General features: G+C 43.6%; 4 protein-coding genes and 1 non-coding gene across 5 annotated transcripts; 4 read left to right on the top strand and 1 right to left on the bottom strand.

The window, feature by feature from the left end:
• Positions 1-3,824: 3,824 nt before the first annotated feature.
• LOC130124614 (U8 small nucleolar RNA) lies at positions 3,825-3,942 on the bottom strand. The gene has a single exon (XR_008811381.1). It is a non-coding gene; the product is annotated as a U8 small nucleolar RNA (small nucleolar RNA).
• Positions 3,943-14,185: 10,243 nt separating this feature from the next.
• LOC130123376 (uncharacterized) lies at positions 14,186-26,159 on the top strand. The gene is made up of 4 exons (XM_056292519.1): positions 14,186-14,399; positions 24,718-25,017; positions 25,249-25,377; positions 25,811-26,159. Exons 1-4 carry the CDS (start codon positions 14,228-14,230, stop codon positions 26,122-26,124), a joined length of 915 nt encoding a protein of 304 aa, XP_056148494.1. The 5' UTR covers positions 14,186-14,227; the 3' UTR covers positions 26,125-26,159.
• A 510-nt stretch (positions 26,160-26,669) lies between these two features.
• LOC130123378 (U5 small nuclear ribonucleoprotein 200 kDa helicase-like) lies at positions 26,670-27,706 on the top strand. The gene is made up of 3 exons (XM_056292520.1): positions 26,670-26,781; positions 26,924-27,068; positions 27,180-27,706. Exons 1-3 carry the CDS (start codon positions 26,702-26,704, stop codon positions 27,315-27,317), a joined length of 363 nt encoding a protein of 120 aa, XP_056148495.1. The 5' UTR covers positions 26,670-26,701; the 3' UTR covers positions 27,318-27,706.
• Positions 27,707-30,805: 3,099 nt separating this feature from the next.
• On the top strand, positions 30,806-31,968 carry LOC130123925 (gastrula zinc finger protein XlCGF26.1-like). Its single transcript, XM_056293255.1, has one exon. It carries the CDS (start codon positions 30,868-30,870, stop codon positions 31,966-31,968), a length of 1,101 nt encoding a protein of 366 aa, XP_056149230.1. The 5' UTR covers positions 30,806-30,867.
• A 12,156-nt stretch (positions 31,969-44,124) lies between these two features.
• LOC130123924 (gastrula zinc finger protein XlCGF57.1-like) lies at positions 44,125-60,803 on the top strand. Its single transcript, XM_056293254.1, has 6 exons — positions 44,125-44,282; positions 48,203-48,366; positions 54,986-55,294; positions 55,499-55,617; positions 55,759-56,760; positions 60,704-60,803. Exons 1-5 carry the CDS (start codon positions 44,125-44,127, stop codon positions 56,749-56,751), a joined length of 1,743 nt encoding a protein of 580 aa, XP_056149229.1. The 3' UTR covers positions 56,752-56,760; positions 60,704-60,803.
• The last annotated feature ends 11,286 nt before the right edge of the window (positions 60,804-72,089 follow it).

The raw sequence follows: 72,089 nt of genomic DNA, 5'->3' as shown, positions 1-72,089 counted from the left end.
TCTTATTTCAAATACAAATAATTATTTCTAACCTTGTCAATGTCTTGACTCTATTTTCTATTCATTTCACAACATATGGTGGTGAATAAGTGTGACTTTTCATGGAAAACACGAAATTGTTTGGGTGATCCCAAACTTTTGAACGGTAGTGTACATATACTCATATATACGTATATACTTATATATATATACATATACTCATATATACGTGTGTATATATATATATATATATATATATATATATATATATATATATATATATATATATATATATATATATATATATATGTAAAGGGTACAACACCACAGAATAGAGATCCTGCAATCTCTATTCTGTGGTACAACACCTTCAAACTACTAGTTGATAACTTGAACATGGAAGATCCTGTCAGGCATCATAGCAGCTAAGCTGAATGGGCACATGAGTCATCAATACATGCGTGAAACTCAGAAAGGAATTGGGAATAACACCAGAGGGTTAAAGCATCAGCTACTGGTTGATAGAGCAGTCACCCAAGACCAGACTGACCAACCTGAGCACAGCCTGGATTGACTACAAAAAAGCCTATGATTCAATGCCCACACCTGGTTACTGGAGTGCTTGGCACTATACAAAGCCAACAGGACACTAGAACTCAATGTGGCAGTGGAAAATAACACTAGAGGTCAATTCAAAGACAATCACACAGGTAACCATCAAATCTGGTATATACCAAGATGATGCACTATCCCCCCTGCTGTTCTGCATTGGCCTGAACCCCCTCAGTCAGATCATCACAAAAAGTGGATATGGATACAGGTTCAGAAGTGGAGTTACCATCAGCCACCTCCTACACATGGAGGACATCAAGCTGTATGCCAGGAATGAGCGAGACAATGACTCGCTGATCCACCTCACCAGGATCTACAGTGACGACATCGGGATGTCATTCGGACTGGACAAGTGTGGTCGAATGGTGGCAAAAAGAGGAAAGGTTGTGAGGACTGAAGGGGTTGAATTACCAGATGGCAGGATAACAGACATACAGGAAAGTTACAAGTACCTGGATATTCCACAGGCAAATGGAAACCACGAGGAGGCAGCAAGGAGGGCCGCAACAGCCAAATTACCTCCAGTGAGGCAGGTCTTGAGGAGCCAGCTCAGTGGAACTAAGATCTAAGCCAAGCCATCAACACATATGTCCTACCAGTCATCAGATACCCAGCTGGAATAATAAGCTGGTCAAAGGAGGAGGTGAAGGCCAGAATTTAGTAGCAGGGTGTAAAATGCTAGCTGGGAAAGTGTACACTGAAAGGCATAACCAAGTCAAGTCAAGTCAGTTTTATTTGTATAGCCCAATATCACAAATTACAAATTTGCCTCAAGGGGCTTTACAGCAACACAGCATCCTGTCCTTCGACCCTCACATCAGATAAGGAACAAGCCCCTTAAAAAAAAACTTTAACAGGGAGGAAAAAAGGATTTAACACACACAGATGAAATCAGATTTTTTTTTTGTAAGCCGTAAAGTCACCTCACCTGTTTCTAAGATTACTGTACAACTCATTTTCATTTGTTTGATGTTTATGTATTGCAGAAGGTTTTAAGGTCCCACTGACTGAAATACCACTCTTAACCTATGAAAGATGTTTCTGTGACGTGAACACCTTTTATCTTCTATCAATGAATTTTAAAATTAACGTAGCACCTCTACTCCAGCTGTTTGAACACAAACTTATCACCACTTTATATTTATGCAAGCACATATGAACAAGAATGCATCTATTTCAACAACACACTGCTTCAAACTCAACAGTTACATACACTGAGAAGTTAGAGATCCACTGATGGATGAGGTTCACGTGCATTTCTCAAGTGGCTGGGATAGTGTACAGGAACATCGGTATTGAATACAGGCTGGAAGTCCCCAAGTCCACATGGGAGAGACAGCCAAAAGTAGTTGAGAGTGGCAGAGCTAAGATCCTGTGGGACTTCAAGTTTCAGACTGACAAGAGGGTGCTGGTTAACCAGCCAGAAATCGTGGTGGCCGACAAGGAACAGAAGACAGCAGTAGTGATGGATGTAGCAATCCCGAGTGACGGGAACATCAGGAAGAAAGAGCATGAGAAGCTAAAGAAATACCAAGGGCGGAGGGAAGAGCTAGATAGGATGTGGACGGTCAAATCCACAGTAGTCCCAGTGGTAGGACCACTAGGGACTGTGACCCCCCATACTGGGAGAGTGGCTCCAGCAGATTCCAGGAACAACATCTGAGGTCTCTGTCCAGAAGAGTGGTCCTAGGAACAGCTAAGATACTGTGCAGAACCCTCAAAGTCCCAGGCTTCTGGCAGAGGACCCGAGTTTGAGGAAGACACCCGAAAAAGGGGTGACAGGGAAATCGAGAGGTTTATTTTTATATACACGTGCGGTATAGTCCAGAATACAGAATCCTAAAATCCTCTAGAAATGATGGTGGCCTGTGATTTTATGTCTGAAAAAATATTTGCAAAGTGGAAGACTGCAAAAATAGATTTAATCAAATATAGTCATAAATGTAAATAAGTAATGCAATGATAAAACTGGAGAACCTTGAAGCACAGTTCAGAAAACATTTAATAAAAGTGGGGGGAAAAATCCCAGAAGTAACAAATTAATCACTGTTTTCAGCAGGATTTCTTTTGATTCTTCAGTTAATGTCTGCTTTATTAGCATGTCTCTTGTTGCAATCCTACATCCTACCATGATAATTCACTGCCAGAGTTAGACATCGTTGACACACACTTAAAAATAAGGACAAAGGTGGGTTCATGGGTCATGTCCACACCAAAACATCAAGCTAAAATGCAAACTGGTTTAGAGAAAAGAATTTTCACTGGCCAGACTATTTATCCAGTTGCTGTAGGGATCACCTGATACAATCCTTTTCCGCTTCCTCACACTGGAATTGCAGGAATCTGCATGACTCTGTAACAAATCATAATTATAGCATGTCTGCTGTTCATCTGCTCATTCATATCTATTATAACTAACTTTTTGTGTATATATTAAACTACACATTCTTATTTTTCACAGATATAAACTCGAAAAAAAGCAATTCAACCGCTGTGACAGAGGTTCACTCTGTACCTTCTTTCCCTCTGCGGATTCCTTCCAGTTGGTAAGCTTCAGCTTGTACTGTAATAATAATAATAATAACAATAGCTTTTTTGTATAGGATTTTTTTTCTTTAGTAAAGGGAAAAATTAATCATTACCATCAATCAATTGCAGTAAGAGTAGACTAGCAGGTTATACATGTCGCTTAAAAACTATACTATAAAAATGTGACAAAAACAATTAAAAATACATTGACTTGGAGAACAAATTAACCAGAAATAGAGGGCTAACTCTGTATCATGCGATATCCCTCTCTGTCTGAGACTTTAAATTGACTTAGGTATGAATAGTATTTTGTGTAAGTAGTGTAGCAGCTTCAGCCATTCAACTTTCAAGCGTCCTACTCATTTCCCCTAATTAGAGGTGATGGATTTTTGGCTAGGTGGCAGTTGTTCTTTCCCCCAAATAGGGGGAAACCCAAGTATCAAGATTTTGAGAGGATGAATGTCTCACCATACGCCAGCTCCTCCTGCAATGAGTCACTTTCTGACTGGGCCTTTCTAACGTCCTCTTCCAAGTTGTTTTTGCCTGCACAAACACAGATCACCAATAGCAGCCATCAAATGTCGCTTCACTTACAACACATAAAGTAGAGAAAGCACAGTGCATTTTGCGGTAATACATCAAAACATGACGTCTCAATCGCTGCGAATATCGTGCTATAGGTTTGGCGTTATTGTTAACGTGAAATCAGAACGGAGCAAAAGGGGTGTTGCAGGCGATATAATAATCTCTCATTATATTCCATTCATCATGTTCTGCAACTTCATTTCTGAAGTAACAGGTAAGGACATGCCTCACTGACAATAATCATACCGCCGCCTCTGAACCAGTACCCAAACCGTACCGCCACCTCTGAACCAGTACCCAAACCGTACAGCCGGCTCTGAACCAGCACCCAATTGACCTTTCACAAAGTACCGCCCCAGAACGGTGCTTGTCCAATCCTACCTTAGCAACGGTCCGTCAAGCTTTCAAACACACAACAAAATGCTGAAACGGTGTGCCTATGGGGTCTGCAAATCGGATACTAGATATCTGAAAAGTTTGGAGGGAGGGTCATTTTCTTTCCCTTCCCGAAACCCAGAACGCAAGAAGCGCCAAGTCGGCAATAGATTTGGCAGTATAGCAGACCCCATGGCCAGCTTCATCCATCCAAAATCCACAAAAATACCTGTCTGCTCCAAGCTAAGCTTGCTACTAGCTAGTATTGACAGCTAATACAGCTAACGTATTATTACTGTTACTTTTACCCACACAATGCGCTGATTTCTCCCTTCATGTTTTGGTGTTTTCCGGCTACTTCCTGGATAGTTCTGAAATGCTTGACGGGCATAGCAACAGTAACTAAGGGGGGCGGGACTTTGCGAAAGGTCAATTCACGTAGCCTATGTCCTGATGCACCACTCAAGCACTACTTTGACGAGTGGCACGGTACTATTTCTCAATACATTCACGCTTGCTCACCAGACGGGTCTGAAAATACGGCTATATAAAAAGTTTCACATGTCTCGGACCCCGAGCCTTTACGGGTGTAACGGCGTTTCGTCAGCGGGAACAAGCCTTTCTCTTTATTGGATGTGTAGAGGAGCTCAAGCAGGAGTCGTGACAACTTTCTCTTTCGGCTACACAACGTGCACCATTTATTCCTTCCACCATTACAACATCAAACCCGCGCAGCGGAAGTGTGTCACTGTAAACCCGAACCGAGGAAACAGCAGCTGTAAACTAACGTTCCTACTAGCTCAATAAGGGGAATTATGTAGCCCCATAACCACTACAGATGCATATTTCAAAATACCTCCGCTGAATTCAACACCACACAGTAACTGTTTTGTTTGTGTTTTTTTTTTTTACTTACGTCCCGTTTACGTCGTTACAAGAATCGGATCGTCCGCACAATCATTTAACGCAACAAGGTGGCTATTTAGAAAGCATACTGTAGCGAGCTCGGGGGGGGGGGGGCAGCCCGGAATCGCCGCGGCCGGGACGCGAACCCGGGTCTCCCACACCACAGGCGACTACGTTTAACCAGTCGACTGAAGGGTCCCACCCGTTAGCCAAGAGCTAGCGAGTCTATTTACCCGTGGTCGTTACAATATATACGCGGAAACGGAAAATAGTCCTAAAGTGCCGCTGTAGGAAGTCTAATAGCCACCATTTTCCTTTGACTCACGGGGGGGAAGCTGGAAATCCGGAAAACTTAACTCAAGTGTTGGCTCACACAGTTCCGGGTCGACGAGGGGAACGACGAACCCGCCGTAGACACAAGGTGTCGCTGTTGTGCATGTCAAGCTATTGCAGCTGCGGCAAACGTTTCGAAGAAGGGTCTTTTTCTGCCTTCCATCTCTATTGTAATCCGTCATTAAAAGCGTGTGAATTTTGCAATATTATCCGTGGTGAAGACGTCTGAGCTTACCTTGCTGGAGCTTCCCTAGTTTGGCTGTGCAGATTTCGACACTGGACTGCTCCATTGGCTCCTTGCTGTCTGTGCCATACGGAGCGGGGGGGGGGGGGGTGTAAAAAAAGTAAAATTAAATCAATAATGCCGCTCAAGAAGACACCCTGTCGTCCTTCGAATGAGTACCAAACGTGTTTAATTGATGTCGGGGGATTTCAATGTGGCTTTTCTAGCACCGCTAGTGTAACCGATTATTTTTTAGCCCGGTGCGGGATTCGATACGAGGTGTACTGCACCACAAGGCGACATCACTAACCGCTCGGCTAAAGGGTCATACCCGTTAGCTAGGGGCTAACGTGTCTTATTACTAGTTCACACTAGTTAGCCCGTGGGCTAACGTTAACGGCTAAAGTTAGCGGGCTAGCTTTCTTCAGGCTAATCTAGCAAACGAGTTATTGACCTTTAACGGCAATTTTTGTTTTTTAAATTTATCAGGTCTAACCTTTTGACACGCTCATGCTTATCATATTGGTTTTGTAAAGTCCTTTCTCCGGTGCTGGAGCTTGAGTTTGAAGCAGGTCTGTGGTCTCCGTGGTGGTCGGTCCTCAGTCCTGGAGCTGGCTAGCGAGACGGGTGAGGAGCGCAGGCGCCAAAAAAACGGAAACGGAAACAGCAGCTTTCCAAGTGCAACACGCTGGGGAAACGTCCCACCACTAAGCTGTCCCGGCTGCGGTCATTTGCTTGGCTACTTCCCCAAAGTTATAGACGCCTTTATGACCCACGTCACGCATAGTATGCGCGCGCATTTTGGCAGCAAAATCACGTGATCACTGTTTACCAATCGTAAAAGGGGTCTTGCGTAAAGAACTTCCCCCTTAGATAACTGAGCGCAAATACACGTTCACGGACACTTTCCCCGAGTCCTGGTCGTCGTCCAGTGTCTTCAGTCATTACTTTATATTCTTATGTATTAATTTTCTTGATCACAGGTGCGTGTAACCTTGCAGATGGTCTACCAAAACAGACTGGCCTTAGACATGATATTGGCAGAAAAATGGGGGGTGTTGGTGCAATATTCAGCGACATTTGTTGTGCCTTCATTCCCAACAACACCGCCCCCGTGAGGCTCTTTCACTAAAGCCATGGGCAAACTATACTGCTCCAAAAAATAAAGGGAACACCTAAAAACACAATATAGACCTCGATGAATGAAATATTTCAGCTGAAAATCTTTATTTATTAGACAGAGGAATGTGTTTAGAGCAAAATAACCTAAGAATGATCAATGGAAATCAAAATCATTAGCCCATTAAGGTCTGGATTCAGAATCATACTCAAAATCAAAGTGGAAAATGAGAACATAGGCTGATCCAACTTCTGTGCAAATTCTTCAAGACGATTCAAAATGAGGCTCAGTAGTGTGTGTGGCCTCCTCGTGCCTGTATGCACTCCCTACAACGTCTGGGCATGCTCCTGATGAGACGACGGATGGTCTCCTGAGGGATCTCCTCCCAGACCTGGATCAGGGCATCGGTCAACTCCTGGACAGTCTGTGGTGCGACATCGCGTTGGCGGATGGTACGAGACATGATGTCCCAGAGGTGCTCGATTGGATTCAGGTCTGGGGAACGTGCAGGCCAGTCCATAGCATCAATGCCCTCGACATACAGGAACTGCTGACACACTCTGGCCACATGAGGACGAGCATTGTCATGCATGAGCAGGAACCCAGGGCCCACTGCACCAGCATATGGTCTGACAATGGGTCTGAGGATCTCATCCCGGTACCTAATGGCAGTCATGGTACCTCTGGCTAGCACGTAGAGGTCTGTGCGGCCCTCCAAGGATATGCCTCCCCAGACCATCACTGACCCACCGCCAAACCGGTCATGCTGGAGGATGTTGCAGGCAGCAGAACGTTCTCCACAGCGTCTCCAGACTCTCTCACGTCTGTCACATGTGTTCAGTGTGAACCTGCTCTCATCTGTGAAGAGCACAGGGCGCCAATGGCGAATCTGCCAACCAAGATGTTCTCTGGCAAAGGTCAATCGGGCTGCACGGTGTTGGGCTGTGAGCACAGGCCCCAATTGTGGACGTCGGGCCCTCATACCATCCTCATGCATTCTGTTTCTCACTGTTTGAGCAGAAACCTGCACATTAGTGGCCTGTTGAAGGTCGTTTTGTAGGGCTCCAGCAGTGCTCCTCCTGTTCCTCCTTGCACAAAGGACCAGATAGCGGTCCTGCTGCAGGGTCGTTGTCCTCCTGCGGCCCCCTCCACGTCTCCTGGTGTACTGGCCTGTCTCCTGGTACCTCCTCCATGCTCTGGACACTGTGCTGGGGGACACATCAAATCTTCTTGCCACAGCACGCATTGATGTGCCGTCCTGGATGAGCTGCACTACCTGAGCAACTTCTGTAGGTTGCAGATACCGCCTCATGCCACCTCTAGTGGTGAGGGCACTAGCAAAATGAAAAACTAACCAAAGATCGGCCAGAAAAGATGAGGACAGGCAAATGGTCTGTGGCCACCACCTGCAAATCCATTCCTTTTATAGGGGTTGTCTTGCAAATTGTCTAATTTCCACCTGGTGGAAATTAGACAATTTACCAAAAGGTGAAATTGATTCACAAATCAGTGTTGCTTCCTAACTGGACAGGTTGATATCTCAAAAGTGTGATTGACTTGGAGCTACATTGCATTGCTTATGTGTTCCCTTTATTTTTTTGAGCAGTGTAGATGAACTGGGGAAGGAGATGAAGCAAAATGTGGGCCACAGCATGTGGACCCTCGATTGGTTTGATAACATGTTTGGGGCATGGGGGGCACTTTCTGCAAGGAAAGCTTTAGGCTGCACCATAGGCCTTCTTGCTACTGGGGTAATGTTGTGTTGTGTCACACCTTGTTTAAGATCAGCCATCACCAGCATGATTGATGCCACAGTTAGAAACCAGTATGCTATCCTTTCCTGCTCACGTCTTGTTGGAAATGATAACGATGATTTTGACCCATCTGACCATGACCTGTACGCAGTCCCTGACTGGATACCTCCTTATCCTGATCAGGACGATGAAGATGTTTTACTCACTGTTAAATCTTGATTTGCGATTTGTGAAGTACGCTAAATGACTCGCCATGCTGAAACTTGGGGGTGTTGTGACCATGCTCCGTTCTTCCTGATGCCACATACTCACTTCTGTATTTCTGCATTAGCTTGTTGTATTCTTTTTTTATATTCATTTATATATACATTTTTAAAATATATTTTACTTTTATGTTTTTACTCCATTTATTGTTTCATCGTGTACTCATTGTTTAATGTTACTGGGGACCATGTTGTGTTTTAGATGGATTTTGAGCGTTCACATAAGTTTTTCCAAATATCAACACTGGGGTTTTTCTTGTGATATAACCGCTGAACTTAGTGTAGGTAACTTCTGGAGTCTTGTACTCATTTCTAGTCGGGAGTGGGGTGAGGTGTGTGGTTGGAGAGGGTGTGGTATAATGGGGACTTCTGTCTGACTGCTGAGTTTATATATACAGGTTCTGCTGAAACCGTGGCACCGAGACAAATGCAGTGGGAAAAGTACAGAGCCACTTGTTTCTAGTTCGACGTCCTGTACTGCTCACATGTTTTGCCTACAACTGACCCTTCCGCGGATGTTGGCGCGTCCTTGGTGCTGAGACAGTGGCTGCGTTCTCCATGACAGCCTTGCTATCTGTTTTTTCTTTAGTCTAGAAGTGCTTTTTTCACCACAAGGATGGCTGGTACGTGGCCCTCCCATGGCAGAGGGGGGAGTAGCTTGCACCTGCAGATGGAGGAGGCTGCTCCCTTTGTCTGGTGTCAGTAGAAAACTACATTCCATCTTGATATGCAAGTTGTTTGTCTCACCCTATAAAAAAAATCATGTAACTAATGCTCAGGGCTCACTCTGGCCTTGGCGAGACTGAGTCCACACAAGTGCAATCTTCGGATTAAACTTACTCAGAGAGGCAAGGCTGACTATTTTCTTTTTATCACAAAGTTTGCCACCACAAAGAGTAACAGCAGTATTTCAGGACCAAAAAAAGAACAAGGATGTCCAGTCTGTCCTCTCCCAGAGTGAGGACACAGGTGCCTGCATTGCACCCTACCCCAATGCTCATCCCTGCATGTGGTGGGTCCACGGGGTGGTGGCTCCGTATTGTTTTTTCGGGCTGTGCCCAACCTTGCCCCATGGTTCAAGGCCTGGCCACCAGATGCTCGCCAGCGAGCTCCCCTCCCAGGTCTGGCTCCAGGAGGGGGCTGTTGATGTAAATTAATTCGGTTTTGGGAATCCCCTGGGACCAATTTGCCTTGGGAGGTCCTACCAGGGGCTATTGCCCCTGACAACACAGCTCCCAGGAACACCAGGGCACAAAAACCCCTTCACCACGTCAAAGTGACGATTTTCGGAGGAGTAACATTTTTGATACGCTTAGCAATTATGGGTTCACTGAAAGGTCAAGATGCCTACAAAATGACGTAACTTCAAATTACATCCGTGTATGATTTGCGTGGTAACGCCTCAGAAACTCAAACCAAGCCTATATTAAAATCAAAACACAATTGATTTAATTAGTAAATCGTTTCCTAGAGTATTATGTTGGTTGTATGTGCATATGTGTTTTTGGGCATGTGCCTCAAACACATGTCTGAACAAAAATAAAAATAAAATAACGACACAACAAAGTCTTTCTGTTAATTTGTTTTTGAGTATGTATACTCCATACAAATTTTATACCTTCCAAATGGAAAAAAAATGGCGCTAGGGAAACAGGGAACAAGCAGAAAGAAGAAGAAGAAGTAGTGTGAATAAAGCCTTCAGATTTTTTTGTGTGTCAAATAACGCGTCATAGGACCTCACAACTGCCGAGCGCAACTCAGAAATTCAAAACCAGCCACATCCTGTTTGGCACGCAAATATTTACTTTGAGACTGCGTTAAAGAGACCATTTCCATCCATCCATCCATCCATCCATCCATCCCATTATCCAAACGCTTATCCTTACTCAGGGTCGTGGTGATGCTGGAGCCTATCCCAGCAGTGGGCAGCAGGCGGGGAGACACCCTGGACAAGCCGCCAGGCCATCACAGGGCCGACACTCACAAACACATTCACACCTAGGGACGATTTAGTACGGCCGATTCACCTGACATACATGTCTTCGCACTGGAGGAGGAGGCCGGAGCACCTGGAGGAAACCCACGCAGCCTTGGGGAGAACATGCAAACGCCACACAGAGGACGACCCCCAAGGTTGGACTACCCCAGGCTCGAACCAAGGACCATCTTGCTGTGAGGTGACTGTGATAACCACTGCGCCACCGTGCCACCCCAGATCCCTTTTGTGGTGATATATTCAAAAGGTGTACAGAAAGCTGCATGCCCTGCATTTGTGTTGTCTGTGTAAAGGAGCAGATTAACTGTAACCATCGTGCTTTTGCTTTAGCAGCAGTCTCTGAACAGTCTCTGGTTTTCTTTCTGGAGCTTCACCCTAAACTGTTATCTGCTATTTTCTGTGTGCATGTCTGCTGGATATTCAAAAGGACGGGAACTGCAACAAGAGACCGTTTATATAGGATAAACAGCAAATCCTTGTCCGTGGAGGGCAGCATTGCGTTTTATAGAGTACAGCCTGCCGGAAACTCGTTAGAATAAGAAGGGGAGCTAATGGATCCCTTGTTCGCACTTTAGCTCAATAGGTGGCGGTAGAGCACTTTTTGTGATTAAGCTCAACCGCTTTTCAACTTCAAGAAGAAGACAGAAAACCAGCACTATGCAGACAATGGGGCCATATGGATGAGGGGAAGAAATGTACCATATGTGTTAAAGAATATAGGGAAAGAACCAGAGAAAGTGGAGAAGTGGTCATATGAGTGATGGTTGAAATTGTCAACAAGCAAGTCTTGTTACATGTTGTTTACAAATCAGTGCAAGATTGATGATCAGAATTTAATATTTTATGGTCAGCCGTTGGAGAGGATGGCTGAATATAAGTACCCGGGCCTATGGCTAGATAGAAAATATACATGGAGAGTATATATCAAACACCTGGAAACAAAATGCAAAAAAGTCATACATTTATTACGAGCTGTGGCTGGCTGCGACTGGGGGGGCAGATAAACAGTAATTACTTGACATTTATAGGGCGGTTATGCGGCCAACAATAGCTTATGGTTGTATAGTATATGGAGCAGCAGCAAAGACATTGCAAAAAGTGGATAGACTACACTATAGAGCACTGCGAATATGTATAGGAGCTGTTAAGTCAACCCCCAGTAATGCAGTACTAATAGTAGAGGTAGGAGAGACACCACTGGAGTTACGAAGAGAGAAACCCACACTTGCATATTGGGTCAAATTAAAAGGAAAAGGGGAGGAAAACCCTACAAAGAAGACATTACAGGATTGTTGGGATTATTCCAAGTTCCAGAGGTATGTATGGGTTTGGGTGGGCAAGAGATGAAAGAGTGAGGACATATGGAGTGGAGGCCTTAGAGTTCACCAGGTCCACCCCCTTGAGCAGCGTACCCCCTTGGCTGCAGTGACGTGCGGTGAGGTTCGTGACTGATGAGGCACTGACTTTTTCAGAGTCAGATTTACAAATACATGAACCCAATATATAGTAGCTTCAATTGATCTTTCATGTTTTCTGAAGCTTCTTGGTAGATTTTTCAAGTCACAAAATCCTGTGTTAGGCGGTTTCTTGTAGCACAGCCACACAGCCAGTCTTTTCAGGTGTACCACCACTCCGTTTGAAAAGGGCGAGTTATCTTCTGTCCCGTTGTTTGAAGCAAACCTTTTAGCTCTGGCATTGGTCTTCCATCATTTATCACTTCGCTTTTTGACTCAAAGTCCAGTTTTGAGAAACTTTTGAGCTTAGATATAGAATCTAGCATTTCTGCAGTCAGAATTTTTTTTTCAAAATAAACGAACTGCTGTAGTGAACTTGACTCTGCGTTAAAGAAGAGTAACAGCAGAAGAAGAAAGCATCCTGTAAACCCGTGGGCTCACGCATACGCCCCCTTCAGTGAGGCAGAGGTACTGGCTGCCTCATCTCATGCTTTTTCAGTGCGGGTTTATGTAAGATCAGCAAGACTAAATATCTTATACACATACATGAAATACATTAACTATTTTAAGGAAAGTGAGGACATATAATACAAGTGTCTACAAACGTTACATTGGTGACAAACAGTGAGAAAGCGAAAGGCACGCGCTCAACCCAGTTTGTGAGGGATTGCGCAATCCGAGGTGAGGCTCCACGCCTCGCTGCCTCAACTCGCATATCTCCCCTCTAATTGAACAGGAAACATGCAAATTCAGCGAGTTTGATAATAAAAATGATTTAAATTATTGGAATTGTACATAAATTACATTTATAGCACAGATCAGTAGACAAATATTAATATTTATTTTATTTTATTTTATCATCATTTTCATGATGAAAGGTGAGACTCTGCCTCATCTGCCTCCCCTGACCGCACGTCCCTGCTTGGCTGTTCCCAGAAGTAAAGGTAGACACGAGTATTCTGGAAAAGAAAAGAGAATGGTGAATGAACGAAGTGGGAGTTAAAACAAGTGTGTACCTGAGTAATAGTTATCACACTTATCTCAAAATCTACACAGATGGTTCCAAGAGCAAACAGGGACGTGTGGGAATTGGTGTGTACGTCCCTGAGTTTAAAATATCTATTTCCGAAAGAATACCTGACCAGTTATCAGCATATACAGCAGAAATAGTGGCAGTCATCATTGGGTCACAGTGGGTGGAAGAGGTCAGACCTGATAGGGTGGTGATATGTACAGACTCAGTAGCGGTCTTGGAAAGTATACAGACAACAAAAACTGTCAGAGAAGATTTGATCACTGAAATTTACCATAATTTGTTAAGACGACACAGAGGTGGTATACTAGACGTACAGTTCTGTTGGGTACCAGCACATGAGGGACTGTAAGGGAACGAGTGTGCAGATAAACTAGCAAAAAGGGCATTGCAAAAAGAAACAACAGTATCAGTCCCACTTGGAAAAGGATAAGGAAAAGCAGTGACTAAGAGGAAAGGAATGGAGATATGGCAGAAAAGGTGGGAGGGAGACCAGAAAGGAAGGGGATATTACAAATACAAAAATCTGTCATAACAAAGAATTAATAAAGAAAGCAACAGAAGGGAGGAAATCATCGTAACAAGACTACGATTGCATCACACATGATTAAATGGCGCTTTGTTTATAATGGGGGAAGGGACAGCGGTCAGTGCGAGAATTGCGGCGTTAAAGAAAACGCTGAACGTGTAATATTACATTTAACGCGTATGAAGTGGAAAGAGAAAGATTACAGGATAAAATCCGAGAGGGGGGACGGGAGTGGGATCTGATGGGGATACTGGGAACAGAAGGAGAGGGGGAGGGGATTAAAATCATCAGCAGGGCACTCTTCGCTTTCTTGAGTGACGCGAGGTTGATGGGTAGAATTTGATAGGGTAAAATGACATTACGTTACACACTTCTGTACAGTAGGTGGCGGTACGCACCTGAAGTCGTTTGCGATCCGCCAGTAAACCGAGAGAAGAAGAAGACGGAGACACAGACGAAGGAAGAAGAAGAAAACAAGCTACGTGCGACGTCGTACCGCCGGAGTTTAACTCGTATTATTTCCCCGTTGAGTTACCATGTCCAGAACAGATCTTCTAAGATCGTTCGTCATCGAGCGACTAACAGCAGCAGCTGAGGAGATAGTAGGAGCTTTCGAGAGGACGATAGCGGAGTATGAGGAAGAGAGAGAGCGACAGAGGAGACTGCTGGACATGGTCTTGAAGCCCGGTATTACCATACACAGAATAGGTTCGTAAAATCAAGTTTCAGTGTGTGCCGGCCATTACCATTATCTTGCATTCCCTCTTCTAATTTCTACGGAAATTAACACAGATCCCTGTGACTGTAGTTGTTTCTTTCCTCCTCCTCCTCCTCCTCCTCCTCCTCCTTCTACTTCTACTTCTTCTTCTTCTTCACAAATCTTTATTAATCCAAGGGATTTAGTGTACAGAGGACAGTATACAGAACGAACATGCATTAAAGAGCCAGGAGTACATTCCCATTGCATAAAGATATTAAAAGACATACATATATTAAAAGTTTTGACAGCCTTTCTGCTCATAGTGGAAAAAATAAGTTTTGCATCTTGTTCAATCTCTTTCAAGAAAACAAACAAAAATAGATGTTTTTGTTTGTGAATTTGCTTTTATGAATAACAACTTTTGCCAATATTATAAATAGATTTATTATGGAAAAAAAATTGTCACTTTTTTGGGGTGGTTAAAGAAACAAACACCACATTCTCCCATAATAAAACGTTTTGCCAGAATTTCTTGGCGTGAGAAGTGCCAAAACAGGTGTAACACTGTTTCTGGATGTTCATCACAGAAAGAACAGTTTGTGTGGTAACACTTTGTTTTAGGGGGTCGGAAATTACCTAGTAATTTCCTAGTAATGAGGTGGTATTTTATCACGCAATTTAATAGAAATAAGGTGAGCGTAAGCAGCAGTAATGTTCTAGTAATGAGGTGATACAATACCTAGGAAATTGGTGATAATTGTCATATTATAAGTTTAATTGTAATAAGGTGTTAATTTCTTGTAAATTTCTTGGTAATTTCTCATGAACAACTCCCTAAATAAAGTGTGTTCCTACAGCATAACTTCCGAGTAAATACTTGGTAATTTCCCACGAACAGCCCCCTAACGTGTGTTTTCCCTACATGTCTTATTTTAAGCTACAATAAACTGCCAGTTACCTATAAATGCAACTTAATAATCAACAGTATTCATTATAAAGAATGTACCATTTTCAAAATCTCATTCCTACCTTGCTTATTGAGGCCTGATAATGTATTCACACCACTCGAGAAGTTTATCACTTTTTATATATAGAAAAGATAATATACATAAACAAATGATATAAATACCCAAACACAGCATACAATATTAACATTTGTACAATGCTCTAATACCCCTGAAAAGGTGTCGAACCACTCCTTCCCTGTGTTTCTTTGCCAACCAGTGGTTCCACTCAATGAAATTCAAGTTCATTCTGAGAGCTGTCGGTGTGCGGTTCCCCCTGAACCGGTAGATCGTCTCCTTGTATGTATGTCAGGCTCTCTCAATATGTTGGCTGTGTGCCCCTGTCGATGGATGCACCAAGGTTCACCTGGTAGAGCACATAACCTTCTTGTGTAAGACTGTCGTACGCTCTCCATGAATCCAATATGATGCTGCTACCAGGGTTGACATGTTGGCGGACAAGCGGGACTAACACCTGCCTCGATCGCATCCTCATAAGCTTCAGCATTGGCCTTCTAACTCCTCCTCTCACCTCCAACATGCCAAACACCCATGACCTCCTCTGCCATCTTGCTCCAAACTGGCCTCTTGTGTACTGCAATGACAGAGATAAACAGAATGAGAGGGACGCTTTCAGAAAGATTATTTTTTAATCACTGGAGTGAGCTAAAAATGTGTTTTAACCCGTTTGCACGCTGCTATGATGGTTTGGCAAATGGATATTGCATTAGTCTACCATGGTGATTTATACACACAAACTAAGGAGACAGGTTGAAAGCACTGTTTATTTTTACAATATTATTACCATAGGCTGATATTAGGGATGTGTGTGTATTGTCGGCTACACAACGCTGTTTATGCTAGGCATTGCAGAAATACTAGTTGGTAATCTCTTTCAATTATTAGCTCGGATTCACAGCATGGTGCTTTTTACATACACCCGGTCTGCTAGTGGTTTCCTAATATGAAGCAAGTTTTACAGGTTTCAAGCGTGGGACTGTGCATGCAGATGAATACATTTGGACCTAGTGCCCTGCCAGTTTACCAGAATTACACGGGAGGGTTATCATTTAACTTGCCCCAACCGTCTGGTTGTAACGATACCTAACATGACCCGTTTGGAGTATGACATAGTAATTTGACACTAAACAACAGTTTATGTAACAGCAAAATGGTTTTTGAGTTTGTATTCGACCAACATCAGACACATATGGACCGATATGCGATAATGCTGATACTTGAACAATACACCCCCTCACCAGTAGGTGGCTCTGTAAGATGCATAGGCTAGAGACTGCTCTAAGGATGTAGTGAAGAATACACAAAAGATGACAATCCGGTATGTTACATTAATTGTGTTGCTGAGGGAATTCATGAAAGTTAATCAACAGTTCTTTTTGTCTCCTGTGACTCACTCACTCGACAACATAACAGACGTGTTGCCCCATTTACATGCAGTTGTTTCTGTCGCACTTTGCGGTGCTGGAATGCTTTAGTGTAATACAGCCACACTTGGCAGCTAGCTAAGGTGGGGTAGTGCCTTCAAGTGCAGGGGCTGTTCCAACTTTAAATTCCGACATCAAGGCTCAAACCTAAACATGTTGGGGCAGCTTGGCCTTTAATCAAAAACAATGCAAAGTTAGATGTAGTCATTGACCTGGCACATTACCTTTCTTTTATGCCGGAATGTGCTCTCGTCCAGGACAACAAACGCTCTTCCTGCTCCTCCTCCTCGCATCGGTTCTCTTTGCTCCAGCCGTTTCACTGCTTTTATGCACACACTGCGTAAAGCAGTCGTGAGCATAGTGAGTGTGGCGCTGCTTCCACATCCTCAATCATGTCCAGTTGGCGTTTCCTCAAGCCTTGGATTAAACTGTATTGGCAAAGAACATATAAATAACAGGAAATTAATACGCTTGAATTCTGACGAGACAGTCAGCGACATGGTTAAGCAGTTCTTAGCTATATCAGTGTAAACCCCCAGCATGATTGTTTGATGGGGCCGATTATCGCCAATGATTTCCTGAATCAGTTGGATTCAAGATCCCAATTTGATTCTAAAAGGCATTATATATATATATATATATATGTACAGACACACATATATATACACATATATATATATATACACACACACACACACACACACACACACACACACATATATATAGACACTGCTCAAAAGAATGAAGGGAACACTTAATCAATCACAGTACAACACCAGGTCAGTTAAACTCAGGGATATCGATCTGTCCATTTAGGAAGCACAAGTTATAGTGAATCACTTTCACCTGCTTTGGTGCAAATTAAAGTGACAACAGGTGCAACGGAGAGGCAGGCAACAGCAAGAAGACCCCCAAAAAGGGAATGGTTTTGCATGTGGTGGCCACAGACAATTGCGCTCTCCTTATCCTTCCTGACTGATTCTTCTCTAGTTTTGTGTTCTGCTAGTGTCCTTGTCACTACTTGTAGCATGAGGCAGTACCTGCAGCCCAATCAGGTTGCAGAGGTAGCCCAGCTCCTCTAGGATGGCACATCCATACGTGCAGTCGCAAGGTTTGCTGTGTCTCACAGCACAGTCTCAAGAGCATAGAGGAGATACCAGGAGACCGGCCATTACACGAGGAGGGCTGGACAGGGCCATAAAAGGGCATCAACCCAGCAGCAGGACCGGTATCTGCTCCTTTGTGCGAGGAGCAACAGGAGGAACACTGCCAGAGCCCTACAAAATGACCTCCAGCAGTCTAATGGTGTGCATGTTTCTGACCAAACTGTCAGAAACAGACTCCATTAGGGTGGCATGAGGGCCTGACGTCCTCTAGTGGGACCTATGCTCACAGCCCAGCACCGCGCAGCTTGATTGGCGTTCGCCAGAGAACACCAGAATTGGCAGGTCCACCATTGGCACCCCATTCTCTTCACAGATGAGAGCAGGTTCACACTGAGCACATGTAACAGGCGTGAAAGAGACTGGAGATGCGGTGGTGAACATTATGCAGCCTGTAACATCATCCAGCATGACCCGTTTGGCAGTGGGTCAGTGATGGTCTGGGGATGCATATCCTTGGGAGGGTCACACAGACCTCCATGTCATAGCCAACAGTACCCTGACTGCTGTTAGGTACCGGGATGAAATCCTCAGCGCAATTGTCAGACCTTATGCTGGTGCAGTGGGCCCCAGGTTCCTCCTGGTGCAGGACAATGCCCGGCCTCATGTGGCCAGAGTGTGTATGCAGTTCCTGGATGACGAAGGCATTGATGCCACTGACTGGCCCTCACGTTCCCCTGATTTAAAGCCACTTGTGCACCTATGGGACATTATGTATCGGTGCATCCGGCGCCTCCAAGTACCGCCATAGACTGTCCAGGAGCTCAATGATTCCCTGATCCAGGTCTGGGAGGAGATCCCCCAGGATACCATCCACCGACTCATCAGGAGCATGCCCAGACATTGTCGGGGGTGCTTACAGGCAGGCAGGGGCCGTACACACTACTGACTCACATTATGAGTTGCCGTGATGAAATTCACACGAGTTGGATCAGCCTGTGATTTCAATGTTTTACTTTGATTTTCGGTGTGATTTTGAATCCAGCCCTCTTTGGGTTGATGATTTGGCTTTCCACTGACCGTTGTTACATCATTTTGCTCTCAACAAATTATACAATGTACATCAGTAAAGTTTTTCAACTTGGATAATTCATTCATCAAGATCGGATGTGTGATTTAAGTGTTCCCGTAATTCTTTTGAGCAGTATATATATATATATATATATATATATATACACATATGTGTGTGTGTGTGTGTGTGTGTATATATATATATATATACACATATGTGTGTGTGTGTGTATGTATATATATATATATATATATATATATATATATATATCCCTTGCAACACTGGCACACGATTCTACAACAGAATTTATCCCAGGCTTAAAGATAGTAGCTGTGCCAGAGTGTTTTCTGTATTCATGACTTTTGAAGTTCTCACAGACGTTGGTTTTATAGTCACAGTTTTGCAAAACACATGTTACAGTCTCCTTATTTTTAAGATGCTGAAAGATGTGATGGAAAAAAAAATCCCTTTCAGTGGATAGTCGACTGACCACAAATTTGACATTTGAACGTGGATGAAGTTGCGGTGGTGGCTGTTGGTTCCGCACGGGGATTTCTTGACAAATGGCTCAGCAAGGCATTCCAAGTCTTGAATCTACACGTACAATTTGAATAAGTGCGTGGATACGTAGGCCCCCGTCCATCATGCCTATGATTGAAGTTGTAGTGCTTGAGCAGTTCGGATCTTCGAAACGGCCTCCCGCAGTCTCTGCATCGCCACACGCAGCACAGCACTAGAAACACAAAGAGACGGGCCTTACCAGGCGCATGTTGGTAGTCAGTCAAAAACCTCATCATAATGGGTTCTAAGACAGACAAGAGATACAACACACACGCAAACACTCACGCACACAGACACACACAGGGAAACAAGAGCTAGCTAAGTAGCCTTACAGCAGGTAGTTACACCGGGCAAGCCTAGCCAGCACATTTACTGTTGCGGTCTCCATCGCCACATCGTCTGACTGTGTAGTCCATTAACCAACAAGTCAGTGAACTCTGTTTGGAGTTTACTTAACTCTCCAGTTAACAAGTTATCCCCGAGGGGCTGCCCGCCATTTCACTACCACGACCTGGCTAACCTGACATCTAGACCCCAGCCCTCTCCCAGGTGTCAAAAAGAAAAGTCCCAGCAGGCAAAACAAAGCCAGAAAACCTTGATAAAACCAACCAAACAAAACACGTTTAAGGTGCATTATCTCACTTGCCCTTTGTGATTTATTGGTATTGTTATATTATGTTGTTATTGTGATTTATAGGCCTATTATTGTTGTATTGATGGGTTGAGCTGCATTTGTTTGATTTCAGATGGTTGTATATATATGAAACAAAGTAAATTTGAGGCTAAATCGACGTAGACTGAAATTCGCGTCCCGCATACATGCTTGTTGTTCTTCCTACTTCCGGACCCGCCCCATGACCCCTTGCTTCTCTTAAAGAGGTGTTCTCTGTTAAAGTCTGAACGTCACACCCTCCATCTGGAAAGCGCGTCAGTTCAAGAGGGTCTGGCGGGGAGACACGTGACATCCACCTCCACTACGCACTTGACCTCCTCGCTAGCCCATCACTGCGAACAGTGGTGGGCTAGCGGAACATTTGCTGTGTTTAACAGTCTAACCGTCACATTTGCTGTGCTGAACAGTCTACCCATCACATTTGCTGTGTTGAACAGTCTACCCGTCAAATTTGCTGTGTTGAACAGACTACCCATCACATTTGCTGTGCTGAACAGTCCACCCGTCACATTTGCTGTGTTGAACAGTCCACCCGTTACATTTGCTGTGCTGAACAGTCTAACCGTCACATTTGCTGTGCTGAACAGTCTACCAATCACATTTGCTGTGTTGAACAGTCCACCCGTTACATTTGCTGTGCTGAACAGTCTACCCGTCACATTTGCTGTGCTGAACAGTCCACCCGTCACATTTCCTGTGTTGAACAGTCCACCCGTCACATTTGCTGTGCTGAACAGTCCACCCGTCACATTTGATGTGTTGAACAGTCTACCCGTCACATTTGCTGTGTTGAACAGTCTACCCGTCACATTTGCTGTGCTAAACAGTCCACTCGTCACATTTGATGTGCTGAACAGTCCACCCGTCACATTTGATGTGTTGAACAGTCTACCCGTCACATTTGCTGTGTTGAACAGTCTACCCGTCACATTTGCTGTGTTGAACAGTCCGCCCGTCACATTTGCTGTGCTGAACAGTCTACCCATCACATTTGCTGTGTTGAACAGTCTACCCGTCACATTTGCTGTGCTAAACAGTCCACTCGTCACATTTGATGTGCTGAACAGTCCACCCGTCACATTTGATGTGTTGAACAGTCTACCCGTCACATTTGCTGTGTTGAACAGTCTACCCGTCACATTTGCTGTGTTGAACAGTCTACCCGTCGCATTTGCTGTGTTGAACAGTCTACCCACCACATTTGCTGTGTTGAACAGTCCACCCGTCACATTTGCTGTGCTGAACAATCCAACCGTCACATTTGCTGTGTTGAACAGTCCGCCCGTCACATTTGCTGTGCTGAACAGTCTACCCGTCACATTTGATGTGTTGAACAGTCTACCCGTCACATTTGCTGTGTTGAACAGTCTACCCGTCACATTTGCTGTGTTGAACAGTCTACCCGTCACATTTGCTGTGTTGAACAGTCTACCCGTCACATTTGATGTGTTGTTACATGTTAGAAAATCCCCTTCACTAGGAAGGGGATTTTTAATTTTTTTCATCATCATCTCTAGACAGAGGAAAATAAGGGTGATGGGGATGATGTAAGGATGATGAAATATGATGATATGACTTTTTCCTGGCTGAAAGGGCCCAGCTGACAATTTCAAACAAAATTTGCATTTTAGGCGGATGTTACACATGAAACAGATATATATATTATGCAGGAGGCATGATATAGCCTCCTGCATAATATATATCTGACTGCTGTTTTGATATAACTGACTGCTGTTTTGCTATAACCGACTGCTGTTTTGCTATAACCAACTTCTGTTTTGAAATAACCGACTGCTGTTTTGATGTAACTGACTGCTGTTTGATATAACTGACTGCTGTTTTGCTGTAACTGCCTGCTGTTTTGCTATAACTGACTGCTGTTTTGCTATAACTGACTGCTGTTTTGATATAACTGACTGCTGTTTTGCTATAACTGCCTGCTGTTTTGCTATAACTGACTGCTGTTTTGCTATAACTGACTGCTGTTTTGATATAACTGACTGCTGTTTTGCTATAACTGCCTGCTGTATTCCTATAACTGACTTCTGTTTTGCTATAACTGCCTGCTGTTTTGCTATAACTGACTTCTGTTTTGATATAACTGACTGCTGTTTTGCTATAACTGACTGCTGTTTTGCTATAACTGACTGCTGTTTTGCTATAACTGACTGCTAATTTGCTATAACCGACTGCTGTTTTGCTATAACTGACTACTGTTTTGCTATAACTGACTACTGTTTTGCTATAACTGACTGCTGTTTTGCTGTACCTTACTGCTGTTTTGCTATAACTGACTGCTGTTTTGCTATAACTGACTGCTGTTTTGCAATAACTGACTGCTGTTTTGATATAACTGACTGCTGTTTTGCTATAACTGCCTGCTGTTTTGCTATAACTGACTGCTGTTTTGCTATAACTGCCTGCTGTTTTGCTATAACTGACTTCTGTTTTGATATAACTGACTGCTGTTTTGCTATAACTGACTGCTGTTTTGCTATAACTGGCTGCTGTTTTGCTATAACTGACTGCTATTTTGCTAAAACCGACTGCTGTTTTGCTATAACTGACTACTGTTTTGCTATAACTGACTGCTGTTTTGCTACAACTGACTGCTGTTTTGCTACAACTGACTGCTGTTTTGCTGTAACTGACTGCTGTTTTGCTATAACTGACTGCTGTTTTGCTATAACTGACTGCTGTTTTGATATAACTGACTGCTGTTTTGCTATAACTGCCTGCTGTATTCCTATAACTGACTTCTGTTTTGCTATAACTGCCTGCTGTTTTGCTATAACTGACTTCTGTTTTGATATAACTGACTGCTGTTTTGCTATAACTGACTGCTGTTTTGCTATAACTGACTGCTGTTTTGCTATAACTGACTGCTAATTTGCTATAACCGACTGCTGTTTTGCTATAACTGACTACTGTTTTGCTATAACTGACTACTGTTTTGCTATAACTGACTGCTGTTTTGCTGTACCTTACTGCTGTTTTGCTATAACTGACTGCTGTTTTGCTATAACTGACTGCTGTTTTGCAATAACTGACTGCTGTTTTGCTATAACTGACTGCTGTTTTGCTATAACTGACTGCTGTTTTGCTATAACTGACTGCTGTTTTGCTATAACTGACTGCTGTTTTGCTATAACTGACTGCTGTTTTGCAATAACTGACTGCTGTTTTGATATAAATGACTGCTGTTTTGCTATAACTGCCTGCTGTTTTGCTATAACTGACTGCTGTTTTGCTATAACTGCCTGCTGTTTTGCTATAACTGACTTCTGTTTTGATATAACTGACTGCTGTTTTGCTATAACTGACTGCTGTTTTGCTATAACTGGCTGCTGTTTTGCTATAACTGACTGCTATTTTGCTAAAACCGACTACTGTTTTGCTATAACTGACTACTGTTTTGCTATAACTGACTGCTGTTTTGCTACAACTGACTGCTGTTTTGCTACAACTGACTGCTGTTTTGCTGTAACTGACTGCTGTTTTGCTATAACTGACTGCTATTTTGCTATAACTGACTACTGTTTTGCTCTAACTGACTGCTGTTTTGCTACAACTGACTGCTGTTTTGCTCTAACTGACTGCTGTTTTGCTACAACTGACTGCTGTTTTGCTCTAACTGACTGCTGTTTTGCTATAACTGACTGCTATTTTGCTATAACTGACTACTGTTTTGCTCTAACTGACTGCTATTTTGCTATAACTGACTACTGTTTTGCTCTAACTGACTGCTGTTTTGCTACAACTGACTGCTGTTTTGCTACAACTGACTGCTGTTTTGCTGTAACTGACTGCTGTTTTGCTATAACTGACTGCTGTTTTGATATAACCGATCGCTGTTTTGCTATAACCAAGAATCAGTGTTTTCCGTTTTTATTTTTCAAAGCGATCCCGCATGACGAATTTCGCCACAAGAGGACACTGTTACATTACCTCACATGAACAGGAACAATGTTTGGTTCCGTGGAAACATAAAATCCGAGTGAAAATCAGTTTAAACCGATCTGCTCCATTTTAAAAAATCTGTGTATTTTTCGTTGAAAATCGGTAAAAACCGAAAATGCTGAGCCTTAGATATAACTGACTGCTATTTTACTATAGCTGACTGCTGTTTTGATATAACTGATTGCTGTTTTGCTGTATCTGACTGCTGTTTTCTCCTACTAATTTCCTATGTTACATGCACTTATTGTAAGTCGCTCTGGATAAAAGCGTCGGCTAAATGACTGTAATGTAATGTAATGAATCCAAGTGTGGCTCCACAAGACGATGTCATCGAGGGTGAGTGGTTGTTACATTTTATTTTTAGGGGGCCAAGCACTGAAGTGCAATGGCACCCTACTGTAATTGGTAGTTTTATTATTATTGTACACATTTTGTACAACTATATCAAAAATCTCCTAACAACAATTCAGTTTTATTACACCTGTTCCTTCTCCTGTCATACTACAAGATGCAACAACATCTGCCACCTTGGAGGAGCCAGCCAGCTTGGAAGGAAGTTCGGCACTGACTGCCGCACCAGAATCACCAGTTCGGGCACCAACTGCCTGGGTACTAATCCAAAAACTGAAAAACAAAATCCTCGTTCTAGAAAAGGAAAACAAGATGCTTAAGGACGAGCGGGACTTCCTGCGCCAGGCCCTCATTTCAGCCCAGCCTGCGCCAGCCCCTGGATCCACAGTGCTGCATCACACAGCCAAAGTCCAGCCTTTGAAGGCCAAGGAAAAGCGAAGAAGAAGAGAGGAATCAGGTAGATTTATGAGGGGATGAACGATGGAAAATAAAAGGAGGAAACATGTAATTGCTCTGTCACCAATCATCGTAAGGGATTGTAAAATCAAGTCCTATGAGGCCAACTGATCTACAGTATTCCATTAATAGGTGATTTTAGGGAGGGGTATGCTTTTCACTTCATTAAATATGATGAGCACAAGCAATTGTCTGTGTTATATATTTAGTTTAATTATCTGCTTTTTTTCAGAATCTACTGAAGGGTCTGAATCAGACCTGGGGTGCTCTTCTGACTCCTCGGACTCCAAAGAGGGCAAGAAGAAGAAAAAGAAGAGTAGGAAGAGTAGCAGCCCTGACAAAGGGCAGTTTGGAAGGCGAGGTATTTGACCACTATCAAGTAAATCGATGCACGTATGAAACCAAAAGTTGAAGGCATTGAAATGTAGTTGGAGCTACATTTCATAGTAATAACATCATCCATACTGAAGACATTAACTTGATTGGAAATTAATCATTATTATTCATTTTTAGAGTAAGGTTTCGTCGTGTTTTATCTCCCACTTATTTTTTCATTATTTACTATCATGTGCCAATATTAAGGTGCTCCACAGTGAATGGGCAGACTAACTGTCTGTGGCTTCACTGTAGGTTGTTTGCTCTAGCTTTCTAGTTCAAATGGGCTTAATTGTATGATAGGTGTCTCTATTGCCATCCTTGAATCGGATGATATTCTGCAGTGATGATGATCATTAATACAAGTGCTGTCCATAATACTTAAACTGGGCTGATTTTTTTCTCTCTTCCTCTCCAAGTGACGACACCAAATGAGGTGACCAATCGTTATAAGGCTGTGTTCAGCCATTACCAGCGGCATCTTTCGTTCACCATGGCATGTAACAAGTTGTCCGTGAGCAAGGAAACCATCAAAATGACCGCCATTATTGCAGAGGTGGATATGTTTGTTCCCTTGGACAAAAAGCCTCCATACAAAAATGGTGAGCCATTGGCAGGTTACGCCAAAACCTGCAAAGCCTTCCTGGAGCAGAACCAGGACATTGCACAGGACCTGGAGGCCCGCCGGAAGAGAAAGGAGCTCCTGCCTTTAAAATACAAATTCAACAAGTAATTGGCGTAAGGTTGGTGTATTCCCTTTTACAAGTGCTTTTTCATGGTCATGTTTGTGAAACTACTTTTTTGTAGGTTGTTTTTAAAATAAATCTTGAAATAGTCATTCACTTGGTGGCTTGCGGTGCATTTGTTCATTGCGTGCAACTTCCTTTATACAGGACAGTGATTTGTTTATGGACAGTACAACATGCCCTGATGGTTATTGTCAATGTTGTCTTTACTAGGCAGTGGACCCCACCCTGGGGGACGAGTGCAGGTTTTGTAGAGGTTTGCCATGGTGGAGTTTTTTTTACTCCAGCTACTCTGGCTTTTCTTTGTATTGTGATGGTTTGTTTACTTAATTATTCTTTATGGGTCTTAATTATTTTCTACTTTTTTTCGAAATGGTTTTAAGCCATTGTTCTTACAAAATAAATAATTAAACTTTCAATGAGTGTCTTTCTTCTAATCATTGTAAGTCATCAATAATGTTCAGTATTCCTTTAGCTTATTCCTTTTGCATATACTTCTGTGATTTGAAGTACAGTGATTGTTGTGTCTTTATAAGGTTAGTGTATTAGTAGTTGACACCCTGGATGTATAGATGGAGCTTGTCACCCACACACATGCATGTGTCCAAACGAAGAAATATGGCGTCTCAACTTCCGGGTATTCGGTGAGTGCATTTGACTCAGAGGTTTTCCCATCTTAAAAATATGCCCATTGTTGAAGGCCATGTACCTTGTACATGATGGTTGACTTTTGAAGACTTTATTATGAGATGCACTAATGATTTGGACCGTCCTGTTTTCCCCCAGTGTTCAACTCACTGAACATCAGCCGCGACACCATGTTGGAGGGTGCAGTATGAAGACCATCCGTGCGAAGTTTGCCATCCTGAGGATGATTACGCACAACGCAGAGGGACGCTGTCTCACAACCATGGAGGCTCTGGCTGAGCAGGTACTGAATGCATAGAGTAAGCATTTGCCAGCAAGTGTATCTTGTTCTTACAAAGGGTTTATTATTCCTTGCCCACTTAACAGAAGTCCTGTTGTCGACTTGTACTTGAAGTTTCAGGGTGCTCTGAACATAGTGGTGCTGCTGACTGGAGAGACCATCACAGATCTGAAGCTGCTGGGGAGGGGGGACATCATCGTGAGCACCCCAGACAAATGGGACAGCCTGTCTCAGTGCTGGAAAAAAGAGTAAAACGTCCACAATGCCAGCGTGTTCATTATGGATGAGACCCATCTCATTGTAGGAGAACACCCATCTCTAGACCCAGAAGGTCAAGGTGTCAGATCAGCCCAAGTTTAATTACATGGCAGCAAACTTTCCATTTTAGAGAGCACACATGCGCTGGACCTAGAATGTCCTGTGAGAGCTACAAGATTTTTCTGTATATATGCTACTTAATGTGTATTTTTATGTAATTTTTTCGCCTTTAATCTATAGTAGCAATTAGTAGTTTTCGCCATAGTTTTGTGGCAGTATGAAGGGCACGGAAGGCAGTGGCTCTCAACCACTAGGGGGGAGTATAACAGAACACACATGTGATTTCCCATTCCCAGAGTTGCCTGGGGCTGTCTTTCACACTTTAATTCAATGGTCTATGAACAATAAATCATACTTGATTGAGCCTTGCAGTCATGTGTTTTCATTCAAGGTTTCATCATTCTACCTATAAACAATAGAACAGTCTAAAATGTGTAACGTGTCCATAACACATTTATTAGTTACTAACTACATGCCTGATGTGTTTTTGTGTAATAAAACAAATAAAATGACAACATAAACTTAAATATTCTATTGCATAATTATCAACATTTATAAATGATCTATCATTGTGTTGTTGGAGAGTCCCAAGAAGTGATTGTTAGCCTACTGTAGCCTGCATGTCTATTTACAACGGTCCGCTTTCTCTATCAATTATGAAACACTTTAGCCACCGACAGCTACCAGGGGGTGTCCCCCCCCCCGACAACTATTGGCCCGAATCCCACCAATCAAAGTTCACTAGGTTGCTAAGTAATTTCCCCAGAGGTTAGCCATCGTTCATGCTAGTCAATGCATTGGGAGCAGCGCCATTGACGTACTGCTGAGTTGGACTAGCGAGTGGCTGTGAATGTTCTCATTCATCCGGGTCATGGTTATCCAAAGGAGTTGAATCAAGTGCAACTGGACTTGGTATATATCCGTGAAGGCGTTTCGCCTCTCATCCAAGAGGCTTCCTCAGTTCGTGCCTTTCTGACTAGACCAAGCTAGTCTGACTGGCTGGTGATGAGACTCAGAATTTATCCTCTAGGAGTCGTTGTCAGAGCTATAGATGTCCATGGCTCTTTGTGATCCGATGTTTACCAAGGCCCGTCGCTAACAGAGCCATATATATGCGTGGCTCTTTTGTGTACCGATGTTTGGCCGCGCCCATCGTTATCGGAGCTATTGATTTGCATTTGTTTAGCAGCGACGGTGGTTGGGGGTGTTAGTTTGGACTTCGTTATTCAGTGGTCATGAGAGTCGTTGGAGCCGTTAGTGAGCGACTGTTGTTCTTGGAGGCTAGGCTTCTTGAGTCTCCTGCGTAGAGATGAAAGGACTGCATTGTAAGTGGGAGATCGGTGGTGTCGCAGACCTCCTCCTCTGTTGAGGGATGGTTTTTCCAGTTTCACATATGGCTTCCTTCACCCCTCTTTCAAACCCTCTATCTTCTCTGTCCAAAATGTGTACGTTGCTGTCCTCGAAGGAGTGTGTCTTCTCCTTTAGGTGTAGATAGACTGCTGAGTCTTGTCCTGAGGAGTTTGGCCTTCTGTGTTGGGCCATCCGTTTGTGTAGTGGTTGTTTGGTTTCTCCTGTGTATAGGTGAGGATTGAGGATTGCACTGACCTATACATAGGAGAAACCAAACAACCACAAGGAGACGATCTACCGGTTCAGGGGGAACCGCACACCGACAGCTCTCAGAATGAACTTGAAATTAATTGAGTGGAACCACTGGTTGGCAAAGAAATACAGGGAAGTAGTGGTTCGATGCCTTTTCAGGGGTATTAGAGCATTGTACAAATGTTAATGTTTTATGAGTGGTGTGAATACATTATCAAGCCTCAATAAGCAAGGCAGGAATGAGATTTTGAAAATGGTCTACTCATTTATAATGACTACTGTTGATTCTTAAGTTGCATTTATAGGTAACTGGCAATTTATTGTAGCTTAAAATAAGACATGCAGGGAAAACACACTTTAGGGGGCTGTTCATGAGAAATTCCCAAGAAATTACTTGGAAGTTATGCCATAGGAACACGTTTTAATTTAGGGTGCTGTTCATGAGAAATTACCAATCAAAACTTAAGTACTCATCAGTATATGTTGGTTTACAGTAAACGTCATGGGGGACATTTGATGTCCCCCATCACCAATTGCAATTTCACATTGTAAAAAGGCTAACCTGTTGTTTTCCACATACTACCTGGTGAACTTGATGGGGTTTTCCAGAGTTAATATGGTCCATGAAATGTGGTGCATCCTGAGATTTAACCCAGACGTCATCCATAAAACTGAACCAATTGCTATGTGGTGTCTCTGGATAGGACATCAGAGCCCTCCTTTCCATTTACTCCATGTACAAGTTGGCCACTACAGGTGAGACTGGGGAACACATAGCACACCCATGCCTCTGCCTATAGTACTGCCCCCTGTATGTGAACTACGTGGACTGGAGACACAGCTTCAGGAGCAGACACACTCGGTCAGTATTAAGGATGGTCCTATTGCTAAGGGTGGGGTCGTTTTGTAATATCATATTGACTACCTCCACTGCATAATCAGCAGGAACCACGTGAAGAGAGACTTAACATCATAAGACACCATTGTTTCATCCCCCTCCATAATGATGTCCCTCACTTTATCCACAAACTCTATAGTGTTCTGAATGTGACGTTCATTACTGCCTACCAACAAGTTAAGAAAAGATGCAAGAAACTTAGAGATGTTTTAGGTCACTGAGTTAATCATACAAACAACAGACTGTAATGGTACATCCTGTTTATGTATCTTAGGTAAACCATACAGATTAGGTGTGCCATCCCCTGGGTATAATCTGTGGTAAATATTCTGTCAATAGGGGGAAGCTACACCTAATCTAGGTTTACCTAAGATATGTAAACAGGAATTGCCTCTGAGGCCAAACTTTAATAGGTATCCTGAATCAAATTTAACCTACTTCTGTTGATGCAAATAACAGCATTGATTTTGTTTTTCCCTTTACCCAGACTGTGTACAGTTATCTGATCAGCAGCATGGTGAGCAGGAGAGGAGCCCCAGTCTGGCCAAGGAGGAACAACAGGAACTCTGGATCAGTCCACAGGAAGACCAACTTCCATTGCAGGGGGTAGTTGATACCTCTGAGTCCATATCTACTCCTCTTTGTGATGGAAATGATGATGGTAAAGATCAGCCTCTGCCCTCACAGCTCTACCAAACCCAGACAGAGGGAGACACAGAGCCCCCAGCGGTCACCTCATTTGAACTGATACAACTGGATGTCAAAGAAGAAAACTTTTTAATATCAGAACCAACAAGTGACGACCATACCCTCTCAAACTGCTGTCATGTAACTAAGAGTGAAGCTGATCATACTAGCAGTCGCCAAAACTGTGAGGAAGCGGATACAACTCAGAAAGCAAGGCTGGAACCTCACAAAAAGCCCTACAACAAGTGCAAGATTTGTGGGAAAGTGCTTTATAATTTGGAAATTTTCAAAATCCACATGAGATTTCATACAGGGGAAAAGCCTTTCAAATGCACCACTTGTGGGAGAGAGTTTACCTGGAAGTATAACATGGAGAGGCATACAAGAACTCATGCAGGGGAGAAGCCATTTAGATGCACTACGTGCGGGAAAATGTTTACCCATGAGTCAAGTTTTCAAAAGCACATAAGGCCTCATACAGGTGGGAAGCCATTCCGATGCACCACGTGTGGGAAATGTTTTACCCATGAATCAAGTTTTCAAAGGCACGTAAGGACTCATACATGGCTGAGGCCATTCAGATGCACCACTTGCAGAAAAAGGTTTACCCGGAAGTCACATTTGCAAACACACATGAGGACTCATACAGGGGAAAAGCCATTCAGATGCACCACGTGTGGGAAAATGTTTACCTGGAAGTCAAGTCTTCAAAGGCACGCAAGGATTCATACAGTGGAGAAGCCATTCAGATGCACCACGTGCGGGAAAATGTTTACCCATGAGTCAAGTTTTCAAAGGCACATAAGGACTCATACATGGCTGAAGCCATTCAGATGCACCACGTGCAGAAAAATGTTTACCCGGAAGTCACATTTGCAAACGCACATGAGGACTCATACAGGGGAAAAGCCATTCAGATGTGCCACATGTGGGAAAATTTTTACCTGGAAGTCACAATGGCAAATACACGTAAGGACTCATACAGGGGAGAAGCCATTCAGATGCACCACGTGCGGGAAAATGTTTTCCCGGAAGTCAAATTTGCAAGAGCACATCAGGACTCATACAGGGGAGAAGCCATTCAGATGCACCACGTGTGGGAAAACGTTTAACCAGAATTCAAGTTTACAAACGCACATAAGGACTCATACAGGGGAGAAGCCATTCAGATGCACCATATGCAAGAAAATGTTTGCCCATAAGTCAACTTTTCAAAGGCACATCAGGACTCATACAGGAGAGAAGCCATTCAGATGCACCACGTGCGGGAAAATGTTTACCCAGAAGTCAAATTTACAAAGTCACCTAAGGACTCATGTACAGGGCATAAGCAATTCAGGTGCTGTGATTATGGAGGTGGTTTCACCTCAAATTGTCATCTCAAACAACATGTCATGATCCACACAGGTGAGAGGCCTCACAGGTCACTGCAAAAATAAGTTAACTGACTACTCATCTTAATTATTTATAACATTTTTTTTATCGGCAACATATGTCAGGGGGTTAAATTGAATCAAGACTTTTTGATATTAAGGAGCAGGAACCATAGTAATTAAGCAGAAAGTGCAATCACATTGCATCAGGACCATATATTCACATACGCTATGTTTAGAGGGTCCCAATTAAAAAATGCTACAGCGAAATTTCTTAAAATTCAGGTTTTTGGTAGTAGGTAGAACCATGGTATGTAAGCAGAAAGTTCAATCACATTATTTTATCATTATTTCGAACATGTCTGGTTACAGACCCCGTTACAGACGCACCGTGACTACCACCGAGGCGTTGCAGTATTTACAGCAGTGATTTTAAATTGTTTGAAAAATAGTATTAAAGTTGTTAAAATGTTAATTTTGGTGTCAGTCGTTTCTTAACAGACATACTAACACATGTAATGCATTAATATTTCAACTGGTTTTTTGTCTTGACAGAATCTCATCTCAGCTCATCTCATCATCAGCCGCTTCTCCGGGGTCGGGTCGCGGTGGCAGCAAGCTGAGTCGGACACTCCAGACGTCCCTCTCCCCAGCAACGCCCTCCAGCTCCTCCTGGGGGATCTCAAGGCGTTCCCAGGCCAGGTTGGACATGTAGTCCCTCCAGCGAGTTGTCACCACAACGGTCCGGTACAACATCCGCATTACTGCTGATGCTGCACCAATCCGCCAATCTGCACCAATATGCTCGTAGGTTTAAGACCCGTGGGCGGTCCCATGGTTGTTCCAGTAGTTTTTAAGTTCCGGTCATTGTCTGGGACTGTTTCAATGGTTATTTTCAGTTCTTTTTTTATTTTATTTTTTTACATATCACGTTTTATGGGCCTTGTTACATTTGTTAATTAGCACGTGTTTTCAGTTTTGTTTTTCCGGTTTCCCTTCTTTTTTCATTGTTTATTGTTACCGTCTCACTGTAAATATTCAAGTTCTGTTTGTGTTTTAAATGTTTGAAAGTTAGTATTAAAAGTCGTGATAATGTTAACTTTGGTGTCAGTCGCTTCTTAACAGACATACTAACATATGCAATGCATTAATATCTCAATTGGTTATTTATCTTGACAATAGAGTTTAATCACCGCCCATAGCCATTTTACATAGGAGTGAAATCCCGGTCGTTGTCATGTTAAAAATAGCACACACTCACATGTCTCCACAGCGCATGTTCATGCCAGAATCTGATTTGCATGTCACACCCAATGTAAGTGAAGGAGTTGATGAGTTTGAGAAAGTTTGGTTCAGGTAAGAGAAAGACAGTGATCTTATTACTAGTGATTGGATGTATTGGGATGATTATATGTGTACATTGGTGGTTTTGCAGACCCAAGGCGTAGCCCAGCTCCACTGGAGTTACAAGGGGTGCCACAGAAAATTACGATGGGGGGGTTAGTTAAAGGCGTTTAACTCCTCCACGTGACACCCAAGACCACATACCGTCCATGTCAGGTACAATATCAGCTCAAATCACAGGTAGTAATCCAAAGGAATTGAATCAAGTGCAACTGGACTTGGTATATATCCGTGAAGATGTTTCACCTCTCATCCAAGAGGCTTCCTCAGTTCGTGCCTTTTCTGACTAGACCAAGCTACTAGTGTGACTGGCTGGTGAAGAAACTCAGATATTTATCCTCTTTGGAGTCGTTATCAGAGCTATTGATGTCCATGGCTCTTTGTGTTCCGATTTTTAGCAACAGATAGTAATAGGTGTAGCACCAGTGTTTAACAGTTTGCTGGCAGCAGGAGTCATGATCCCTTGTGCTCATTCACCAGTGAGGATGCCTGTCTTTCCAGTTTAAAAGACAATGCTGGAGAATCAGCCAGCAGAGTGGCGATCCATGCAAGATTTACAAGCAAAATGCAGCAGTGTCCGTGTGCACCCAGACTCTCAGTATTGGTTTGTGTCTATGTACATGCATGGGTGCCAATTGTGCCTAATCCATATACTATACTTTCTCAGGTTCCACCTGGTAGTATGTGATTTTCTGTAATCGATTTGGCTAATGCATTCTTCAGTGTTCCAGTACATCCAAACTCTTAGGGTAAAACATTTAAGTGGGCCAGGATGCCACAAGGTTATATTGAGTTCCCAGCAGTCTACTTGCAGGTTTTGCATGCAAGACTGGAGAATTTAGGTCTTCCAGCAAGGAGCGTGCTGATACGGTATGACAACGATTTGATGATGAACAAAACAAGCTTGTGAGATTGGTTGCATTGCTAAAACATCTGGCAGAGCAGGGCCACAAGGCCAGTCTGAGTAAATTGCAATTTGTCTAGGAAAAAGTCACCTTTCTAGGGCATGAGATCACTTAAAAAAAATGTTTTAAATGGTAAACCACTGAGGTCAAAGCAAGTGGAAGCCATCTTCAAAATTTGAAAACCTTTCACTAAGAAGCAATTAATGTCATTTTTAGGGATAACAGCCACTTTTGACAGTGGATCTGTGACTATGCATCCCTGGAGGCTCCACTATTATCTATTACGCATGTCCATGGACTAAAACCAACTGACAATGTGGCGTAGACAGAAGCTGCTGATGCAGCTCTCACTCAAATAAAACAGACTTTGACTACCACAAATACGTTAGAACTGCCTGATTCAGACAGGGGCGGCATGGTGGTACAGTGGTTAGTGCGGTCACCTCACAGCAAGAAGGTCCTGGGTTCGAGCCCCGGGGTAGTCCAACCTTGGTGGGTCATCCCGGGTCGTCCTCTCTGTGGAGTTCGCAAGTTCTACCCATGTCTATGTGGGTTTCCTCCGGGGGCTCCGGTTTCCTCCCACAGTCCAAAGACATGTAGGTCAGGTGAATTGGCTGTACTAAATTGTCCCCAAGTGTGTGTGTGTGTGTGTGTGTGTGTGTGTGTGCGTGTGGGCCATGTGATGGTCTGGCAGCCTATCCAGGGTGTCTCCTCGCCTGCTGCCCAATGACTGCTGAAATAGGCTCCAGCATCCCCGTGACCCTGAGAGCAGGATAAGCGGTTCAGAGAATGAATGGATGGATGGATGGATAATTCAGACTGAACATTCACATGGACTGTGGATGGAGAATATGGTTTTTGACAAGAGACAGAGAGGAAAAAGAAGAAAAAGGCTAAGTGCACATATGTAAATAACGTATGGCAGTCTGAGGATAGACGCCCTTGCCTGCCTAAGTGTTTTTTTCCTTTATATGTAAAATTAGCACATGGGAAGGATTATGTATCAAAAGGGGGGATGGTGGATGCAGTAAACAAACACTGGTTAACGAGTGGCTTCATAAATCATTCCCAAAATGTTTGATCCAAATGTTTAATTTTTTGGAAAACAATGCCACAAGAGGGCAAATCACACAAGCCTCAGGCCACCCTCCATCTGACCAACCATTTGATCACCTAAAGATGTATGTCATTGAACTAACACCATGTGAGGGAAATAAATATTGTCTTATGATTGTTGACATGTTTTCTAAGTGGGTTGAAGTTTTCCCTACAGGAAAGGCAGATGCCTCCATAGTAGCAAAGGTGCTAGTAAGAGAGATTATTCCCAGATGGGGAAATACCACAGAAGATCAGCAGTGATAACAGAACTCAGTTTGTAAATAGTGCTATTGAAGAACTTTCAACATTTTTGGGCATTAATCTGAGGCAAGTTTGTGCCTATCAGCTACACAGTGGTGGAGCAGTGGAGAGAGAAACTGGGACGATTAAAATTAAACTGCTCAAATGTTGAAATGAGACAGGACATGGATAAAAGCAATACTGTTAGTGCTGATGCCTATGAGAGCAAGAGGAATGGCTACATCAGGTCTGTCGCCTTTTGAAATCCTCACAGGCAGACCCATTAACACTGAAATAGCCCTTCCCCCATAAAAGCAGGTCCTCAGCTCAGATCTCATCAAGGATGTAATGCCTAACTATTGAAAATAACTAAACAAAATGCTGAGTTCTATTCACATGCAGGTGAGATCGGCACGTCCACATAAAATAGAGGGTCATCTGCATACCTGAAGGCAGGAGATTGGGTGCTGATAAAGGACCTAAAGAGGAAATATTGGAAGAAACCCTGTGGGCTGGGCCCCACCAAATGCTCTTGACCACACCTACAGCAGTGGAGGGGAGAGTCAGCTGGACCCAAGCTAGCCACTGCAAGAAGGTGCCACCGCTGGAGACGGAGGTCGAGGGTGAGAGACCCGCTTTGCTCACAAACAAGGAAGAGAAGTTGACGTGGCCAGCTCTCACTGAGGTTTAAAAACCTACCGAGAGCCAATGGTTGCTACGCTATAGAGAAAAGCATTATTTTATCTAATGGAGCCTGATAACAATAGGGCACCATTGAATTTCTTTGTAGTGATGAGGCCACCTGAAGGCAAGCCCTGGTATTCTTTTAGGAGAAGGGGTCAAGGGGCAGGAGAACCATGTATTGTCTTACAATAATAACTATTGTGATTGTCGGTCCCATATTATTGCTTTTGATTCTCTGCAATATAACAATGTGGTAACAACGATCCATGTTACATTCTCATTCAACACCTTTCACACCCATCATATCCAAATTGCCAGACATAAAGATGACAGGAGATCAATGTCTTGTTGTGCAGGAGAGATATGTGTGGTAGGGATAGCTGTTTACTCACCACTGACCCTACAGTTCACCCTGGTCAACGTTTGGTTGGATTTCTGGTTGAAGTTGAATTGAAGTTTATTGGTTATGGATAAGCGATAATCACTATCGTGTCACTACATGTGGAACAGAACAGTGTAACATGCTAGTCACAGACCAACTTACAGCTGACGGCTTGAAACAGTCTGCAGTCTGGTGCCAAAAAGATGGAAATCCACATGCCATATAGATGCAGATTGGCCACTGGGGCATCAATCACAGAGATGTAAAGATATTGCTAACTCCACAGTAGCCACCAAGACTGTTGGAACCCCTCTAATGTGTGTAAGACACTTTGATACCTATAGGGGAAATCTGGCTATAACTAGGATGAAAGAATGGGCCACCTCTTGTAACTTTAGTAATTGTTGGATTTGTTAGAATTTACCTATGCCGTCTCAATCACCTATGGTAGTTCCAGTGCCGTTGTCCGCAGCAGACTTTAGGGTGTTCAATATTAACCTATTTTACACATCCTCTCTCTGTTATGTCTCAGGGCTTATTCATTATGATCTACCTAATAGTGAGGTAGATATAATCTTATTTGCCTTGTCTGAGTTCAATAAATTTACAGGCCGTGTGAGTTGAGCTATGCAGTATTATGGAAGGTATCCAATTTGGAACAACGGTAAATGCAGTGCTTCAATATAGTGTACAGTTTCTGCAAGATGTTTGTTTGTGTGTACAGGACCCCAGTTATGAAATTACTGCAGACACTACTTGTTGTAATGAGATAATAAGATAACATTCAGTAAGCAACCCATACTGCCTGAAGAGGTCAATCTGTGGTGATCAGGCTTACAGCTGTTTCCTCATATGGTATATCTGCAGCTCAGGAGGAAATCAAGTCCCTCTCTACTGTGTTAGAACATCAAATGAACATCTCTACAGCTGCCGTCACGACCACGGCGAGACGCTTAGATGATGTTGGACGCGTAGCAACTGAATATAGGATGGTGTTAGATCTTCTGTTAGCCTCACAGGGTGGTGTATGTAAGATGATCTCCAGAATGTTGTGCATACATTACTATCAACAATGCAGAAATATCAGAATTGAAACATGATACTGAACAAGGGGTAAAGGGTGTTTGGCCCCTTGGTATCTGTGGGTGTGTCATTTATGGGTACTCAGAATTTGGGTATCCTTCTGTTTTTCATTATTGTTTTTGTCATTATTTGTATGATTTGGGTGATCCATAAATATTGTATTAAGACTGTACTTAATGTTGTACAAGTTAAATATTCTGATCCCTGGGTCCCACCATATAATTGTGATGAGGAGGAGGAGGAGGAGGATTTTAGCAAGCGTCTGCAGTGACCTGACTTGAGTTCCCCCAGATCCCATCCTTTATTTAGAGTTATTGGTTTCTTTTCTCTTCCTTATGTAAAACCAATGTCTGTGAATGTTCTCATTCATCCAGGTCATGGTTATCCAAAGAAATTGAATCAAGTGCAACTGGACTTCAAGTATATATACCAAGTCCAGTTGCACTCGATTAAATTCCTTTGGATGTAAAACCAATCAACATGTGTGTGTTAGGAATATCTCTCATTTGTTGTTTCATCATTTATTCATTGTTTAATGTTACTGGGGACTATGTTGTGTTTTAGATGAATTTTGAGCATTCACATAAGTTTTTCCCAAATGTCAACGCTGGGTTTTTTCTTGTGGTTATGGTTGCTCAGAATAGTGTAGGTAACTTCTTGAGTCTTTTACTCATTTCTAGTCAGGAGCGGGGTGAGATGTTTGGCTCGAGAGGACATGGGATAATTGTGACTTCTGTCTGACTGGTGAGTTTATATGGAGTGTGTTGATGTAAACCTGATGCATGTCAGTTGGCTTACAACTGACAGACAGGCCTCACAGTTATTCTGTGTGAGGTAAGATGTTCCCCAAGCAATATATCCATTGTTATGTTTTCTTTGTTGTTTTATCGAGACGATTTGTTGTTGATTAAAAGTAATCAAAAGGGGGGATTGTGAGGGCAATTCATCTATGTATGTTGCTTACTTTTAATCTTTGACCACAGATCAACTATACTATGCTTACATTGTTGAACAGATATCTGGGGGCTCATATGTAGTAGGACAAGGAGGGGGTTTGAAAGTGCCTCTTCTTATGCCAAATGGTATGGGCCTGATAACAGAGGGAGGTGTGAAAGCCATTTGAGTGTCATGGGAAGCAGTCCTGGAGGGTCCTGGCAGAAGGTGAGGACAAAGGAGATGATCTCTTGAAACAATAAACAAGCTCTGTTACCCAGCAGGAGGTTCACCCAGCAAGAGTTCGCCAAGATAAGTTGTCTCCTCCAAGACAGGACGATGGAGACACTCTTTTAAGTATGCACCTACCCCCTCTTCATGACAAAAGAGACTCTGGGTACATATCATTGTGATCAAAGCAATGAGCGTTCTTCTACTGTATGGTATAAAGATGGTGTGCTCTGAGATCAGGTCATTGAACATATATTAAAAACGTGTGACAATACTGTAAGAGATTTTTGTCTCGCTCCTCATTTAATGACATATACATATATATACACGCCTTCACCCAAAACAAGTAAAACACAATACAAAGATAGTAATGATTCACTATTTCCGTATTCAAATGTGAGGCTGCACCCTAGATGAGGACAGTATTTGGTGCTCTATAGTGCTCTATAGTGTCCCTTGGCAAGATTTTCAGTGGCACAGCGTAGTTGAGATGGCCGCAAAAGAATCCTGTTGCTTTTTGCCAGAACTGCTGCCGAGTTGACAAACAGTTGACTGAGTGGAGCCGCCATGGTTTACTCTTTCTGGGTACTGACAGCTGGGTAGACTGTGCCCGGGGATTTGAATTCAGAGTTACCTTCTCCTAGCCTTTGCCTAAAGAGGCACAAGGCAGCAGGTGGATTTGAAATCAGAGTTCCCTTCTCCTATCCCAGTGTGTTGGCTGGACGTGGCACCATGGGAAGTACCATACAGGCATGCAGGAGGACCAGATCTATCAGTAGGGACGTCGTCCTTAGCCAAAGGGCCCTTGCTAAGGTAAGATGCTACCCCTCTACAGCCTGCGGTTGCAGTTTAGCGTCTTACTAAAGATGTCTTACTTACTTATTTAACGTCAGAGTGGAATTAAATAATTGCCACGACAGTAATGATGGCAGTGGAATGGCGATTGAAGAGTTAATGGAGAATAAAAACCTATCGTGCCTAAATGACGGAAGTGATACAAGAATAAATATCAGAACAGGCACAGAATCGGCATTAGATCTTATACTAGTGTCAGATTCACTGGCAGGTGTTTGCTCGTGGGAAGTAATTGGAGGAACCACTGTAGGAGGTGACCACTATCCTATAGTGATTGAAGTAGGGTTGGGTTTGCAAGAACATGATACTGATGGGTTACAGAAATGGTCTTTCATTGGTGCTGACTGGGAGATATTTACATATATCAGTGAACAAGAAATGCAAAAAAAGGATATTAATGAAGATGTTGATAGTTCAAATGTTTCTGTTTGTAAAGCTATTCTAGAGGCTGCAAAGAAGTCCATTCAGATGAAGGGAGGTCAGCATAGGAATGTGATAAAGCAATTCAGTCTAGAAATAAAGCTTTTAAAATGTTGAAAAGGAAACACAATTTTCAGAATCTTATAGAATATAAAAGAATGCAAGCAAATGTAGGAAGATCATAAAAAATGCAAAGAAGGAATTTTGGAGGTCATTTTGTAACTCAGTGGGAAGGAAACAGAAATTGATAAACTTTGGAGAATGATAAAAAGAATGAATGGGATTAAAAGGGAATATGGGTATCCAGTATTAAATGATGGTGAAGTAACAGCAGTGATAACGTATATGAAGAGAAGGCAGAGATGCTGGCAAAAACTTTTGTTAAAATTCACAGTTTTAACAATATTCGTGAAGAAGGGAAAATACAATAGCTGAGAATGAGGAGCTGTTACAGCAAGAAGAAGACTCCAATGACCTACTAAACAAGCCATTTAAAGAGACAGAACTGGGCCACTCTCTCAAAAAAAACACGAGATGTCAGCACCAGGAAAAGGTAGGATCTCTTATTTAACGATAAAACATCTTAGTGAACCATCGAAGGATATTTTATTGAAATTATATAATGAAGTTTGGGAAGGTGGGAAATTGCCACAAAGCTGGAAGGAGGCTGTTTTAATTCCAGTATGTAAACCAGGAAAGGATTGTACAAACCCAGAGAATTATAGACCAATTTCTTTAACAGCAAACATGTGCAAAATAACGGTGAAAATCACAAATGAAAGGTTAACATATTATATAGACAATAAAGGTTATATTGTGGTGATACACAATTGAGGGTAGATTCACCAGGGGCTGCTGCTCCTTTAAGGCAGACGTTCAGAGTGTGACGTAGGCACTGTTCAGAGTTTCCGGGGGGGGGGGCATGTTTGCAGCAGCCTAGCTAGCGGTTAGCTGGTTGCCAGGAGAGGTTGTGCTGTATCGGTGTTGTTTTGTGTGGCGAGTAAACGGAATTGACTCGACTCGATCTCTCCGTCTCCTCATTCCTGCACTCCCACGTTGGTGACCCCGCACGTTGACAACGAACATGTCGACCCGAAGCGATGACGACACCGCTCCGGCTCCGAGGGATGCTAACGGTATGGCTCATGTTAGCGCTAGCATCTCAGCAGCGACGGTGAAGTTGCCCGACTTTTGGCAGCACAGTCCCCGGCCATGGTTTCAGCACATTGAAGCCCGGTTCGAGCTGGGAGGAATAACGCGGGACGGTACGAGGTATTTCCATGTGGTGGCGGCGTTGGATGCCCAGACAACGGCCCGAGCTATGGGGCTACTGGAAGCCCCCCGGCTGTGGGAGATACGGCGCATCAAGGCCTTCCTTTTGCAGCTCTTCCAGCTGTCGGAGATGGAGAAGGCGGATAGCAAACCTTCTGAGCTGCTGGAGAAGATGTTGGCCGTTTTGGGCTTGGCGGACCCGTCCTTCATTTTCACCCATATTTTTCTACGGTATCACCCAGCGCCTGTGCGCACAGCGGTAGCCAGCTCCCCCCCTCTCCTCAGTGGCGCCCCCAGAAATTTTTCATCGGGGTGGCCAAATGGGGCCACTGAAAATCTTGGGGTGGCACACCAAAACCAAAGGCCATGACTGAATTTCGGGAATTCTATGATGCTTTTGTAGTATACTGTGTAGACTAGTTGAAAACTGTCAATATGAGAGTTAAGAAAAATATACATTATTGATTTAAATGAACAGCACCTAATGTAAGATATCAGATAGAAGCATATTATGCATAATCAGAAGCATATTCTGCATATGCGACTCATGGCTGGGGGGGCCAGCGGGGGGGCCAGGGATAGTATCAGGGTGGCTGTGGCCACCCCTAGCCACCCCTTGGGGGCGCCACTGCCTCTCCTCCACCAAAGTCTACCGCGCTCTGGGTGCGGAAGCGGACAGGATTTTCCTTGCCAACCGGCAGCGGTTCGTTCATGCGATGCTCCCCACCCAGACCTCGCCCCCGCCTCTGGAGGACGCAGCGGGCGCCGCGGCTGCGGTGGCTGCCCGCCGCTAGCGTGACAGCGGGCTGTGTTATTACACAACAGGTTTGGTGCCAGGGCCAAGCAGTGTCGCCCGCCATGCAGCTTTAGCGTTCAGGGAAACGCCAGGGCCGGCGCTCAATAGCAGCAGGCTGTTGTTTATCAAGGACGCCTTATCTGGCCGGCGGCTGCTGGTCGATTCGGGCGCTCAGCGTAGCATCCTGCCTGCATCGGCCGCAGACACCATGGCCGGCGGACAAGGCCCCCCGGTGGATGCCGCGAACGGTACGCCCATACGTACCTATGGCACCAGGTATGTGGAGGTGTGTTTCGGCGGGCGGTGTTTCGGCTGGGACTTGTTATGGACGCGGTGTCGGTTCCCCTCCTGGGGGCGGACTTCCTGTGCGCCTTCAGGCTGCTGGTGGACGTTACGAACTGTCGCTTGATCGATGCCGTCTCTTTCGCTACATAGCCGTGCACACTGGGAGGTGCAGGGACGCTCGGCCTGTCAAACATGCTCGCCGCCGGAGACACGTATCAACGACTGCTCACAGAGTTTCCTGACCTCACCACACCTACGTTCTAGTCAGCGGTGGCCAAGCACGACATGGAGCACCATATTGCCACCGACGGCCTCCTGGTCTACGCACGTGCTCGGCGCCTCGACTCTGCTAAGCTCGCGATCGCCAGGGAGGAGTTTGCCACCATGGAACGCCTCGGCATTGTGCGCCGCTCGGACAGCCCGTGGGCCTCCCCCATGCACATGGTTTCTAAGGCTGACGGCAATTTTCGTCGCCTGAACAACGCCACAACCCCTGACCGGTACCCCGTCCCGCACATACAGGACTTCTCCGCCCACCTGGCGGAGGCCACCATCTTTTCCAAAGTAGATTTGGTGCGGGGCTACCACTAGGTACCGGTCCACCCTTGGGACGTTCCCAAGACAGCGGTCATCACGCCATTTAGACTCTAAGAGTTCCTGCGGATGCCCTTTGGTCTCAAGGGGGCAGTGCAGACGTTCCAGCGGCTGATGGACTCTGTGCTATGGGATATGCCGTTCTTGTTTGTTTACTTCGATTACGTTCTCGTGGCCAGTGCATGCGCGGATGAGCACCTGACGCAGCTCCGGCAGTTGTTCGAGCGGCTCAGTGTGCATGGACTCATAGACAACCCAGCCAAGTGCCAGTTTGGCCTGTCGTCCATCGACTTCCTCGGCCACCGCATCTCCCCACAAGGAGCTGTTCCACTTCCTGCCAGAGTGGACACCGTCACCAGTTTTCCATGCCCCCGCACTGTGAAGTCCCTGCAGGAGTTGTTGGGCATGGTGAACTTTTATAACAGGTTCATTCCCCATGCAGCTCACCACATGCGGCCCTTGTACGAGGCCCTGCGGGGCAAGGAAGCCAAGGGCGAGGTACACTGGTCCCCGGGTATGGACAAAGCTTTCGACGACGCCAAGGCTGCGCTGGCCAATGCCGTGTTGCTGGAGCACCAATCCCCCACTGCCCCGATTGCCCTCACGACCGACGCCTCTGACTATGCGGTCAGGGCGGTGTGTGAGCAGTGGTTGGGCGGCGCCTGACAGCCCCTTGCCTTCTTTAGCAAACAGCTTAAGGACAACAAGTGGAAGTACAGCACCTTCGATCGGGAGCTCCTAGGTCTCTTCCATACCTCCCGACACTCCAGGTTCCTGTTGGAAGGCCGCTGTTTCACTACCTTCGTCGCCCACAAGCCACTGACAGTTGCCACGGCCAAGACCTCCGAGCAGTGGTCCGGGCGCCAGCAGCGTTAGCTCTCTGCCATCTCGGAGTTTACCACGGACATCCGGCACGTGGCTGGCAAGGACAACGTGGTCGCTGACTGCCTCTCCCGGGCGGTGGCAGGGTCCGTTCACTTGGGACTCGATTACGCTGCCATGGCTGCAGACCAAGCCGCTGACACGGACATCCAGTCCTATCAGACGGCCGCTACGGGGCTGCGGTTGAAGGATGTGGTGTTTGACAGTGCCAACGCCACACTCCTCTGCGACGTTTACACGGGCCAGCCCTGCCCCATGGTGCTCACCGCCTGGCGGCACTGTGTTTTTGACGTTATCCATGGCCTTTCCCACCCGGGTGTCCACTAAGGCGTCCACTAAGCTGGTGGGGGCCAAGTTTGTCTGGCCCGGCCTCAGGAAGGACGTCAAGGCCTGGGCTGACTCCTGCGTGGCGTGCCAGCGTTCCAAAGTACACCGTCATACCAAAGCCCCCTTGGCGCCATTCCTGGTGCCCGAGAGGCGTTTTGACCATGTGAATGTGGACCTGGTGGGCTCCCTGCCCCCCTCCCACGGGTTCACTCACCTTCTCACCATGTTGAACAGGACCACCAGGTGGCCGGAAGCTGTTCCCCTGTCATCGACCATGTCTATTGAGGTGGCCCAGGCGTTCATCGGGTCCTGGGTGGCCCGTTTTCACCTCACCTATGACAGGGGCCCTCAGTTCACGTCGGAGCTCTGGACTGCAGTCGCGGAGGGGCTGGGGGTGAATCTCCACTGCACCACAGCGTGCAACCCACAGGTCAACGGACTTTGTGAGTGGTTTCATCGGTCTATGAAGGCCGCTCTTCGTGCCAGCCTCACGGACAGCAACTTGGTCGATCGTCACCCTTTGGTCATGCTCGGCCTTCGCTCTTCCCCCAAGGAAGACCTCCAGTCCTCGTCTGCCGAGCTGGTTTACGGCCAGCCGCTGTGTGTCGCGGGTGAGTTTCTCCCGGTCGCTGTGGCCCCCTGGTCTGCAGTTTTTCATCAGGCTGTGGCCCGGGACAGTGCCAATGCTTTCGCTCCAATCCCTATATCTCACCACTGCCTCCCTCAGTCCTACGTCCCCAAGGATCTGCTGTCAACCAGGTACGTCTTCATCCACCACGACAGCCACAGTACCCCCCTGCCGCCCCCCTGCAACAGGCCCTTCCGCGTCCTGGAAGCTGGGCCTCAGAGCTTTGTGGTGGACATGGGGGGCAAGCCGGAGCGGGTCTTGGTGGACTGTCTCAAGCCTGCCCATTTGGACCTGGGTGAGCCAGTCGAACTGGCCCTGCCCTCGTGGCGTGGACGCCCACCTTCTCAGGCCCCTGGCCCAGCCTCGGCCCCTGCCCAGGCTCCGGCCCGTCCCCTGCCCCCGCCCCCATACCCATTCAGCGCAGCCATTTTGGCTGCCTGGTCCGCCCCCCGAGATGTTAACTGTTTCACTGAGAACTGTTCACCTGTTGGCTGTTTGTGTTTAACTGAGTACTTTTGTGTTGCATTTTTTCGTGATGGTGAATTCTGGGGGGGCCTGTGTGGTGATACACAATTGAGGGTAGATTCACCAGGGGCTGCTGCTCGTTTAAGGCAGACATACAGAGTGCTAACGTAGTCACTGCTTAGAGTTTCTGGGGAGGAGCCCTGTTTGCAGCAGCCTAGCGGTTAGCTGGTTGCCACGAGAGATTGTGCTGTATCGGTCTCATTTTGTGTGGCGAGTAAAGGAATTGACTCGACTCGATCTCTCCGTCTCCTCATTCTTGCACTCCCACAATATATCTAAATACAAGAGTGGCTTCAGGAGAGGAAGAAATACCATGGATCCAGCTGTATGTTTAGAACATGAAATTAGAAAAGCACAGATAAACAAAGAAAGTGTAGTGGCTGTCTTTTTTTGATATAGTGAAGGCATATGATATATGATATAATGTAGGGGGAAAGGATTATTAATCAGACTTTGTAAATTGTGTATCAAAGGTAAAATATATAGATGGATTAAGGACTTTTTCCAAGGAAGATCAATACAAGTTAGAATAGAAAAGAAATATCCAGCAAATTTTGTTGTTGAAAGTGGAACACCTCAAGGAAGCGTATTGAGACCTTTATTATTTTCCATAATGGTAAATGGTGTATTTATAGGAATGAAGAATGAGATGGGCCTTTTGCTTTTTGCAGATGATGGAGCGATTTGGAAGAGGGGAAGAAATGTGGAATTCATTATAAAGAGACTGCAGGGGGCTATTATGAAAGTAGAAGCATGGCCATATAAATAGGGTTTTAAATTGTCAGTTGATAAGACAAAGACAATGTTCTTTAAAAGGAAAATAATTAATAATGAAGTAAAACTAAAATTATATAATCAAGAATTGTAACGAGTGAAACAGTAAGTTTTTAGGGATATGGTTCGATGAAAGAATTACATGGCTTATACATATTCAGAAAGTAGCGGACAAATGTAAGAAGGTACTAAATGTAATGAGATATTTAGTTGGAGGTGAATGGGGGGCAGGTAGAACTGCTTTGGAGGCCATATACAGTGGTGTAATTCGGTCAGTATTAGATTTTGGTTGTGTGGTGTACGGGTCAGCAGCAAACACTTCTCTAAAGAAATGGGATAAGATACAGTATCAGGCTTTGAGATTATGCACAGGTGCATTTAAAACAACCCCAACAGCAGCATTACAGGTGGAAATTGGAGACATACCACTAGAAATGAGAAGGATACAGCTGTCCTTGAACTACTGGGTTAATTTACAGGACCATAGTCAGGATCATCTAGCACTAGACACTTTAATCCCTTGTTGGGAGAAGGAGAGGAGGGAAACAAAAAGCTTTGGATGGACAAAGGCACAGAAAGCAATAGAACTTGAAGTAGACCAGTTAAACATTAATCCAACAGTACCTTTGCCAGCAATACCACCTTGGATACTTCCAGATGCCACAGTAGATTTCACATTATTAGAAAAGAAGAATAAAGATAAAGAGTTTCATTATGATTCACACAGCATACAGATTATACTGATAATTACCACAGTTACATCCAGATGTATACAGATGCATCTCGAAGAGTTCAGTAAATAAAGTAGGAGTAGCATTTATTGTTCCAGAATTTCATATTAAAGTAGGGAAAAGGATCAATGAGGAAATATCCGTACACGCCGCAGAAATGCTTGCAATATTGTTAGCAGTGCAGTGGGTAGAGGAAATAAGAGAATTGAGAGCAAGTATTTGTTCAGACTCAAGTTCATCACTAGCCAGTTTACAATAGAATCAGTCAGACAGCAGACCAGAGATTTTAATATTAGAGGTACAACAAACATTATATAGAATTCAAATGTTGGGCCTTACAGTATCGTTTCTAAGGTTACCGGCACACATTGGCATTAAGGGAAAGGAAATAGCAGATAAGGTTGCAAAGAAGGCTACAAAACATACTCACATTGATTTGGTAGTTACTTTAAGCAAGACAGAAATAAAGAGCATTATTAAACACGGATTGAAGGAAAGGTGGCAAAAGCAATGGGAGGAGGAGAGGAAAGGACGATAGAGATTAGAGATAGAGATAGATAGAGATTTTAATCTCAATGGGACTAACCTGGTTAAATAAAGGTAAATGAATGACGGTTTTACACAGTTCAGAGGAAAGTGGAAGAAATGAGGTGTGCAGGAAGGAACAGGAGAGATGAGACAATAATTTCAAGACCCAGATTTGGACACACTGGACTAAACAGTACACCTTTCCAAATAGGCAAACAAAATAGATGTGACTACTGTGGGCAAGAAGAAACAATAGAGCATGTTATGATGTATTGCCAGAAATATGAGGCAGAACGAAGGTGTGTGACTCAAAATCTCAAGAAAAGTACAATTTGATTCAGTAGATATTCTACAGAAGAATTCAACTGAGTGTTATGAAATCTTATAACTAATTTAATTGAGAAGATTTTAGTTAGTTTGTTTGTTTGTTTGTTTATTGGGGGGGTAGTGCAACTATAGACATTCTGACCCACACTCCATACCAGTTAATGGCGGTAATGCACCAATTCGTTGTTTGCCAACCGCCAATAAACATCAAGAAGAAGGAGAAGCAGAAGAAGAAGAAGAAGAAGAAGAAGAAGAAGAAAAAACACCCGCCTGCCGATAGAAACCCGGCTACGTGCGACGTCGTGCCGCTGATATTCAACTGGTTTTCCTTCCCCGTTGAGTTTACCATGTCCAGAACAAACCTTCTGAGATCGTTCGTCATCGAGCGACTAACAGCAGCAGCTGAGGAGATATTAGGAGCTTTCGAGAGGACGATAGAGGAGTATGAGGACGAGAGAGAGCGACAGAGGAGACTGCTGGACATGGTGTTGAAGCCCAAGATCACGTTACACAGAATAGGTTGGTAACACCAAGTTTCCCTGTGTGTCGTCCATTATCAAAACATTCTTGCATTCCTTCTTTCAATGTGACGTCACTGTGTATTTGCTACAGGAATTAACACAGATCTCTGGGCTGTAGTTTCTTCTTCTTTTCTTTTTTCCCGTTATTCACTAATTGACAGCACACTGTACACATGTCACATTTTGACAACATGAATGACTACAATGCAAACAAACATGCCAGGAGGGAAGACCAAATAAAAAATTAACAATGATAATAATTAAAAAGGAAAAGAAAACAAACACAACAGCTAAGATCACATTTCATTGACATACATATTTTACAGCGGGCACATGCCATTACAGTTTTTGGAGCCTTTTTATTGGCACTAGAATTAATCATTTTCATGTACTGTTCAAAATCTTTATAAAAAAAAACCCAATAAAAATTGGTCTTTGGTTTGTAAACTTGCACTTATGTATATAGAACTTAACCAGAACAATCAACAGATTTATGATGTGCTTTCCTCAAATTTATTGTCATAGGCAAAGAATCCGAAAATAATGTAACCATAAAACAATGCAAAATCCACATATAAGGAGCCACTAATACATTGTGAAACATCTTTCCATAGAGTCCTAGAAGGTTGACAATGCCAGAAAAGATGAGGCACCATTTCTGGATGAGCTGAGCAAAAAAACTATTTATATTTATACCGGCCTTACATTTCTTGAGAAAATGCTTTGCAGGGCAAAAGTTATGTAACATTTTAAAGGAAACCTCTCTTATCTTATTACTAATAAAGTATTTGTGAGTCAATGACCACACTTTTGACCAAGGAATATTCTCAGTAAAGTTGTTCCAATAAGTAGTGACATAAGGCTTCGTGACAACCTCACTCTGAAACAAAGAGCAAATCGCTTTGTTGTTATTTTTGCAGGATGGTGAGAAACACATTTTCCCACGAGGGGAATCAGCAGGATTAACCAAAGAAACATCTTCTTGAACTAAACAACCCATGCACAAAATGACAGAACCATTAGGAATAGCCCCCATTACCAGAGCAAATGCCTTAATTGTGACAGGAAAATTGAAATGAGAGATGAATTCATGTAGTTCATAAGATGGCCTTCTGGGGTAATCAGTTGACTCATCAAAAAGATGTTCCAGTCAAACCAATTCTTCAGAAATATACTCCTATTTTTATTTAAGATATCCCCCATTGTTCCAGATATAATAATGTTGTGTTGAGAAATTGTGCTTGTATATAAATTCCATGGCAATAAAGCCTGTTTGTGAAAATTTGACAGTTTAACTGGTATTTTATTTATTTTATAATTGCATACCAATAGGAAGGGGAGCCCTCCAATGTGGTTAAAAACAACTTTGGGAATGAAGTTCCACATGGAGCAATCATTTTTCAAAAAATACTTTAACCTGTTAATCTTAAACACGTTGTTCAAGGTAGAGAAGTCCAAAAAGTCAAGATCGCCATTTTTGCAACACTGATAACTACATATTTTCTAATGTAATGTATACGATGTTTCCAAAAATAAATAAAATAAAATAAAGTAAATAGCAACTGGTCATTTTTTGGCATTTTTATTATCAAGGAAAAGAGAAGATGCAACATAAACAAGCCTAGAAATACCTTCAGCTTTCAATAGGAGGACACGTCCCTTCAAGGACAGATCTTTTTGTAACCAGTGATAACTTTTATTTTCCGCTTTTTTCATCACTGGACTAAAATTAAGAGTGTATCTTTCTTGTTGAACCTTGGCTATAAGAATGCCTAAATAATTAACCTTTTCCTTGACAGGTATATCATCAATACAGGTTACATCACAGCTTTTTAAAGCAAATAACTCACATTTGTATAAATTCAGACAGAGACCTGAAGCTTTTAGAAATACATCAATAATTTGGATTGTAGGCTTTACCTGCAGAGCATTTTTCAAGAACAAAGCTGTGTCATCTGCCAGTTGGCTTAATAAAATATTTCTACCTGCAATGGAGACACCTTCTAGGTTACTTGATTATATATAGTGACAAAAGGCTTGTGCAACAATAAGGAAGAGGTAAACAGAGACCGAATAGCCGTAGTGTATGCCTCTTTCAATCTAGACAGAATCTTTGAGTAGTACCATCACTTAATTGACCCTTTGTCAAGTCCTGCCCATGGTCCGCTTTCCTATGTTACTGTTGCTAGGTTAGACAAACAAAGCTCTGAGGGGGTCCATTCCCATAGAAAAACATTGAAAACTTGTACACGTTGTTAACATTAAAACTCATCATTTTGATTCTTAAAAAACGTAAAAAGCGTACAGTGAACAAGTGTGTGTACAGTGGAGGGAATAGCCAGCACATAAAATCTAAAAACGGATTAAAATTAGGTATTTTTACCAATGGCTGCCAATGGCTGCTAACGTTGGCTGTCTAACCTCCAGAGACTTGACATTAGCTAGTCTTAGCTAGCTTCGACTAGATAGAAACAGACACATTGGAGGAGTGGCCTTTTATATAAAGGAACACATTCCAACAAAAATAAGAAAAGATCTTAACTGGCCGGATGGAAAGAGTGGTCGCAATCTGGATTCAAGTTCACCTGCCGCATCTCAAGCCATTACTAGTATGCTGCTGCTATAGACCACCTAACTCTGACGCTGCATATCTTGAAAAAATCGGTACAATGCTTCAGAATGTTTCTGCCAGACAGAGAAGTTTATTTTGTAGGGGACCTACACATAGGCTGGCTCTCAAAAAACTGCCCCATGAAAAGACAGCTTAATGACATTACTACTGTATGTAACTTAGCCCAAATGGTAAACCTACCAACCAGAATAAACATCAACAAAATCAGGTGTATTATCCTCTACTTGCATAGATCATCTTTTTACAAATTCAGCTGATAAATGCTCAAAGGTTGTTTCAGTGTCAATTGGATTCAGTGATCACAACATGATTGCTATGGCAAGAAAAGTTAAAGTCCCCAAAGTGGGGCCTAAAACTATATATAAAAGACTCTATAAAATATTCTGTGATAATGCATTTATTGAAGACCTGTACAACATACAGTGGGACAGTGTTTTTGAGTCTACTCATACTGAAGCTGCCCTCCATGAATTCATGAAATTACTTCCTCTGTCTTTGACAAACATGCGTCCATAAAAAAACTCTCCGTCAGATCTGTTAAAGCACCTAGGCTTGACTCTGACCTGAGAAGCTACATGAAAGAAAGAGATCAACTGAAAAGAATTGCTGTAGATTCAGGGAACTCAGAGGACTGGCTGGCATATCGGTCTTTAAGAAACAAAGTGACCAATTAAATAAACAGAAAAAACACTATACTACCAATCTAGAATTGAAGAAATTAAATATGATGGTAAAAAAACTTTGGAGTACTCTCAATCAAATCATGGGTAAAAATAAAATGGGCAAAACGCCATCATTTATTGAATCAGATGATGGCTTCATCACCAAGCCCCTAGAAATTACAAATTATTTCAACAAGTACGTCATAAATAAAGTAAATACTATAAGAAATAACATGCAGCCTGTAAATGGTAAATTGTCTGATTCAATTATAAAAAAAATCATGCAGAACAAAAAATTTGAATTTGAATTTTCGGTCACTAATATCTTGGAAATTGAAAAGCTATTGTCCGAATTAAAATGCGACAAACCCTGTGGTCATGACAATCTAGACAGTAGACTCTTAAAGCTGTCAGCTGCAGTTGTGGCTAGTCCTATATGTCATATTTTCAATTTAAGTTTTAATGAAGGAATTTTTCCTCAAGTATGGAAGGTAGCTAAGGTCACTCCTCTACTGAAAAATAGAAAAGAATCATTCACTGGACCAAACAGTAGGCCAATCAGTTTTTTACTTGTATTGAGCAAACTTATGGAAACAATTGTATTTAAGCAAATTCAAAATTACTTCTCTATTAATGGCATCAATTCTGACCTTCAACATGCTTATGAAACTGGCTATTCAACATGCACAGCTCTTACACAATTGACAGATGATTGCCTAAAACAAATTGACAGTAAATTATTAGTTGGAACAGTGCTGTTGGATTTTAGCACAGCTTTTGATATCATAATAGACCATGAACTGCTACTTATAAAACTAGCTGCGTATGACTTCAAACTCTCAGCTATTGTCTGGATGAAAAGTTACCTATTCAACAGACAACAATGTGTCATGTTTGAAGGAACTTTGTCAAGAATTAATGAGGAACACCGCGCTACAATGCAGTGTTCCTCATTAAAGGAAGTTGTCTTGGACCTCTACTATAATCAATATTTGTAAACAGTATGCCACATATTTTAAAAGCTGCTCACACAGCAATTTACGCAGATGACATTACAATATATGCTTCCACAAAGAATGCCAGCAGTCTACTTCAAGATGAGTTAATGCAGATTTCTAATTGGGGTCACTGAAAATAAGCTAAAACTGAATATATGACCGTCCAGGCTCTGGTCATCTCCCAGCTGGACTACGGCAACTCCCTCCTTGCCGGCGGCCTGGCGTCGGCCATCAGACCTCTGGAGCTTGTTCAGAAAGCTGCAGCTCGTCTGGTGTTCAACCGCCCTAAGTTCTCCCACACAACTCCCCTTCTCATGTCCCTACACTGGCTCCCAGTAGCTGCTCGCATCCAGTTTAAGACTGGTGCTAGCCTACAGGGCAGTGAAAGGAACAGCGCCTTCCTATTTCCAGGCCATGGTCAAGCGTTAAATGCACTTATTGTAAGTCGCTTTGGATAAAAGCGTCGGCTAAATGACTGTAATGTAATGTAATGTAATATCCAAAACGAAATGTCTTATTTGCTCAAAGAAAGGAACACAGACTGTGTATTTTTTTGCAAGGTGCTGGGGTATACAACAGATGAAACACTCTGTTGGGCTACTCACATAAATAATATTGTAACAAAAATGAGCAGAAGTATTTCAATCATTAGAAGGAGTGCCTACTTTCTAACTAACACAACTACTAAGCAAGTCATAAGTCATAAAGTCCCTAGTCTTGTCACATCTTGACTACTGCCCAGCCATCTGGTCAAATGCATCTAAACAAGAATTAAATAAAATCCAGCTTACCCAAAATAGAGCTGCGAGACTCGCTCTGCCTTGCTCAGATAGAAACATGAGAGATTAGCTTGTAGCCTGATACTATTTATGAAAAACATTTATACGCTACGCAAACCTGCTTGCCTCTCCTCTCAGCTATTGCTCACTAGTGATGGTCTCGACTATGGCACTAGACATGCTGGGAGGAGTCATTTCACTCTGCCTAAACCCAGAACTGATGCCTTAAAAAAACTGTAATGTACAGGGCAATTACCTACTGGAATGGACTTCCGCAACATTTGGTTTCAGTTACCAGCAGAGTTGGATTCAAGAAGAAGCTGAGAATATGTAATGCAGAAAGAGATTGTTTTAGATTAGGTTTATTTTTTTTATGTCTGTTTACTGTATTCTGTTATGAGTTATGTCTGCTTCATTTTAATCATTTTAATATATTATTAATTTTATTGTAATTAATCTATTTTCTCATTTATGGGAATTGTTTTTGGGTTTTTTTCTAATTGGGTATGATGCATATAGAGAATTTCCCGTAGTACTCAAAGCTGTTTGATACGTTTAGTTTTGTATGATGTGTCTCGTTATTGCTGTTGTATTGATAAATGTCATGTTTTTGCTTGTTGACTTGTAAATTAACTATTGTATTGTTAGACCCCTTTATTTCAGATCCCCATTAATCACTGTCTCAGTCGCTGCTGAGGCAGTGATTAATGGGATCTGACATAAAGATGAAGATGAAGATAAACTTGATATGGTTGTCCACAGAGTTAATGTGATCGATGAAATGTGGTACATCCTGAGATTTAACTTTAACCCAGGTGTCATCCATAAATCTGAACCAATGGCTATGTGGTGTCCCTGGATATGACATCAGAGCCCTCCTTTCCGTTTACTCAATGTACAAATTGGCCACTGCAGGTGAGACTGGGGAACCCATAGCACACCCATGCCTCTGCCTATAGTACTGCCCCATCATGTATGTGAAGTATGTGGACTGAAGACAGGTTCAGGAGCAGACACACTTGATCAGTGTTAAGGGTGGTCCTATTGCTAAGGGTGGGGTCATTTTGTAATATTATATGGACTACCTGCACTGCATAATCAACAGCAACGCACATGAGGAGAGACTTATCATCATAAGACACCATCGTTTCATCCTCCTCCATAATGATGTCCCTCACCTTATCCACAAAATCCAAAGTGTTCTGAATGTGATCTTCATTACTGCCTACCAACAAGTTAAGAATAGATGCAAGAAACTTAGAGATGTTATAGGTCACTGAGTTAATCATACACACAGTAGGCTGTAATGGTACTTCCTGTTTCTGTATTTTAGGTGAACTATACAGATTAGGTATAGCTTCCCCTGGGTATAATCTGCAGTAAATATTCTGTCAATAGGGGGAAGCTACACCTAGTGTAGGTTTACCTAAGATATGTAAACAACATGTGCCTCTATGGCCAAACTTGAATAGGTATCTTGAATTAAATTTAACCTACTTCTGTTGATGCAAATAACAGCATTGAAATTGTTTTTCCCTCTATCCAGACTATGTACAGTTATCGAAACAGCAGCCTCGTGAGCAGGAGAGGAGCCCCAGTCTGGCCAAGGAGGAACAACAGGAACTCTGGATCAGTCCACAGGAAGACCAAATTCCATTGCAGAAGGTAGCAGATACCTCTGAGTCCATATTTACCCCTCTTTGTGATGGAAATGATGATGGTAAAGATCAGCCTCTGCCCTTGCAACTTTACCAAACCCAGACAGAGGGAGACACAGAGCCCCCAGCTGTCACCTCATTTGAACTGCTACAACTGGATGTCAAAGAAGACAACTTTTTAATATCAGAACCAACAAGTGACGACCATACCCTCTCTAACTGCTGTCATGTAACTAAGAGTGAAGCTGAACATACTTGCAGTCGCCAAAACTGTGAGGAAGTGGCTTCAACTCAGAAAGCAAGGCTGAAACCTCACAAAAAGCCCTACAACAAGTGCAAGATTTGTGGGAAAGTGCTTTATAATTTGAAAATTTTCAAAATTCACATGACATTTCACACAGGGGAAAAGCCTTTCAAATGCACCACTTGTGGGAGAGAGTTTACCTGGAAGCATAACATGGAGAGACATATAAGGACTCATGCAGGGGAGAAGCCATTCAGGTGCAACACATGTGGGAAAGTGTTTACCTGGAAGTCAAGTTTTCAAAGGCACATAAGGACTCATACAGGGGAGAAGCAATTCAGATGCACCACTTGCGGGAAGATGTTTCCCCATGAGTCAAGTTTTCAAAGGCACATAAGGACTCATACAGGTGAGAAGCCATTCAGATGCACCACGTGCGGGAAAATGTTTACCCAGAAGTCAAGTTTTCAAAGGCACGGAAGAACTCATACAGGGGAGAAGCCATTCAGATGCACTGCATGCGGGAAAATGTTTACCCAGAAGTCACATTTACAAGTGCACATAAGGACTCATACAGGGGAGAAGCCATTCAGATGCACTACATGCGGGAAAATGTTTCCCCATGAGTCAAGTTTTCAAAGGCACGTAAGGACTCATACAGGGGAGAAGCCACATAGATGCAGTACATGCGGGAAAATGTTCATCTGGAAGTCAGAATTGCAAGTGCACTTAAGTACTCATACAGGGGAAAAGCCATTCAGATGCACCACATGTGGGAAAATGTTTACCAAGAAGTCAAATTTACAAGGGCACATAAGGACTCATACAGGGGAGAAGCCATTCAGATGCACCACATGCGGGAAAATGTTTACCCACAAATCAAATTCACAAATTCACCTTAGGACTCATACAGGGGAGAAGCCATTCAGATGCACCACGTGTGGGAAAATGTTTACCCGTAAGTCCAATTTTCAAAAGCACGCAAGAACTCATACAGGGGAGAAGCCATTCAGATGCACCACATGCGGGAAAATGTTTACACAGAAGTCAAGTTTACGATCGCACGTAAGGATTCATACAGGGGAGAAGCCATTCGGATGCACCACGTGCGGGAAAATGTTTACCCGGAAGTCACATTTACAAACGCACATGAGGACTCATACAGGGGAGAAGCCATTCAGATGCACCACGTGCGGGAAAATGTTTAACCAGATGGCAAGTTTACAAAAGCACGTAAGGACTCATACAGGGGAGAAGCCATTCAAATGCACCACATGTGGGAAAATGTTTACCCAGAAGGCAAGTTTACAAAGTCACCTAAGGACTCATATACAGCAGAGAAGCCATTCAGGTGCTGCGATTGTGGAAATGGTTTCAGCTCAAAATGTCATCTCAAATGACATGTCATGACCCACACAGGTGAGATGCCTCACAAGTCCCTGCAAAAAGAAGTTAACTGACTGTTCATCTTAATGATTTATAACCATTTTACATTGGCAACATATGTCAGGGGGTTAAATTGAGTCATTATAAGGTTGTAACTGCACAAACAAGACATGGTCCTCTTTATGATCATTTTGTCAATATTATCCAAAACGAGTGTGCAACAACAAGATCAATACTTTTATATTGAAGGACATTTTTATACCAACGAACTTAGACTGTACTTATGCCTCACAGCTCCATTTCATTGGAGTCATGGTGCTACAGACTTATACAGAGTGTGACACCATGGTGTCGGATTGTTGATACTTTTTGATATTAAGGAGGAGAAACGATAGTAATTAAGCGGAAAGTACAATCACATTGCATTACGACCATATAATCACACATGCTGCTATTTTCAGAGGGTCCTAATAAAGAAATGCTACAGCAAAATTTCTTAAATTTTGGGATTTTTGTAGTAGGTAGAACCATGCTAAGTGAGTTTGTTTTGTTAGTCTGAGCTTTTAAATATAGATTTTCCGCATTCTGAAATATGTTCCATCCAAAAATGCAAACTGGACAGTCAGTCTATTTAATTTTTTCTTTTGACTGAAGAGGTTTACTGTATTCCTTATAGAATAATCTTTTGAAATCTGACTAAACAGAGCTCCCTATGGGCCACATAACGTCACCTTTAAGGTGGAACGAAACATACGAGTAAGAAGCTGATGAATACGAAGCCAAGTTCAGCCTCATTATGAAATGCTCTCTCCCAATGAGGTCTAATCTAAATTCTAATTGCATTCATTTGCATGGAGGTCTCACCCCCCCCCCATCGTCAGTCTTGTGGGGATGCAAATGTAGTAGATAACTCTAGGTTTGGGTTTACTCTGCAAGGACACAGATAGGATCTCCAGTTCTCAATGGACACTCACATTTCCATGTTTAAAGCCAAAAATTATTTGGAGTGTTGTCAGGCGATTCTAACAAATCCTTTTTTTTTTTAGTGTGAATAACTGATTCAGCATTCACACTATTGATATTCTATTTTTATTCTTCTTATCCCTTACGTTTTTCCAGCGTCTAACTACTTCTGCATACTTTGTGCTACAGAAACCATTCAACTATCAAAATGTTCAGCTTTTTTTAGGAAATTTCTGCTTACATTCAACTTTTTTTATAATATTTATACTTTTTAAAATATTAAGCTTTTTATGAAAATTTTACTCATTCAAATGAATAGTGAGAATGTTCCAATCCTCAAAAACCTTCTGCTCTTTGAAATGTAACTATGTTGGCATACTTCAGCTAGAGAGCAGTAAATTCAACTTGAGGGCGTGGGGAAATTTCCTCCAGTTAACCACTGACTCACCAGAGTTGCAAGAAGTGCCACACATTTTATGGGCCAAGGATAGTTAGGATGTGGGGTTAGTTAAACGGACCGAACCCCTCCATGTGACACCCAAAGGCACATACAAGCAATGTCAGGCACAATATCTGCTCAAACCGGAAGCAGTAGCAGGTATAACACCAGTGTTTAACAATTGACTGAAGGCAGGAGCCATTATCCCTTGTGCTCATTCACCAGTGAGGACACCTATCTTTCCAGTTAAAAAGATAAGGTCAGAGAATCAGCCAGCAGAGTTGCGTTTCGTGCAATATTTACAAGCGGTGAATGTAGCAGTGCACACATGGGGGCCAATTGTGCCTAATCCATATACTATACTTTCTCAGGTTCCACCTGGTAGTATGTGATTTTCTGTAATCGATTTGGCTAATGCGTTCTTCAGTGTTCCAGTACACCCAAACTCTCAGGGTAAAACATATATGTGGACCAGGATGCCACAAAGTTATGTTGAGTCCCCAGCAGTCTACTCTCAGGTTTTGCGTGCAAGTCTGGAGAGTTTAGATCTTCCAGCAGGGAGCACACTGATACAGTATGTCGATGATTTGATGATCTGTTCTTCAACAAAGCAAGCTTGCGAAGTAAATACCATTGCATTGCTAAAACATCCAGCAGAACAAGACCACAAAGCTAGTTTGAGTAAATTGCAATTTGTTCGGGAAAAAGTCATCTTCCTAGGGCATGAGATCTCTACAAAGGGTAAAACACTGAGCTCAAAACGAGTGGAAGCCATCCTCAAAATTCCAAAACCTTTCACTAAGAAACAATTGATGTCATTTTTGGGGATGGCAGGCTACTGTAGACAGTGGATCTGTGATTACGCATCCCTGGAGGCTCCACTGTTGACTATTATGCGTGGCCATGGATTAAAACCGACAGACAATGTGACATGGACGGAAGCTGCTCACGCAGCTTTCATTCGACTGAAACAGACCTTGACTACCACATCCACGTTGGGACTGCCCGACCCTGACAGACCATTCACACAGACTGTGGATGAAAAGGCAGGCTTTATGACTTCTGTTCTGTTATAAGAACATGGGGGAAAGCAGCAACAAGTGGCATATTTTTCCTCAAAACTAGATAGTGTAGCACTGGGCTTGCCTCTCTGTCTAAGAGCAATAGCTTCAACAGAGAGAGCCGTTGCTGCATCACAGGATATAGTTGAGTATCAAAAAGTCACACTATTAGTACCTCATTCAGTGACCTCGACTCTGCTAGAGCAGAAAACAGCCCACTTGTCCCCAGCACGCTGGTTGAGATACAACAACATTTTTTTATCTTTGGTCAATGTTGAGGTCAAATGTTGCACAACTCTAAATCCTGCCACCCTGCTTCCTACTGCTGAAGATGGGGAACCTCATGATTGTTTGGCCACGATAGCGCAAGTATGCACCCTGACAGTGGATTTTAAAGGAAACACCTCTCATCAACTCTATGTATGGTATGTTGATTGATCTGCTTGAAAAAATCCAATCTCAGGGTAAAATGAAGTTGGATATGCAATAGTGGATGATCATGACATTGAAAGTGCACGCCTCCCAGGTCATTTGTCTGCACAGGCAGTTGAACTGATTGCATTAACCCGGGCTTGCAAACTAGTGCAAGTAAAGTCATTGACACTGATTGCAGATATGCGTTTGAAGTTGTACATGATTTTGGCACACTTGCCTGTCTAAGCGTTTGTTTTTGTTCCTTATTATGTAAAATTGGCACATGGGAAGGACCATGTGTCAAAAGGGGGATGGTAGATGCAGTAAACAAATACTGGTTTACAAGAGACTTTTCAACATTTTTGTTCAAAATGTTTAATTTGTTTGAAAAACAGTGCCGCAAGAGGGCAAACCACACAAGACTTGAGCCATTCTCCCCCTGACCGACCGTTTGATCAACTGCAGATGTATGTCATTGAACTAACACCATGTGAGGGAAGAAATATTGTCTTGTGATTGTTGACGTGTTTTCTAAGTGGGTTGAAGTTTTCCCTACAGGAAAGGCAGATGCCTCCACAGTAGCAACGGTGCTAGTAAGAGAGATGATTCCCAGATGGGGAAATGCCACAGAAGATCAGCAGTGATGAGGGAACTCACTTTGTGAATAGTGATATTAAACTGAATAGTGATATTAAACAACTTTCATTATTATTATTTCATTATTATTAATTTATTATTAATAATAATGAAAATGTGAGATTAATATTAGTATTAATCTGAGGCAACATTGTGCCTATCACCCACAGAGTGATGGAGCAGTTGAGAGAGAAAATAGGGTGATTAAAAATAAACTGCTCAAATGTTGTGACGAGACAGGACTCGCATGGATAAAAGCACTACCATTAGTACCGATGGCCATGAGCGCAAGAGGAAGGGCTACAAAAGGTCTGTCACCTTTTGAAATCCTCACAGCCAGACCCGTGATTACTGGAATAGCCCTTCCCCCGCAAAGGTGGGTCCTCAGCTCAGACCTCATAGAGGATGTAATGCTTAACTATTGTATGCAACTAAACAAAATGCTGATTCTATTCACATGCAGGTGATATCGGCACTTCCACAGCCAATGGGGTCAGCTGCACAACCTGAAGCCAGGAGATTGGGTGCTGATAAAGGATCTAAAAAGCAAACACCGGAGGAAGCTCCTGTGGGCGGGGCCCCACCAAGTGTGCTTGACCACACTGTAGGTGAAGGTGGAGGGGAGAGTCAGCTGGACACATGCCAGCCACTGCAAGAAGGTGCCACCACTGGAGACGGAGGTCCAGGGTGAGAGACCCGCTCCGCTCACAAACGAGGAAGAGAAGTGGATGTGGCCAGCTCTCACTGAGGTTTAAAAACCTACCGAGAACCAATGGTTGCTACGCTATAGGGAAAAGCATTCTTTATATAATGGAGCCTGGTAACAGTAGGGCACTATGGAGGTACTTTGTAACGATGAGGCCAGTACCTGAAAGCAGGCCCTGACATCCTTTTAAGAGAATTGGATTTAGTCTCAGGGGAAGATTTGTTGTTTTGCAATAATAACTATTGTGATTGTCGGTCCCATATTATGTGTTTTTGATTCCCCACAAGATAATGTGGTAACAGCGACCCCTTTTACCCCCACCATGGCCAAATAGCTAGACGTACAGATGACAGGAGATTAATGGGGTTTTTTGTGCAGGAAAGATACGTGTGATAGAGATAGCTGTTTACTAACCATTAATCCTACAGTTTACCCTCGCCGAACAAGGTTTACTGGTCATGGATAAGCAACAATCACTATCGCGTCACAACATGCGGAACAGGATACTGCGAAGTGCCGGTTACAGACCAACCAACAGCTGAGGGCTTGAAACTGTCTGCAGTCTGGTACCAAAAAGATGGAAAACTCGCATGCCATATAGATGCAGCTTGGCCACCAGGGTATCAATCACGGATATGTAAAGACATTGCTAACCCCACAGTAGGCACTCAGACTTTTGAAACCCCTCTAATACGTGTAAGATGCTTTGATACCTACAGGGGGAAATCTGGCTATAACGAGGATGAAAGAATGGGCCACCTCTAAACTTTGCTAATTGTTGGATTTGTCAACAATTACCTGCATCGTCTCAATCACCTATGATCAGTGGCGGATCTACAGGGTGGCAAGGGGTGGCAGCTGCCACGTCTGGGACACAGTCTTGCCACCCCTGTTGCCACCCCATTTATAATTCAGATAATATGTTTTTAAAGTATATTTTATGTACATGCATGGTGAAGGTCAATGAGACCCGCACCAAACTCATCTCAAACAGAAGTCGCCGATTTAGAATCCTCCCCTCCCCCTCACAGGCGCGGATCTACAGGGCGGCGAGGGGTGGCAGCTGCCACCTCTGGGACACAGTCTTGCCACCCCTTTGCCACCCCAGGAAAAAATCTCTAGATCCACCACTGCCTATGGTAGTTCCAGTACCATTGTCTACAGCGGACCTTAAGGTATTCAGTCTTAACCTATTTGACACCTCCTCAGTCTGTTATGTCTCAGGGCTTATTCATTATGGTCTGCCCGATAGTGAGGTAGATGTAATCTTGTCTGAAATAAGTAAAGGTTACAGGCCGTCTGAGTTGAACCACGCAGTATTGTGGAAGGTATCTAAATATTGTAGGAAATTTGGGGGACAACGCAACCACAGGAACTGCCGCGGCCGGGAAGCGAACCCGTACCGCCCGCACCGCAGGAGACATCGCTAACCGCTCGACTAACGGGTCTAAGACACGTTCGCTTCCCGGCCGCGGCAGTTGCTGTGGTTGCGTTGTCCCCCGAATTCGCTACATTGGTGTCAGAAGTGGGATGGTGAGACCGTAAGGCCATCGGAAGCGTATGCGCCCTGAGGCGTGAAGGAGCTGATATGCTTAAACGCGGGGACGCGCTTCTCGAAGGAGGGGGGAGGGGGGAGGGGAGGGGAGGGGAGGGGGGGGGGGTGGTAGTGTAACGTCCATGGATAAGTAGACACGCTGGCCGTTGGCTGGCGGGTCTGACGCTTTAGTCGAGCGGCTAGCGATGTCCCCTGCGGTGCGGGCGATATGGGTTCGCCTCCCGGCCGCTGCAGTTTCTGTGCTTGCGTTGCCCCCCGAATTCGCTACAATATGAATCAACAATACATGCAGTGCTTCAGTATAGTGTAGAGTTTCTGGCCGTGTCCACTAATTGCAGTAACGATATAGAATGTAAGCCTATAACTGAATCAGAATATTCCTATCATATTGTAGCCGGGGTGTATTCAGCCCCATGGAAAGTGGAAATACAGCTGGCATTTTTAGGGTTTACTGTATATAACTGCTCTAGGCCTATATTTTATACTAAGTCTTTGACTCACAACTGTTCATTTACTTGGCCTACTCTGTGTGGGCATGCCCTGCCTGATGTTTCTTTGTGTGTATAGGATCCCAGTTATGAAACCACATCAGACGCTACTCTCTAGGACAGTAAAGATAACATTCAGTAAGCAACCCCCACTGCCTGAAAAGGTCTATCTGATTTGTGGTGATCAGGCTTATAGCTGTTTCCCGAAAGAAACCCACAGTCGGTGTTACTTGGCACTTCTGGTACCCTTAATCAGACAGGCGTCAGCATCAGAATTGTCATCGCTCCATCGCAAAGCTAAACGTGCCTTATCAACTGCTCAGCGCACATTTGGCATGCTGATACCCTTGCATGGTGTATGTGCAGCTCAGGAAGAGATGAAGTCCCTCTCTACTGTGTTAGAACGTCTCATGAACATCTCTACAGCTGCCGCCACGCTGAGACACTTAGATGATGTTGGATGTGTAGCAACCGGAAATAGTATGGTGCTGGATCTTCTGTTAGCCTCACAGGGTGGTGTATGTAAGGTGATCTCCACTGAATGCTGTGCATATATCGCTAGCAACGATGCTGAAATACCAGAATTGAAACATGATCCTGAACAAGGGGTGAAAGATTTACACACTGTTCACGGGTGGGATCCGATGTCAGGAATGTTCGGCCCCTTGGTATCTGTGGGTGCGTCATTCGCACGCTGATTGTGGGTATTCTTCTGTTTTTCGTCATTGTTTTCATCATGACTTGTATGATTGGTGTGATCTGTACATATTGTGTTAAGACTGTACTTAATGCTGTACAAGTTCAACATGTTCCTGATCCCTGGGTTCCACCACATGATCGTGACGATGATGAGGATTTCTAGCAAGTGTCTACAATCACTTTATGTAATAGAGTAGTTCCCCAAGATCCTTTCCTTTATTTGGAGGTATTGGTTTCTTTTCCTTTCCTTATGTTGCTGGGGACTATGTTGTGTTTTAGATGAACTTTGAGCATTCACATGAGTTTTTCTCAAATGTCAACACTGGGTTTTTTCTTGTGATATAACTGCTGAGATTAGTGTAGATAACTTGTCGAGTCTTTTACTCGTTTCTAGTCAGGAGTGGGGTGAGATGTGTGGCTGGAGAGGACATGGGATAACTGTGACTTCTGTCTGACTGCTGAGTTTATATGGAGTGTGTTGATGTAAACCTGATGCATATCAGTTGGTTTACAACTGATAGACAGGCCTCTCAGTTATTCTGTGTGAGGTCAGATGTTCCCCAGGATGTTTAACCACTGTCATGTTTTCATTTGATGTTTTATCTAGACGACTTGTTGATTAAAAGTAATCCAAAGGGGGGGATTGTGAGGGCAGTTCATATTCATGATGTTTATTTTACTTTTAATCTTTCACCATGTATGACCTATGCCATGTTTAACTTTATTTTACATTGCTTAGACAGATGCTTAAAGTCCATGTGTAACAGAACAAAGGCAGTCTTATAAAGTGTCTTCTCTGTGTGAACAAATAAAGGCCTATTGTTAACTGTTAGCTGATACAGACACATGTGAGCAACTCACTGAGTGTAGCAAGTTTGTACACAGTAACTGGAGAAATGGCCTTGGTGGGATGTGAGCTGGAAGACCTGAGATAAGGAGGCGAAGAACAGACGACTCTCCAGTAAGACAGACTGTACTGTGCTATAGTCTAGCAGCAAGTCCTCAAAAAAGGCCTTACTTTTCGAGATACCCCTATCCGAGGTAGAACAAAACACAACAATGTTTTTTTGTTTTGTTTTTTTGTTTTATCTTCAGCGACTCCCATTAATGAAATTGATTGTTGTAAACTTTTATTTTGGGGGGGATTTTTTTTTTTTTTGCTATTCTTTACAACTTCCCCAATTCCTGAAAAAGAGCCAAATTAGGTCAATCCGAACCGGGGAAAGGCGGCAAAAAAAGTCCATCGCTTGTGAATGCTCACTGTTTTGTTCATCACATTTGCTGAGGTATGACACAGGTGTCTGTCCCACATCACCGAAGAGTCAGAATGTAATTTACCTAGTAGAAAAATACTGAAACATAGTCCTGTAAACATAGCTTAAGTTTAGGCGGAAATTGTGCTCTTGTGGTGATAGGAAAAGAGGGCTCCTTTACTTTTCTCTCATTTATCAGAAAAGCACAAATCTCTATCAGATATCCCACGACTGCCCTGTCTAGGATGCAGTGGTTGTGTGGAGATATCCGGTACAGTTATATTGCACATGAGATTTCTTTAGACGTACCCCTTCACTGAAACAGCCAAATAGGTCATTCTGAATGGGGGACCGGGGGCGTAACGCCCATAAGTTAAGAATGCTTATTGCGCCCTCTGAAGGTCATCATATTGTAACGTGCATGGATAAGAAGACACGCTGGCCGTTCGTTGGCGGGTCTGACCCCTGTAGTCGAGCGGTTAGCGATGCCTCCTGCGGTGCGAGCGATACGGGTTCGCGTCCCGGCCGCGGCAGTTCCTGTTGTTGCGTTGTCCCCCGAATTCGCTACAATATTTTGGAGCGGGAAAGAGCAGGTGGCTGAACTACGCCACCAAACGGTCAGAATGTGAGTAACCCAATGAAGTAAAGTTTATCTAAAACTACAAGCCTCTAAAACATAGAAACACAAGGCATAGAAAATATTGTAAGTTTTCTTGAAACATGAACATCAGACCAAACTAGTTAACTCAGTAGAGTAGGCTATCGCCTACCTAAATCCAAGTTGTCCTGACATGACAAAATAATACAAGTATAACAGTTACGATAAGACTAATACCACATTTATTTTATATACGGTAGCGCCAAATCTCAGAGGGCCTCACATCATTTCATAAACAAAAACAGGAGACAACAAACAAAAGAAGCAAGGGCAAATTAAAACAGAGCAGAGAAATGAAATAAAGTAAATAAGGGGCTGCTCTTTTGACCTGTATATGGACACTTGTTTCACATCCGAACTCCAAATATCCAACTTTTAAGGCAAAAGTGTTGATAATTGATGTAACTTGTGTGCTGTGAGCCTCTAAACAAAGTGATATAATGGGCGGAAATCATAGAAATTAATTTTCATGGAGAAATAACATTTCATTTTTTGACATACATATATACATATATACATATATATATATATATATATATATATATATGCTACCAAATCAAAAGGTTTTTAAGTCAAATTCCTTCTCAGGTAGCATTGTGTTGCCCTGTCTGTAAGAAATATACCCATGGTTGAGTCTTTTTTGGGGGGTATGGAATCCATATTAACCTCTAAAGGGCAAATTACTGCACCATATTCAGTCACTCTCAAACTTTGATTGCTCTTCGCATGTTTCTCCCTCAACACCAGATGGTCACAAACACCAAGCACGTCTCTACCAGACAGGCTGAGATGTGCAGATTACAGTGCTGACAGCCCCTCAAACATGGATCATATTGTTGGCAAGTTATGTGTTTTACCCAGAGTGCAGGAAGTCATAGTTCTGGAGGGAGGAGGGGCAAAATAAAGCCATGTCATTTATTAATGGAAATCTATTTTGATCAGATTTATGATTTTAGTAGTCAGAACTATATACTCAAACAGAAAGTGCATAGGTAAATTGATTTAGTAGAGAATTTCAAGCCTCTAAATACAGAGAAGCGTTGCACAAATGGCTTCAAGCAGCAAAACAGAGATGCGCGAACATCACAGCTGACAGTCGAACAATCTCTGCCACTCCGGTTTGAGTGACAGCTGCATTTTTGAAACACTGCAACAAAATGGCGGCAGCAGCAGCAGCCAATCCAGCGGCAGCCTGCCCCCGCCCTTTTGAGTTCCCAGCAGAGATTTGCTCTGAAACAAGCAGGAAGACCCTCTCAAACTGTGTGATTGACAGTACTGTCCATATCAGTGGGGGAGGGGCCGTGGATTGAGAGTTATGCTCAAATCATCCTGATTGGCTCTCCTGAAGGGAAATATGGAACGTGCCAGAATAGAAAGGAGCCACCAATCTAATGACAGATAACAGGTAGCACAAATGTCCAACTATGATATTCCTTCATATTTTGTAGACTATGCTGTTTTATTTGCGAGATAGATTTTAAATGTGGCGTTCTGATCTTGGCCAACAGAGGCTAGCATAAGTCAACAGTGTGTGTGTGTGTGTGTTTTCCATATTTAACAGAGTTCACTGTAATCATGGCGCCAACAGAGCCAGTGCAGGCAGCAAGCCAGCCAGCCATGTTCACAGACACTGGGTGAAAAGGTGTGCGTATTGTGTGAAAATGCTCTACATGGCGATAAAGAGAATCCATATGTCAAGAACCCCACCTTGCAAGGACTCAAAACCATATTAGGTTGCCCAGGAACGAGGTGATGAGGTCCATAAGAGACTATCCCCCCATTCAGACGACATACTGTCCTTCAAGGTCAAAGGTCATGTAGGGCCAGTTATTCAAGTGCACAAAACTATACGCCTACAACCAGTGACCAAGAACCACCCAAGGGTCAGTGTCAAAGTAAAAGACTGATCAGACTGGGCGGCATGGTGGCGCAGTGGTTAGCGCTGTCGCCCCACAGCGAGAAGATTGTAGGTTCAAACCCCGGGGTTCGCCAACCTTGGCGGGGTCATCCCAGGTCCATTCTGTGTAGAGTTTGCATGTTCTCCCCGTGTCTGCGGTGGGTTTTCTCCGGGTGCCCCGGTTTCCCCCACCATCAAAAAGACACGCAGGTTACAGTTGATACTCCTGTCTGTGCCCCTGACCGAGGCATGGCAAGATGAACTGGAGTTGGTCCCCGGGTGCTGCGCTAGCGGCTGCCCACTGCTCCTCACTACACAGCTAGGATGGGTTCAATGCAGAGGAAGAATTTCCCCACGGGGATCAATAAATTAGCAATAAATAAATAAGAGACACTTGATTTGACATTCACAGCCAGTGTTTCATTTGCAGCCAGAAAGCCACAAACAGAGAAGGCCTGACCCCTATATGTACTGGTACAGGTGAAAGTACAAGCTCAAAGGTCCTCAATGCAGCCTCAGAGAGGCTTGATGAAATACTACATCATCGTATGCTGACCCATCCAGATCTATTTGCTTATGATGCAAAGTATCACAGAAGCTGCCCGGGACAGGCTATTTCAGAAAGGAACATTTCAGCTGCCAGAAACAAACGTCTGACCGAAAAGAAGTTAAATGAAGACGAAAGAGCTTTCGCTGAGCCAACTGGAGAATTAACGAAGACAGTCACAACACTGAGCGCTGTAACTGAGAGCTCTGTAGGAAAACAGTACAGCTGAAGAACCACCAATGTATAAGTCAGGGAACCTCAAAGAAAGGTTGATCCAGCATTATGGAGACAAGCTGATCTTCACTGAACGTCCTGGAAAATCTAATCTGATTTTCAAGCAAAATGCAGCAGTGTCTGTGTGCACTCAGACTCTCAGTATTGGTTTGTTGTTTCGGGGTAAAACATATATTTGGGTCAGGATGCCACAAGGTTATGTTGAGTTCCCAGCAGTCTACTTGCAGATTTTGCAAGAGAGTCTGGAGAATTTAGGTCTTCCAGCAAGGAGCATGCTGATACAGTATGTCGACGATTCGATGATCTGTTCATCAACAAAACAAGCTTGTGCGATTGGTTGCGTTGGTAAAACATCTGGCAGAGCGGGGACACAAGGGCAGTCTGACTAAATTGCAATTGTCTAGGAAAAAGGCACCTTTGTAGGGCACGAGATCACAAAAAAAAACAAAAAAAGGTAAACCACTGAGCTCAACATGAGTGGAAGCCATCCTCAAAATTTGAAAACCTTTCACTAAGAAGCAATTAATGTCTCCACTATTATCTATTACGCATGTCCATGGACTAAAACCAACGGACAATGTGGTGTAGACAGAGGCTGCTGATGCAGCTCTCACTCAAATAAAACAGACTTTGACTACCACTGAGACTTTAGGACTGCCTGATCCAGACAGACCAGTCACACAGACTGTGGATGGAGAAGAAGGTTTTATGACGAGAGACAGAGAGGAAAAAGAAGAAACAGACTAAGTGCACATATGTAAATAATGTATGGCGGTCTGAGGACGGACGTCCCTGCCTGCCTAAGTGTTTGTTTCCGTCTCTCTTCTCGTCTCATCTTCAGCCACTTCTCCGGGGTCGGGTCGCGGTGGCAGCAAGCTAAGTATGGCACTCCAGACGTCCCTCTCCCCAGCAACCCCCTCTAGCTCCTCCTGGGGGACCCCAAGGTGTTCCCAGGCCAGATTGGACAAGTAGTCCCTCCAGCGAGCTCTGGGTCTACCCCGGGGTCTCCCCCCAGTTGGAAGTGCCCGGAAAACCTCCAAAGGAAGGCGCCCAGGAGGCTTCGTAATCAGATGCCCGAACCACCTCAACTGGCTCTTTTGTACCATTGTCCAATATAGGTATTAAAACAACATCTATCAAAACATGATCAAGGTAATGATACCATTATCCCTATACAATGTCACATTATTAGTGAATACTGGGGATTATGTGCAGCAATATGTGCAATAATAACACTGTACCCTCTGCACACTCTTCATTGTATTTACTACCTTTCACTTTATTTATACACTAAATTACTATTGTTCACATCTGTGTATTGTGTTATTTGTATTTTATTCTGTACCCTGTATGTCTTACAGTTGTATATCCTCTCTATATAGGTTCAGCTTTATATTTCTGTGTTTTGTGCTACTCGGTAGACATGTTTACCTCCCTCCCTGCCTGCCTGCCGGCCTGCCTATACACTAGAGAGGTTGCTGTCATCGTCCGACCTGTACGGCTCACAGCAAGTAGTATGAAGGGTTTGAACGTCATGTTGCTGATATCTAGAACCGTCATGGTTGTGTGATCTGGGTCATCGGGGCTCGCCTGTTCCCCATCCCTTGATTGGTATTTCGGCTCACCTGCCGCCCCATTTACATGAGTAACCCTGATTGCCCCTGACTGCCCATATGGCCCTCACCTGATCCCGAGCCCCTTACTTGGCTTGCGGGTCCGTGTCCTGCGCAGCTGCGCCCAATCTCCCCGATTGGCTCCCCTGCGTACTATATATTCCCCCTGGTTGGCCTGGCTCCTTGTCGGATCGTCTCTTGATAGCCGGAAGTTTGATGCCTTGCGCTGAGTCTTCGTTACTGCCTGTTTTGCTTCATAAAACGTTGCTCTTGACCAGCCCGTCTCCGCTGTCTGCAGATGGGTGGTCTGTTCCCGCTCCCGGCGTGACAACAGCCTGCCTGGTAAGGACCAGACCAAGCTCCCAGTTGGGTACATAGTGACTCGTCCAACACAATATCCTGTTCTTAAATCACAAATTCTTCCACTTCAGAGGTGGATTTCAAGAGACAACACAGTCCAGTATGGCCAAGAGTACTAAAAGAGTACTAATACTTTGCAGCAGGATGCTGCTGCACATTGTTCAGGTGCATGATGGTCTTTTAGATGAAGTGATCAAACAGTGCAGCAGCACACCTGCGCTTTTGGCACATCACACTGCACAATGAGAGCTGAAGTGACCAAAACTTTTATATTTAACAGCGCTTATGCATCTGGATATTTATTAAACCCAGTGATTTATTTGTCTCAACGCTGTGGCTTGTCATTAATCGAGGCCCAGTCATATGTACTTAACACAAAAAGTAAGGAAATGTGTGTTTGGTAGAGTATTTCTTTGTTGTAACAATGCTTCTAGGCAATGAATCTTATACCGTTGGAAATCCTGTTTATTTGCCTTTTAAATGGCGCCACATGTGTAAGGAACATGCATTTGTGGGATGAGCAGCAGAGCTGAGTATGTGGGGGGCCACCATGAAAAATTTACCAAATCTTCTCTGCCAATGCCAAACAGCTTGTTTTGCTGCTGCTATTGGCTCTTGTTTTGAGCTTCTGGTACCCCAGGTGCTGACAATCAGCTGTCTATTAGATTTACTGCCAAAGAAGCATTGTTACAACAAAGACATAATCTACCAAACACCCATTTCCTTACTTTTTGTGCCAAGTTTATACATATACTTTGTTTAAAATTAAAAAATAAAAACACTTGACGGTAGGGAAAGTGCTCAACAAATGAGGAGCAAAGTATTCCAGTGAGTCGAGTAATGGTTTCTTATGGCACGAGACAGGCTTGCACTGTCTCAAAGAATTTACTTGACTCACTGGATTGTATACATATATTTATAATGCATGTTTGCCAGCAGACGGCGTTTGTGTTCTTTTTCTGCTATGCTCTGCTGTAGTCAGGTTTTGTTTTGGGGGTTGTCTTTTTGTGTGGCCTCCGCAGCCACCCCCCCCCCTTCGGCATGTCATGACCACTGCCAAACTAGCTGCTACCGGGCAGCGATGGGTCTCGCAGTTCTGTGTTTGACGTCGTGTACCGCCAGGGGTGCAATGCCAACGCTGACGCTCTGGCCAGAAGGTGTAACCAGGATGTATGTGACGCACTTCCGTCATGGGCTTCACGCCCGGCTAACGAACTTTACGCAGGGTGCTTTTTACACCATAAACGAGAGCGTTACTTTAATACAGGGGCACACCAATTATGTGCAGTTGTTGACCTGCGTTTGTTTTAGGGCTGCTGCAGGGGCGATTCTAGGATCAGAGCTTTAGGGGTGCTGAGCACCCAGAGTGCCGGCTGGCCAGGCAAGATAAATTTGGGGGGGTGGATCAAACCATTTTCGAAGCATGGGGGGGTGCTGTATTTTTGTTAAAATATTACATTTAAACCATATACTGGATATGGTTTTGCCATTTCTTCAGCTTATTAAACATGGACATGCAGTAAAAAAAAGCTCTTCAATTTTAGGGGTGCTGGGGTCCAATTTAGGGGTACTGCCGCACCCCCAAAATGGGCTAGAAACGCTTATGGGCTGCTGTAATATTTAATTTGAAAAACGGCCGTTTTCAGATGAGCGTTGCAGTATCCTGTGAGTTCTCTGTTGACGCAGAAATAAGACGCTGCGTATCACACAAGCTTAGGAGAAAAGCTCTCACTGATCCCACGGTGGATCTGACAAAACTCCTGGAACTAGCCAGGCTGGAAGAAGCGTCTGAACAACAAGCACGTGGAATGGAGAAAGGATCAGACACCGTTTCGGATG

The sequence above is a fragment of the Lampris incognitus genome, chromosome 14 (assembly GCF_029633865.1).
Source record: "Lampris incognitus isolate fLamInc1 chromosome 14, fLamInc1.hap2, whole genome shotgun sequence".
Classification (NCBI taxonomy): domain Eukaryota; kingdom Metazoa; phylum Chordata; class Actinopteri; order Lampriformes; family Lampridae; genus Lampris; species Lampris incognitus.
Note: the sequence above shows the minus strand (reverse complement) of the source record. Positions and strands in the feature narration are given on the sequence as shown.

Coding starts and splice junctions, on each gene's coding strand:
- LOC130123376 (XM_056292519.1), top strand. CDS start 14,228: ATGTCCAGAACAGATCTTCTAAGATCGTTCGTCATCGAGCGACTAACA. Junction 14,400..24,717: donor TATTACCATACACAGAATAG/GTTCGTAAAATC, acceptor TCATACTACAAG/ATGCAACAACATCTGCCACC. Junction 25,378..25,810: donor AGGGCAGTTTGGAAGGCGAG/GTATTTGACCAC, acceptor TTCCTCTCCAAG/TGACGACACCAAATGAGGTG.
- LOC130123378 (XM_056292520.1), top strand. CDS start 26,702: ATGTATAGATGGAGCTTGTCACCCACACACATGCATGTGTCCAAACGA. Junction 26,782..26,923: donor TCTCAACTTCCGGGTATTCG/GTGAGTGCATTT, acceptor GTTTTCCCCCAG/TGTTCAACTCACTGAACATC. Junction 27,069..27,179: donor TGGAGGCTCTGGCTGAGCAG/GTACTGAATGCA, acceptor TTGTACTTGAAG/TTTCAGGGTGCTCTGAACAT.
- LOC130123925 (XM_056293255.1), top strand. CDS start 30,868: ATGAGATTTCATACAGGGGAAAAGCCTTTCAAATGCACCACTTGTGGG.
- LOC130123924 (XM_056293254.1), top strand. CDS start 44,125: ATGGCTGCAGACCAAGCCGCTGACACGGACATCCAGTCCTATCAGACG. Junction 44,283..48,202: donor ATGGTGCTCACCGCCTGGCG/GCACTGTGTTTT, acceptor TACCATGTCCAG/AACAAACCTTCTGAGATCGT. Junction 48,367..54,985: donor GATCACGTTACACAGAATAG/GTTGGTAACACC, acceptor CCCTCTATCCAG/ACTATGTACAGTTATCGAAA.